Source organism: Cannabis sativa, chromosome 1 (assembly GCF_029168945.1).
Source record: "Cannabis sativa cultivar Pink pepper isolate KNU-18-1 chromosome 1, ASM2916894v1, whole genome shotgun sequence".
NCBI lineage: Eukaryota > Viridiplantae > Streptophyta > Magnoliopsida > Rosales > Cannabaceae > Cannabis > Cannabis sativa.
Window position 1 is genome coordinate 18,848,987 of NC_083601.1, and position 71,236 is coordinate 18,920,222.

General features: G+C 33.6%; 6 protein-coding genes and 1 non-coding gene across 13 annotated transcripts; 6 read left to right on the top strand and 1 right to left on the bottom strand.

The window, feature by feature from the left end:
* The first annotated feature begins 7,263 nt into the window (after positions 1-7,263).
* Positions 7,264-9,319, top strand: LOC115705195 (protein ALP1-like). Its single transcript, XM_030632451.2, has one exon. The coding sequence runs from the start codon at positions 7,415-7,417 to the stop codon at positions 9,131-9,133; it is 1,719 nt and encodes a 572-aa protein (XP_030488311.2). The 5' UTR covers positions 7,264-7,414; the 3' UTR covers positions 9,134-9,319.
* Positions 9,320-18,618: 9,299 nt separating this feature from the next.
* On the top strand, positions 18,619-24,972 carry LOC133031631 (uncharacterized). The gene is made up of 13 exons (XM_061105125.1): positions 18,619-18,983; positions 19,693-19,867; positions 20,177-20,260; positions 20,913-21,154; positions 21,257-21,500; positions 22,057-22,136; positions 22,485-22,569; positions 23,015-23,146; positions 23,230-23,343; positions 23,499-23,546; positions 23,855-23,939; positions 24,282-24,332; positions 24,436-24,972. Exons 1-13 carry the CDS (start codon positions 18,790-18,792, stop codon positions 24,519-24,521), a joined length of 1,620 nt encoding a protein of 539 aa, XP_060961108.1. The 5' UTR covers positions 18,619-18,789; the 3' UTR covers positions 24,522-24,972.
* Positions 24,973-26,990: 2,018 nt separating this feature from the next.
* Positions 26,991-36,311, top strand: LOC133031642 (uncharacterized). Of its 5 annotated transcripts, XM_061105127.1 has the most exons (17): positions 26,993-27,230; positions 27,338-27,426; positions 27,795-27,920; positions 28,576-29,107; positions 29,175-29,454; positions 29,812-30,110; positions 30,903-31,085; positions 31,281-32,027; positions 32,161-32,252; positions 32,369-32,428; positions 32,509-32,597; positions 32,760-33,329; positions 33,646-33,720; positions 33,877-33,947; positions 34,054-34,111; positions 34,814-35,075; positions 35,237-36,311. In XM_061105127.1, the coding sequence occupies exons 4-17, from the start codon at positions 28,698-28,700 to the stop codon at positions 35,941-35,943; spliced, it is 3,903 nt and encodes a 1,300-aa protein (XP_060961110.1). In that variant the 5' UTR covers positions 26,993-27,230; positions 27,338-27,426; positions 27,795-27,920; positions 28,576-28,697; the 3' UTR covers positions 35,944-36,311. The 5 variants fall into 5 exon arrangements, with proteins under 5 accessions (XP_060961115.1, XP_060961111.1, XP_060961112.1 ...); XM_061105132.1 differs by lacking the exon at positions 27,338-27,426 and having other exon boundaries at positions 26,991-27,230; positions 29,812-30,083; positions 32,378-32,428; XM_061105128.1 differs by lacking the exon at positions 27,338-27,426 and having other exon boundaries at positions 26,992-27,230; positions 32,378-32,428.
* A 3,235-nt stretch (positions 36,312-39,546) lies between these two features.
* Positions 39,547-42,348, top strand: LOC133031647 (protein phosphatase 2C 77). Its single transcript, XM_061105135.1, has 4 exons — positions 39,547-41,045; positions 41,161-41,469; positions 41,570-41,675; positions 41,823-42,348. Exons 1-4 carry the CDS (start codon positions 40,278-40,280, stop codon positions 42,155-42,157), a joined length of 1,518 nt encoding a protein of 505 aa, XP_060961118.1. The 5' UTR covers positions 39,547-40,277; the 3' UTR covers positions 42,158-42,348.
* Positions 42,349-43,123: 775 nt separating this feature from the next.
* LOC133031652 (mitogen-activated protein kinase kinase SIPKK-like) lies at positions 43,124-46,907 on the bottom strand. Of its 3 annotated transcripts, XM_061105152.1 has the most exons (10): positions 46,757-46,907; positions 46,487-46,562; positions 46,313-46,397; positions 45,962-46,096; positions 45,025-45,249; positions 44,750-44,932; positions 44,392-44,612; positions 44,177-44,222; positions 43,943-44,043; positions 43,124-43,504 (listed from the first exon to the last, which is right to left on the bottom strand). In XM_061105152.1, the coding sequence occupies exons 2-9, from the start codon at positions 46,558-46,560 to the stop codon at positions 43,945-43,947; spliced, it is 1,068 nt and encodes a 355-aa protein (XP_060961135.1). In that variant the 5' UTR covers positions 46,561-46,562; positions 46,757-46,907; the 3' UTR covers positions 43,124-43,504; positions 43,943-43,944. The 3 variants fall into 3 exon arrangements, with proteins under 3 accessions (XP_060961135.1, XP_060961128.1, XP_060961121.1); XM_061105138.1 differs by lacking the exon at positions 43,124-43,504 and having other exon boundaries at positions 43,534-44,043; positions 46,757-46,872; XM_061105145.1 differs by having other exon boundaries at positions 43,124-44,043; positions 46,487-46,804.
* A 1,309-nt stretch (positions 46,908-48,216) lies between these two features.
* Positions 48,217-55,174, top strand: LOC133030130 (uncharacterized). The gene is made up of 2 exons (XM_061102368.1): positions 48,217-48,778; positions 55,056-55,174. The coding sequence occupies exons 1-2, from the start codon at positions 48,217-48,219 to the stop codon at positions 55,172-55,174; spliced, it is 681 nt and encodes a 226-aa protein (XP_060958351.1).
* On the top strand, positions 52,938-53,044 carry LOC133033770 (small nucleolar RNA R71). Its single transcript, XR_009685835.1, has one exon. It is a non-coding gene; the product is annotated as a small nucleolar RNA R71 (small nucleolar RNA).
* Positions 55,175-71,236: the final 16,062 nt, after the last annotated feature.

The window sequence follows — 71,236 nt, forward strand, 5'->3', positions numbered from 1 at the left end:
TTGTATACGTGGCACGTTTATATTGGTACAACTAATATTATTATTTAAAAATATAAAAATTATTTCAAAATTTTTAATATTTTTTATTTTTTAAATATTTAATATTTTATTTTTATAATTTTCTTTAATTTTAAAATAAATTTTTCAGATAATTTTTAAATAATAATATTAGGTGTACCAATATAAACATGTCATGTGTACAAGAGTATACACTACATAAGCAGTCTATGGTGACAGTCTACCTAATGACACCTTAAATTTACTACAGGTTTAGTAGTTTGGAGGGTTTTACTGTTTTCTAATTACTGTTTACTAATGTATAGGTACCTAGCTGTTAAATGTTAAGTAAATTAGTATTTCAGAAATATAACTTAAGTATTATTACTTCTAAATTAAATTTAGATATTTATTTACACTAAGAATTAAACTTAGATATTTATACAACAAATTACTATATATATTAACTAGTTTTATTATAATAAACATCGATATTATTTGAACTATACATTATGTTACACTTTAACTCTACAATTCCATTTTAGTTTTTATTTTTTGGTCTAAAAAATTTTATTTACTGGCAAAGTGGATTGCTCAAGTGTGTATATAATGTACAAGTTGAAAGTTTTGAGTACTCCATAAAATATTAATTATTAAAATATTATAAAATCATTTAAAAATATTTTTCTACAACTAAACATTCTCAACTATCACTCTATTTGCTCTCTAACCTTAAATTTTGACGATAAAACTCTTTAAACTACTGAACTTTTCACAGTTTACTACCAACATAAACTGCTTATATGTACACCATTGTATACGTGGCACGTTTATATTGGTACAACTAATATTATTATTTAAAAATATAAAAATTATTTCAAAATTTTTAATATTTTTTATTTTTTAAATATTTAATATTTTATTTTTATAATTTTCTTTAATTTTAAAATAAATTTTTCAAATAATTTTTAAATAATAATATTAGGTGTACCAATATAAACATGTCATGTGTACAAGAGTATACACTACATAAGCAGTCTATGGTGACAGTCTACCTAATGACACCTTAAATTTACTACAGGTTTAGTAGTTTGGAGGGTTTTACTGTTTTCTAATTAGAGAGTTAAATGCAAGTAAAGTGAGGGTTTAGCAACCAAAAACTCTTTAAAAATTAAAAAAGAAGTAAAATTTGCTCTTCAAAACCCCCATTTTGAAAGTTGAGAATCCAATTCAAACTCATTAGGGTTCCACCATTACCAAAACACATGGAAGGAAAATCTTACAAGAGTTTTCCTAAGACCAAGATCTAAGAAATGGAAAGAAAGTCATCGAGGTGCCCACAAACTTCAACAATCGACGACCGGAGATAGGCCTTGTGGCTCGCTTTCCTTTTTTGCCAAAGAGATAGCTATCGTGAGAGGAGAGTGAGCACGAGAGAGATACCAAGAGAGGAAGAGAAATTCCTGGGTTTGGGGTTTGAAGGATCGAGAATCGAGTTTTGAGGTTTGTTTGCATTAAAGGTGGTCGAAAGTGGCCTTGCTAGGACTACGCAATACTGACTGTGCGAAAAGGAAAAGGGAAATAGAGAGTGTGATAGAAGAAGAAGAAGTAACAGAAGACCCATGTCTCAACGGTTAAAGAAGAAGAAAATCGTCTAGGGTTTTGGCTCTAGTGGTTGAAGAAGAAGAAAAGAAAAAGAAAGAAAGGAAATAAAATAAAATATATTTATTTAATTATTGTTTTTTCATATTTTTTAATTATTTTTTATAATGTTTAAAATAATCATTAAAATTATGTGGACCACTAAAAATTTGTCACATTTACACTTGTGTACACTTGGGCAGTCTACTTGGCACTTAATAAATTTTTTTGGATAGAAGTGTAAAAACTAAAACATAATGGTAGTTTAGAGAGTTTTAACACTAAAAAATCGATTTATGAAGTTGAGTGTTACAAATCATATAGTTCATATAGTTTTACTGCCAATACTTCTGAACATGGCTATGTTGGGAATATTTTACTAGGATCTAGATTTACTAACAAGTATGTTGAATTAACATCCTAAATGTGAATTCTCTAAAATAATGAAATAAACACATAAGGGTTTATGAAAACCTTACATTGGTTGCAGCGGAATATAATGACTCATTTGGTTCTAGATCTCTAGCCCTTGATTCTTTTCTGTAGCAGAGCATTATCAAGATCTGAACCTGGATCTCTTTCTCTCCTTCGGGTTTGGTTACCACCATCTTACTCACTATGATTGAGTACTTGACTTGCTATATGTGGGCATGACACTCATTCACTCAAGGTTCGAATAGTGAAGAACAATAAAGGAGAATGAAATTACTAAGGAAGGAACTCTCTCATCAACTAGTTGTCTGACATAGAAAATTAGATTTGATTTGGTTGAAGGCATCAAGTGGATGAGTGAGAGTAGCATGTTCCTTTTATAGTGTTTCAACTAGGGATTAGGGCTGAATTATATGGATTAAAAAAGAATAAAATATTTGGCAAAAATCCACATCATGGCCGTACACTATAAGACCAATTTCTAGTTAGATTTTCGCCACTTTATTTCAACCACTTATTCTTCTTTTCAATAATACCATATTTTCTAATTTAATCATATAAATGCCAAAACTATTTATTTAATAATTATAATTAATTACTAAATAAAATTGTCATTTATGTAATTTATTAATTAGATCATACAAAGTCTCTTAATTAATAAATTGACCCCAAAATCTCTTTTCTTCACAATTAAGCTCTTGCTTAGTGAAAATTCTTAAATAAGACATAGTCCAATTTTTGAATTTTAATTGATTAATTAAAATCAATTGACTGAGTCTGCAAGCAGTATTATCTCAATTAGTGAGGGGATCATGGACCTATATAACCGAGCTTTCAATAAGTAGATTTAGAATTTACCAAGTAAATTTTTAACTTATTAATTCCGTTTTGCGCCACTATAAATTTGAAATTGAATGAGAGATAATTTGAGAATACTAAAGTCTTAAATACACTGAGATACCAAAATGACATACTAATTGATCATTATTCAAAATATAAAGTAGTAAGTGTGTATTTTAATAAAATACACAGTACAGAATAAATATTTACTTTTATAATTATATTTGTATATTATATTATTTTAATATTTTATTGTCTCACTTGAATAAAATCTCGAGTTCGCTATACTCTTGTTCAGCAATGTGTAATAGATTAACTTAATCTCTAAGGTAATTGTAACATTGAATTTGGATATTTGTCACAGTAGTATAAAGTTACCTAGAGCCTTTGGGTTCTACTTCTAGATAGGTCTTGATGTTTTTTTTTTTGAATAGAAGGTGAAACTTCATTAACTTATAATAGCCAAATCGGCCATTATAGAAGAATGTACAGCATTAGGGATATTGCTGACATTAAAGATGCAATCAGACCAATAACAAGAACCGCGAGCAAGACAATGAGCGGTTTTGTTAGCAGATCGCGACACAAACGAAACAGACACATCACACAAACAATCTAACAAACGTTTACAATCGGAAATTAACAAACCAAAAACAGAAGGCATAAAAACTGAACTAGAAAGAGCTTGAACTGACACCAGGGAATCGGTTTCAACAACTACATTAGACCATTGTTTACCCTTGATCCAGCTCAAAGCTTCCTTGATCCCAAAAGCTTCCACAGTTGTCGATTGAACATTCCCCACCCTTAGAATAGTAGATGCTTCAATCAACTGGCCATTACTATCTCGAGCTACTATTCCAACCCCATACGATCCCGTACTTTGAAAAATTGCGCCGTCAACATTCACCTTGATTTTATTAGCTTCGGGTTTAGACCAATGCTCCTCCTTGTGATGATTATTTCTAGACACCATCAAGGGTTCAAACCGATTGGACTGAGCATAACACCATTGATCAAGGACTGAACGTGCATGGGAAACAACTTCAGCAGCTGTACGGGTCTTGTTCTTCCAAAGTAGCTCATTTCTAGCTTTCCAAATGGACCAAGCCACCATAGAACCTTCCTCAACCACTCCTACCCGACCTCTGTGCAGCAGGGACTCGAACCAGAGAGAGAAATCTGATCCGACAGCAGCAGTTGCAGAGCACACGGCCGTCCGATTCCAGCAGCTTCGTGCGAATTGACAATCAATAAGAACGTGGCTGATGGATTCAGTACTAGAGTGACAGAAAACACAAGCAGCAGGGACATCCACATGCTTCGTTTGGAGCTGCGTTCGAGTAGGCAAACATTGAGTGAGAGCCTTCCACATAAAATGCAGAACTTTAGGTGGAATTTTGATTTTCCAAAGCCTTTTCCACACTAAATCCTCCATTTCATTACTCCAATTACCTTTATCCATTTGAATAGCCTTATATGCACTCTTCACTGTGTAGAAACCTGAGTGCTCATGCTTCCAATAATAATTATCACCCCTTCCAACATTAATTGGAGTACTCATAATAACAGAAGCATCTCTTTGGTTAAATAAATCCCTCACCAATTCAACATCCCAACATTGACCATTTGGGCTCATTAATTGGCGTACTCTGCTATGTGCAAGAGCAGGGTGAGTAGAAGTAACAAACGGAGATAGGTCTTGATGTTAATGAAAGGAGAAATGTTAAAAAAATATTTGCAGTGCCTAATAATAGTGTTATTGATTAGATTTTACATTTCAATTTAATAACTGTTATAAATATCATATCCCACTATGATAATCACTCTAAATTCTAATACAGTAGAACCTCTATCTAAGAATATACTTGAGAACAAGTAAATTATATTCTAATTGGGAGGTTATAACTAAATAGAGTTACACTAGAAAAAAAATTAAAAAACCAAAAAAATATCAATGTAACAATAATAACAATAAATAATCATTAATACTATATCATAATAGAAATATTTTAGAGTAAATATAATTTCATACATGTATTATAATTTAAAATAAAATTATTAATTTTACATAAATAAATTTACAAAATACATGTATGTATTTTATTAAGATGTAATTATTCTTATATAGAGGTATACTTTGTTAATACGAGACTTAGAAAATGTATAACTAATTACAATTTATAGGTTATTGTTATTTATAACTGGCCCAAATTAGGACTTGATTTTTTTTATAACAAATTAGAAGTTATTCTTGAATAGAGTATTCTTAAATAAAGGTTCTACTGTACTTGAACACATGCAATAAATTTTTTTAATCAATCACATTGATTTAATAATAAGTATAAATTGTGTTACATTAAAATAATACATACACAACTTTTAGGCATAATGATATAATGATATTTTCAATTTTATCTAAATTTATATATTTTTAAGTATTATTATATCATTTTTAATTGTGTAATTATGATTAAAGATATATTATTTGTGTAATTTTAAATGTGTGAATATTATAAACCAAAATCTATCACATTAGTCCATTTCAAAAAAAAAAAAAAAAATCTATCAGATTAGTGTCTTTGGGCTCGTTTGGAACGTCGTATTAGGTCGTATTGTATTGTATTGTATTATATTAAATTAGATTATATATCATATTTTTATATAATACTATGTTAAACTTTAATTTATACTAAAACCTTATATATTTAAGTGTCCATAAAAGTTAATACCACATATAGTTTTACATAAAAATATTACATAAAATACAATTCAATATAATACAATACAATACAATACGACCTAATACGGCGTTCCAAACGAGCCCTTTATGTTAAAAAGAACTCAAGGTAATAACCCAATATTTTAAAATTGCAATGTTTAATAGAGAAAATAAAGACTGTATTTCAATTAATAAACAAATAAAATGAGATATATTAAAACTTAAAAAACATTAACAGCTTCTTATATGTTAATATTACTATTAGTTTAATTAAATATTGAATCTCATACAATTTAATATAATAATTTTTTAAAAATATTAATAATTAATTACAAAAGGACATATATAAGACTAAACACTACAACACTCAATAACAATGCTTAAACAAATTCTATTTTCACACACCACACCACACACAACCCTTACGTAACAATGTTTTTTTTTTTTTTTTGAAGAGTAGTGGTTTCACACGTGACAATTACAGGTGAATGATGAGATTACCAATTATAGAACAGGTGTCACTTTCTAAACACAGTAAGAAAGAATCATTCAGTAACGATAACTTATCCGCGTAACATAATAGCAAATAACCAAATCTCCAAGGGCATTTTAGAAATTATCCCATTATATAAATTTATTAAAAAATTTTATTTATACTTCAAAAATTTATAAATACACTACATTTAAATTTTTTATTTTACTATTTCAAAAAAAAAAAAAATTTATTTTACATCAAATATATATTTTTAATTATATTAAATTTTTATCTAATTTATATTCTTAAGAATACACCTATCAATCAACAATAAATTTACTTTAAAAAAATAAAGATAAATTATATTGTAATTATTATAAAAAAATTATGTAAAAAAAAAATTATACATGATTTTTTAAAAATTATACCTATCAATAAAAAATATATTTACTTTGAAAAAAATAAAAATAAATTATATTTTCATAATTATAAAAAAATAAAATAAAATTATGTAATTTTTTTTTTGAGTCAATGTAAAATTTTATTAAAAAAATATACATGATTTTCTAAAAATTATAAAAAAATAAAATTAAAATAAAAAGAATATTTACTTATTTGGTACTACTATTTTATAAAAATACATATTTACTACCCTAAACGTAAATTAAGTATTATTGAAATCATACATTATTTACTACCCTAAATACATTATTTAATTATTTTAAAATCATACATATTTACTAACTTAAACTTAAATTAAGTATTATTAAAAAAAACAATGTACTAAATATATTTTTCCAAAAAATCTAAAGTATTAAATCAGTATATTATTAAAAATAATACAAAATAAATAATGTAGAATTTTTTTTTTAAAATAAGAGTGATTTTTAATTTTTTAAATATATTAATTTTAAAAATAATTTTTTTAAATATTAAAATATACTTATTATTTGGTGGGATTTAAATAGAATTTTTTTTTTTTATTTATTTTTTGTCATGTTCCTCTTCACTTCGCTTCCCTTGTTCTGTCGACCCTTTGGAAAAAAGACGAAACTTCTGTCTTCTCTACTTCCTTCTTCCCAAAACGTTTTATCATAATAATAATAATAATAAATAAATAAATAAATAAAATAATGTAGTTAGTGTCCCCACCTCAGACCCAAGCGCGTAAAAGATAGATGATAGAGAGAAGAGAGAAGAGAGTAGTACGTATCACTGTAGTATAACACATTCAAGAAAAGTCTTAAGTCACCGTAAAAAGGCCCCCACACCGCGTTCACATTTGCCCACACGCTTACTCATCCGCCATGAGAGTATATATACCTAACCATCCCAAGTCTTCTTCATCTCTAAGGCTTCTTCTTCTCCTCCGTTTACTTATTTTCGATAAAGACTCAATCTTTGTTCACACTTTCTTTTCAATCCATTTTTTTATTTATACCCTGTTTGATCTGTTTTCCATGGAAATTAGCTCCGTCTCTTTATTTAGCCAGGACGATATCTCCCATTTATACACCTTGTTCCCCGAAATGGAAGACTGGGGTGTCAACAACGACTCTAAAAAGTGGCGAAGAAAAGAAGAGGAATATGGGTTTGATGAGTTGGAGGGTTTTGATAATGGAAATGGTGGTGGTGCTGGTAGTGGTGGGTTTAAGGAAATTCTCACTTCTTTAATTTTGCTTGACGAAGAAGAGAAGCAAGAACAGAAGCAAAGAGAGGTTGATTTTGAGCAAGAGATTGCTAGCTTTGATTCCAATTTCAAGCTCGAAACTCAAACCATGAACGACTACGGTAACAGTATGAAACGACATTATACCCAATTGGGTGAGATGGAACAGTCCAGGACCAAGCGGGTTCGCCGCAACTCAGCTTCAACTGCAGCCGCCGCTACGGCGGTGGCTGCTGCTGCTGCTACATCCTCGGCTGATAATCCGGTGCAGCCGGGTGCATCGACGGGTCAGCAACACCGGCGGTTGTGGGTGAAAGACAGGTCAAAGGATTGGTGGGACCAGCACAATCACCCTGATTTTCCCGATGAGGAGTTTCGGCGGGATTTTCGGATGAGTAAAGCCACCTTCGAAATGATTTGCGAAGAGCTCGATTCTTCAGTGATGAAGAAGAACACGATGCTTCGTGACGCGATTCCTGTTCGCCAGAGGGTGGCGGTTTGCATATGGAGATTAGCCACTGGTGAGCCACTTCGGCTCGTATCGAAGCGGTTTGGATTGGGGATTTCTACTTGCCATAAGCTTGTTCTTGAGGTTTGCTCGGCAATTAAGACGGTTCTAATGCCCAAGTTCCTTCAATGGCCAGGTGACGAGAAGTTGAGGATGATAAAGGACGAGTTTGAATCCATGTCTGGTATTCAAAACGTTTCTGGATCAATGTACACTACCCATGTTCCAATCATAGCTCCTAAGATCAGTGTAGCTGCTTACTTCAACAAAAGACACACTGAAAGGAATCAGAAGACTTCATACTCCATTACAGTACAAGGTGTTGTTGATCCCAAAGGGGTTTTCACAGACGTGTGCATTGGTTGGCCTGGTTCAATGCCTGACGATCAAATATTGGAAAAATCTGCTCTTTACCAAAGGGCCAATCGTGGTCTTTTGAAAGATGTTTGGATAGTGGGAAACTCAGGTCACCCTCTTATGGATTGGCTTTTGGTACCTTACACACGCCAGAACCTGACTTGGACTCAACATGCTTTCAATGAAAAAGTGGGAGAGGTTCAAAACGTGGCTAAAGAGGCCTTTGCTAGGCTTAAAGGAAGATGGTCTTGTTTGCAGAAGAGAACAGAGGTTAAACTCCAGGACTTGCCTGTGGTTCTTGGGGCTTGCTGTGTTTTACATAACATATGTGAGATGAGAAATGAAGTGATTGATACACCTACCAAGTTTGAGATTTTTGATGATGAAATGATAGCTGAGAATAGTATAAGATCAGCTAACGCAGCTCAGAACAGAGATAAGATTGCTCATAACTTGTTACACCATAGCCTTGCTGGCACTGGCTCTTTGTAGTAGTGATTTATTTTAGTTCAGATTGTTCTTTGTTGTAAAATTAGCTTCGCCTTAAATTCTTTTTTTGGCTATGATTTCATTAGTCATCTTCATAGAATAACGGAGTTTGTATACGTTTTATTTATTTATTTTTCTTACAGGATTGTATTAAATAGTTGAAATATAATCTAATTATTTTTTGACAAATTTCCGAGTTATAAGATTTTGCTACAATTATCCACTCGAGGGTGTTAAGTGAAGTACAATGGCCCCCCCCAAAGTACAAGATTTTGACAAAAGAGCTAGAGAATTTCAACGACCCCAATTTTCAACGTCAGATGCTCTTTTGAGGCAGCCATTTTTTTTCTTCAAAAAAACAAAATAAACTGTGATGGCAACGCGTTTGGTGCTTGACAACATTGTTGTCGTTATGTTCTGTTTCTCAATGTTTCGGGCTCTTAAACATGTCGCTCGTGGTAAAACTGTCATATTGACTTTTTGAAGCTAAAACAATACAACAACCCCTTTCTCGGCTTTGATGGAGGAAAGGAGAGGAGACTGATTAATATTCTTTTATATTTGTTGCTTTGTATCAAGTGTCTTGTGTGTGTGATCCTTGTTGAGTGTTCATAGCCGCGAATTGACGAGTTCAGACCCCACATGTTTAGTTTAGATATATGTCATCAAACATCACAAGAAGGATTCTTTAACAAACCTACAATTTTATATTATTGGAGAATTATTTGGTTTTTTCAGCACATTCTTATTTATTTCAGCATTTTGAAGAGTTTATTTAGGGCCGTTTGTAAGTTTGAAAATAAAATTCTAATAGATTTGTTTACTGTGCATAAGAAAAATAAGTCATTTGCAACAAAATTTTTAATATTTATTTATGATACTATAAACTATTTGAAATTTTTTAAAATTTACAAATGATTTTAGATAACGTCAACGAACATGTTCATTAAAAATAATTAAACTAAAAAAAATTCAAAAACTAAAATAAATAAGAATCTATCGAAACACTTATTTAAATGAGTGTACTATAGACTTACTTTAACCTAAAAATGAATAACATTGATTTTCATTTTGGGTAAGTCTACATTATACGCTTATTTATAGTTATTTTTTTATTATTATTATTATGGAATTGATTATGAGCTAAACTCTCTATTTAAGAATTTGATGGATATTAACTGAGATTATTCTATGCATTAATGTTATTTGATTGTTCTTTCTTTCTCTATTATTGCGATTTATTCATATTTGTACTTATTACATGTGTTTGATTGGCCACCTTATGCATGATCTATGATCTCAGTACAAAATTTAAAAAGTGAGTATTGAGAATACTCTAAATGAATAGACATAGATTTTGATGTGAAACGAGAGTATACACATAGCTTATGTGACTTTTAGATTATTGCTTAATGCGAATTGTATGTTGTTCTATCTCAAAGACGCAGTAGTTGGCATGCAATTTAGGACCTTTATGATTTGAAAAGAGTTTGGGTTAATTTAAAATTTGTCATCACATAGGAGAGGAAGAAGAATGGTTAATTAGTGTTAGCAATTGGGTAATCGAAGCAATTAAAATCATATCCTTAATTTTCACATCCATTGTTAAATCTTTTATTTATTTATTTTATTTAATTTTGCTTAGTTTATTTAGTTCGAAATTTATTTATTCAATTGCCAAATAAAAACAAGATTTTAATTGATTGGTACTTAACTACAGTCCTCGTGGCAACGATCTCACTTACCTGAGTATTACTTGTTAAAACGATACGTATACTTACGAGTTGGGTAAGTCTACATTATACTTCTTAAAAGTATTGTTATGGTACATTTAGAAGATCTTTTTAGTCTAGTTTTTTTAATAGAATATTTTAACATTAATTTTAGAATTGAAAACGATTAAGATGTTGCAAGCTTTGGAATTTAAAGGTACCACCGAAAGCTCTCAACATGGTATGGCGGGCTGCTTCAAATTGTTTGCCCTTGACTCAATTAAGTGGTAAGAGGGTCCTAGTTTAAATCATGTGTTTGGTTTGTCAAAGAGGTGAGGAAACTATTTTTCATGCGCTTATTTCTTGTTCATTCGCTGCTCAATGTTGGCAGAGGCTTTTGGCTGGGATTAGGCTGATTGTTATCGTTGATTTTTGCAGTTGGTTTGATTAAATTTTAGAAAGGTGCAATAGAGACAAGTGTGAGGAGGTTGTTATGTTGTACTGGGGATTATGGAAGGCTCGAAACGAGTTGGTTTAGAACCAAAAGTATGCTACGGTGGATGGTGTTCTTATCTCATTTATGAGTTATTTTGTGCAATGGAAATCAGTCCAACATAGAGGTACAAAGGCTTCATTTTCAATTTTTTAAGCTGGTGATGGAGTTAAATTTTGGGTTAAGCCGTAGGAGAATGCAATCAAGATAACTATTGATGTCGCTATTTTCCGAGATCGTGTTTGGTTATGACATAGTTGATCGAGACTCTCAAATGGAATTAGTAATGGCTAAGTTGGGCAGTTTTGCTAGTATAGGCACTCTGGATTTGGCTGAAGCAATTGGTATAAAGGAAGTGCTAAGTTGGATTAAAACTTAACCATAGAGAAAAGTGGAGTTGGAGACAGATTGCTTGGTAGCAGTTCAAGCTATTCGAAATTCATTACCTATGCTTTCTTCTTTTAGGGTTATTATAGAATATTGTCGTAAACTTCTTGCATCTTTAAATAATGTTTCCTTATTTTTTATTAAACGATCTGCTAACATAGTTGCTCATAGTATTGTCAGAGCATCTTGTTCTTTTCGAGATTAAGTGTTCAACGGGAATGATGTTCTTATTGAGGTACAATCTTGTCTTTTGACTGATTTAATAAATGGGATATTGGCGGCTAAACTACCTGAACTTTACGGTTTGTAACACTTAACCACAAAAACTGAATTTTTGGCGGCTAAACTACCTAAACCCTGGTTCCGTTTTGCTCTGCACACCTCCGTCCGAAAATCACAGTTAAGTGCCACAGTGGACTGTCCACGTGTACGCACTTGTACACGTGGCAAATTTTTAGTGGTCCACGTAATTTTAATTTTAAAAAATAATTATAAATATTTAAAAAAATTAAAAAAAAAACAATTTATAAAAATTCAAAAAAAAATCTTTTTTTTCTTTTTCTCTTTTTCTTTTTCTTTTTCTTTCTTTTTCTCTTTCTCTTTCTTCTGGAATCTCGACAGAGAACCCCTTCTTCTTCTTCTTCTCTCACCTAGACCCTCCATAACCCACAAACCCAGAAACCTTCCATCGCCACCACTCCATTCCCTACCCAGACCCTCCACCTTCTGGGCTCATCTAAAAATATTTCGAATAACCAAATGTTCCAGCTTTGAACTCAAAACAATAAAAGCAAAAAATAAAAGAATTTACATTTCATCAAATAAACTTTCTTATCATTAACCACATTCATTATTTGAACATTATATGACAAACAGGTTTAAGATCTCATCAAACATAATTAAGAGTTTCCAGTACTCTACGAATTGACAAACAAAAGATATTAAATCATAAAACAAACGCAAACGAAGAAGAAGAGTTCAACAAAAATAAATCTCGTGAACCAAACAATGAGCAACATAATCAAATAAAAAGGCTGAAGTTGTACGAGTTGGGATTGCACAAGTTGTTGCTCTCCTCGTCGAACCGCACACTTGCGTTACCTCTCCCGAATTGCTTCACGAGAAATGAGTTGTTGCTCTTAACGATCTCCTGCATCAATTGCCCGAGTACGGTGGCCATTGCTTCCTGCCCTGCAACACAGAATAAAACATTAGATCATCCATAACAATCCCATCAAAACCACTAGTTAAGAACTTTGAAGAAGAGATAGAACCTCTAGGGTTTTTACTTGGGGATTTATCGGCGGATCTTCGAAAGAGAGTGTGAAAGCAGTTAGAAGAAGTAGGCGCCGATGTTAGGTTTTATATACTGAAAAACCCTAATTGCCTCGCGCTGATAAACTATGCATTGATCATAGGTTTCTGGGTTTGTGGGTTATGGAGGGTCTTGGTGAGAGAAGAAGAAGAAGAAGGGGTTCTCTGTGGAGATTCTAGAAGAAAGAGAAAGAGAAAAAGAAAGAAAAAGAAAAAGAGAAAAAAAAAAGATTTTTTTTTTAATTTTTATAAATTGTTTTTTTTTTTAATTTTTTTAAATATTTATAATTATTTTTTAAAAAATAAAATTACGTGGACCACTAAAAATTTGCCACGTGGACAGTCCACCGTGGCACTTAACTGTAATTTTTGGACGGAGGTGTGCAGAGCAAAACGGAACCAGGGTTTAGGTAGTTTAGCCGCCAAAAATTTGGTTTTTGTGGTAAGTGTTACAAACCGTAAAGTTCAGGTGATTTAGCCGCCAATATCCCTTAATAAATTAATAAAGTTTTATATTTACTTTAAAAAAAACCATTAAGATGTTTTAAAATTTTTATAAACGATCTTAATTAACTACCCTTATTAAATAAAAGTAATAGTATACCAACATACCTACTATCAAATAAAAAGTATACCTTTGTTTTATCTAGTACATGTATTATAACTCATTTATATAAATAGAAGTAGTAAAGAAAACTATTAATATCTTTTTAATATTAAAATATATTTCTACTTTTTAATTTTTTATTTTATTTTGAATTACACACAAATATCATGTTATTGGTTAATATGCCAAATTATACTACTAAGAAACAAAATAGTTTTGGCATCTATTTAAAACGATCGAATATAGTATTATCATCAATTTATAAAACCGATGCCTATGCTACCGAGATAAAACAATATGAAATAGGTGTCAGTTACAAACGGTCGCTGATAAATATTATCAATTGTTATAAATTAACAGTCTAAGCATGCAAGAATAGGCGACTATTTTTAATGATCGTAAGGAACATATAGCTGTTTCAAATAATAGCTAATACTTTACCCAATAGTTTTACACAAACACATATTTTTATACCTATTTTTGACTATTTAATAAACAAGTTCAATTGTATATCGTCAGACAAGTTAAATAAACTCATGACTCAACCTGTAATACAACCTCATCTAAATAAGGATCGCAAGATTTATAAACTGAGATATTTTAGTGTTGTTAGAATGTTATTTTGACAAACATTCAATATCTCGCAACAAGAATCTTGTAGTTGGTCGTAATACATGAATCTTGTAGTTTATCGTAATACAAGAATCTTGTAGTTGGTCGTAATACAATGATCTTGTACCTGGTCGTAATACAAGGATCTTGTACCTAGCTGTAATACAAGGATCTTGTTCGTGATCGTAATACAAAAATTTTGTAGCTAGTCGTAATATAAGGATCTTGTACCTAGTCGTAATACAAGGATCTTGTAGCTAGTCGTAATATAAGGATATTGTACTTTGTCATAATACAAAAATCTTGTAGCTGGTCGTAATACAAGGATATTGTATCTACTTGTAATACACACTAATCTATGCATCTGCTCATATTACACACTCTGCTATAGGGGTGTACGTCGGTCGTTTTGGTCGGTTTATGCTATATTTTATTCAACCCAATATAAAAATCAGGTTACAAAAATTAAGTGCAACCCGTCTAATTAAGAAAAAAAAATTAGTAACCCACTCAATGAAATTGGTAACCCGACCAAATCGACAATTAATGTTTTATTTTTTTTACATTCAATTATTATATTTTAGTTAATTGTGACAATAAGATAAATATATATAAATTGAATTTAAAGTCCAAATCAACTACTATAAAAAAACATAGTAATTTGAACTTTATATTTTTAAAATATGTATGTAAATTATATGATAATATAAACATATATAACAAAATATATATACATATATATAAATCCTCTTAATCGGGTTGATCGGGTTAGTTCAAGTTGATTGGACAGGTTGGTATTATTTTCAACCCACCTAATATAAATATTGGGCGGTTTATATTTTCGTCGGGTTATTTAGTTTGGATTAATTGTCAGGTTATGTCGGTTTAGTTTGGGCAAATTATTCAATTTAGGCAGTTTATAAAAACTTATGTACAACCCTACTCTACTATGCATCTGCTTGTATTACACAATCAATTATGCATTTACTCGTATTACACACTTAGTTATGCATTTGCTCGTATTACACACTTCACTATGCATCTGCTTATAATATACACTTCACCATGCATCTGCTCATATACAACATAAACTGACCAGGTCAAAAACCACTTCTATATATTTTAGATATAAAACAGTTATTTATTCTTATTCAAATGTTCAATTGTAAGTAAAACATGGACATTTATCAGGGTTTAGGCCTTGAAAAGCTGAAAAGATATTTCTATTTATAAATAAGAGTTGAACATTTTCATATATGCTTGAATATTGAATTATTAATTTAATATTAAATCATTTATATATAAGTATCAAAAAATTTCTTATTCATATATGAGGTTGTGACTTGTATTATATAAAGAATTAAGATCACTTGCCACAAATATAATAGTTAGCAACATATTAAAGTTATAGAATCTTTAATCAACGGTTGTTGGTGCGATTTGTTGATTTCTATTATTCGGTACAAGCAATCTCAATTCAAATTGTTGATGTAGTACGATATCTAAGTGAAGGTGATGTATATAATAGAGATTATATATGACATGGACCGATATGTTATTAAGCTGTCTTTATGAAACATATTATTTACAATAAAGACCTAATTCATACATTAAAGATGAGCAATATTAGATTGGCCTGAATCATGAGTAATCATGAGCTCCTGTTCATGTTATTAGTTTAATTGATTCACTCGTTAAAGTTTTTTAGAGAAGATAATTCTTACAACTTCTGTTTAGGGAATTTAATAATACTGATGGCTGGAAACATAATCTACAATTATGGAATCCTGACTTTTCTAACGGATCGAATGCTAGTTCCTTTCAAGTGTTAATTCTAAAACTGAAAAAGTTGTGCACAAGTTTATATTGGATCTAAATTATACTTTGACTAGTGAATTAACAGTACTAAATGATAAAGAAGTAATTAGAAAGGTAAAATGATAATTTGACCAAAACTAATTACAAAAAGACACAAGGAAGACTAATCAATAGAATTGATTATATTAATGGACACTGCAGTAAAACTCAGTAAATATAATTCTACAATTACTAAGAGTTCAATTCTATATTTATAGTGGAGTAATCATAGAATTAATAAACATGATTATTTGGTTGATGGGATTCAATAAATAATCTAATTATTGGAGCTTAGAATTATAGGTCCATGGTTCTCAGATCGCCACCTTGAAACTCTGTCAATGGTAGGGATAAAAGTTTTACATTGATGCTCAAATTTGTAATTTAATTTCTAATTTTTTCAAGAGTTGTAAAATTAAAATAACCTAAAATTTTATCCCGTTCATCACCATTGTTTATTTATTACTTTTAAATAAATGTTCAGAAGAAGGAGCTTAGATTTATAATTAAATTTATTGCAAGACCCACGTTCAATTAGGGTATTGATTGGAGTGTAGTTTTTTAGTTTTACAAGCAGAAGCTCTAGCTCTTTTGGTGTGCTACTAGATGACGTTATAACTTTATTGTCTAAATTTCTAAGGACAGTTTTGTTCCATGTTGCTCGCTTTCTTTAGAAGTTCATAGTTTGACAAAACATGTCCTTCCATCATGAATGAACATGAAATAAATCACATCTATCAATGACAATCAATCAAGGATCTTTCAATAAAAATTAAATAGAGACACCCCATTTATTCAAACTAGAATAAAAAAGAAAAACATGTCAATCCATATTCAAAATTCTCGATATTAAGTATCGATGAGTTAGAAAATATCGTGTCAACAAGTCATGAGACCAACCTCGAATCCACATGTGCATCCAAAGCAAAAAGTGATTGGAGATCAATCAGGCTATTCTAAAAACAAAAGGCCAAACACAAAAATAAAACATAAACAATAAGTTAAGGTAGAACATAATTAAAAACACGATTGACAAAACCCCCACTAACTCTAACCAACCACAAAATCCCTCTTCCTTGGCAGTACAAGGACCCCGACCGCACGACTACCCCAACACCCATTCTTGATAGCTCCTAGTTGCGCAAAACGACCCCAAACCATTCCACCAGATTCGATAAATGGGATTTGGAGATCCAAAGGAACCGTTGAATTGAGTGGGAGAGACCAACGACCACTGAACCACTAAATGACACAGATTGAATCTCGTTGAAAGCGAGGAAGAAGCTACCAAAACAGATTGCACAAACCACCCATTAAAGATAAAGAGGAACCACGACCAGACTAGCCAAACATCACTAATCAATCTTCTCACTTGAACAACAGCAAACCCTCTCAATCAGACCCCAATCAAACCTAGACAGTGGGCAAGTAGAGTTTAACCACGAGGACGAAAATTAGAAGGAGAAGGCCCCCTTCAGCGGTGCAAGATGAACTCGTGCTTAGATTTAATCCTTCTTGATTTGGGTATAAGTTATCATTCAATAATGGTGTCAATGTAGATGTAAATTATTCCTAATCTTCAGGCGGAATTAGTGTGTTATTTACCTATTCACCATATTTATTGTTGTACTCATTATTTATCATTATCATTTTTACATTCATTTGTAGTTAACTTTTATTTTTAGAGACTTCACATGTTTAAGCAAGTTTGTACAAAAGTCACTTTACAAGACAAAATAGTAAAGTACCAATTTAAACAAAGTCACTACTTGTTCCATCAAAAAAACAAACTCACCGCCTAATCTTAACACCTTTTCTTCGGCTATCAAATGAGCCAAATCATTACTTCCTATTGGAATAAATGACAATAAAATAATGCTAGATCAACATTAAATTGCACTCAATTTCAAGGAATTACATCACCTTTTTTTTGTCACTACATCACTTTTACTTTATAGTTTAGGATTAATTATATACTATTATAATGATTATAATGCTAGAGATACACTTAAAATGTACATGCCTTACATTTTTTTACTATACATAGAAAGAGAACATAATGAGTTAAAAGTGTGACATCACACATGATAAATCAAAAGAAGCAGATCCAAACCTATCAATTACAAGCAATCTAATTGCCAAACACCAATGAATCACAAAATGCAAATATTTGGCTTTCACTGCAAACTTTGAAGAATTCATCCATGTATTTTGTTGGATTTTTTATTTTCAAGTACAAATTGAATTTGATTTAACTAAAAATGAGTAATATAAGCATTTTTTTCATCAATAAAAATATCCCATAAATAAAATAATAGAATAATTCAAGACCGGTCGATAATTACCGGGAAGAGTTGAGTTTAGCGCCAAATTGAGCTGTATCTTCTCAACCTGAAAAACAAGTCCTATGTTGGAATCTCCTGAAACTAAACCAATGAAAAGTCTCCACGTGTCAGCCAGCCGAAATTGGAATCGGAACCAAAAAAGAAAAAATATAAAAGAAAAAAACAGAAATTGTTGTAGAATAGAATAGAAAGAGAGAACGATGCGTTTCTGCGGTATTGTTCCACTGCTTCGTTGTCATTCATAAATTTATTCATCAAAATTTCACAAAACAAAACGACCAGGTTTAGAGAGAGAGAGAGAGAGAGAGAGAGAGAGAGAGAGAGAGAGAGAAATGGAGAATAATCCAGAGGAGGAGGAGGAGGAGCAGTTGGAAGAAGAGGACCAGGTGGCTCCCATGGCCGGAGAGGAGGAAGAAGGTGCGGTGGTGGGTTCGAGCTTGACCATGGAGAGGGTTGCTGCAGCTAAGAAGTTTATCGAGAATCACTACAGGTCTCAGATGAAACACATTCAGGATCGTAAAGAAAGGTAAATCATCAATCACTTGTTTTCTCTTCCATTTTCTTTACCAACATAATATTTATCATTTGAGCCACAATAGAATAGTACGTCTTTTATATTATATGTATATGTTGTGTATGTAACTCGAAATTGTTTGCATGTTCTTGGGATAAGAAGTTGGGAGTTTGAGAACTTGCTCGGTGTAATTACAGAAATGGTTTCGTCTTTGATGAGAATGTGATTATGTTTATGGGTTTGAGATCAATATTTTCACATTTATCTTTCTCTTTAAACCATAACCATTGATAATGGGAATTTGTTATTGCATTTGGGTTTTGGATTTTGAGTAAATGGATCTGTTCTTGAACAAAATCGAACTTGTGGTCATATTATTATTTGATGAATTAAGGATTAATATCCCCTTAAATGTGATAATGGGGAAAAAACTGAAAAACTTATGATGGCAAACACTTAGGCCTAAACACTTACGGTTCTTTAAAAAATGACTCCGGATAGTTCTATGGTTCGTTACACACATACAAAGCCTCAACAGTCACATAAGAACTGCAATTGTGAACCAATTGAGAATATTAAAGGATACTACTTACATTGTCTTGTATATAATACAACTATCATTATTTGTTAGTTTATCAATGTCTTTATCTTGAAAATAGTTTAACAATTTGTATTGGATCTTGATATGTTTCACCATGAGATGTTCTTTGTTATTTTCCAGGCGCTCAGTACTAGAAAAGAAGTTAGCTTCAGAACATGTATCAGAAGAGGAACAAATGAATATGATGAAGGACTTGGAGCGCAAAGAAACTGACTTTATACGACTTAAAAGACACAAGATTTGTGTTGATGATTTTGATCTTCTAACCATTATTGGGAGAGGGGCCTTTGGAGAGGTTAGAAATATGCATGTATCTGTACATTAAATGCACAAAATCCCCATTTTCAATCAATATTGATATAATTGGTTGAATTGGTGGATGCAAAAGAGCTCTAGTAAACTGTAAGACTTGCATCAGAAAGGAAATGATAATTAGTATTAATAATACGAAATGCTTAAAGACAAATGGGACATCTTTAATATAGAACAAATATGCTGGTTATCTGTTTCATATGCCTTATTGCCTTGGTTGTGACTACTGTTGCAAAGAATGTGTTAACCTTTCTTTTCTCTTATGAAACATTTTTATCTTGATATTTTACAGGTCAGATTGTGCAGGGAGAAGAAATCTGGAAACATCTATGCTATGAAAAAGTTGAAAAAATCTGAAATGCTTAGCAGGGGACAGGTAAGACTAAGATCTTATACCTAGCTGCTTTACATCGTTTATTAAAAACTCAAATTTATGATTTGATTTACATGTTCATATGTTTTTGCATCATTAAACCAACTTTGTCAAATTAATGTTACATGTTCTTTGCTACATCAACAAATAGCTTTTTTGTATTATCTTGCAATTTATTTACCTGTAAAGATTCTGAAAATTTTCTAATAATGTCTGTTCCATGTTGATGCCATGCTGTACTGTTTACAAAGTGATATTTACACTGATTGTGTCAAAGTACAAAAAGCTTTTTGTCCTCCGTTTTATGGGCAAAATAATTCTATTCATGTCAATGCGGTAGATGATCTTATGGGGGTACTTCATGATTATTATGGCACTGTTGATTGAAGGAGGTGATAATTTACAGAATACCGTCTCAATTCATCCTATTTCATTAGATTTGAGATGTGTTATGGTTCCGAAGGATGAACTGGATATGGACAGTTCCAATAAGATTTCATTTTTGAACAAAAGTTCATTTTTGATTTAGTTCATATGTTCCATGACTGGAATAGGAGGGATACACCTTAAAGCTGATATTACTTCGATTCACACTTTCTTAAAATATATTTAACATATTGTGCGGGGTATATTTTTTTTTTTTTTTTGATACCAGGTTGAGCATGTTAGAGCTGAAAGGAATTTGCTTGCTGAGGTTGGAAGCCACTGTATTGTCAAACTATACTATTCTTTTCAAGATGCTGAATACTTATATCTCATAATGGAATATCTGCCTGGGGGTGACATAATGACTTTACTAATAAGAGAAGAAACTTTGACGGAGACTGTAGCTAGATTTTACATTGCTCAAAGTGTTCTTGCCATTGAATCCATTCATAAACATAACTACATTCACAGGTTGGTTCCTCTACTCTTTGCCATTTCAAGCAATGAAGAGAGTGATCAGTTATTGACAATTATTTTTTGCTTATGCAACCCTTCTCTTCCTTTTATTCTCAGAGATATAAAACCTGACAACCTTCTTTTAGACAAAAATGGTCACATGAAGCTCTCTGATTTTGGTCTTTGCAAGCCTCTTGACTGCTCAAATTTATCGCCCATTCAAGAAAATGAAGTCTTTGATGATGATAACTTGAATGATACAACGGACCTGGAAGGATACTCTACAGATATGAAAAGTGGGAGACGCTGGAAAAGTCCCCTGGAACAACTTAAACATTGGCAGATGAATAGGAGAAAATTGGTAGGTTAAGGGTTGCCTTGAAATTAGTCTTACTAAAGTGGCTCCAATCATGTTGTCCTGTTAGGAACTATTTCTTCAATTATTGCAAAATTTCCAGAGCATAATATCACAATAATGAAATAGGTAAATATGTACACCAGCAACCTAAATCCTTTTTAACTGAAAACGTTGACCCTTTGGAATACATGTAATAAAAATGTGACAAAATTATACATCAACCGTGATTCACTAGGCTGTGGGGGTGTAGTTTGATTATATTGTTTCAACTAATACTGTTGAATCTTAAGTGAATGAATAAGTCATAAACACTTAGCCATGTTGCAGTTGTAGGTAGGCCCAATAGTCCAAAGTAGGTTGATTCTGAAATGGCTTAAAGGAAACATGGTGATAAGGAGAAGTACTGTACCATTCTCAAGAAACAATAATGCATAGTAAATGGGTTTCCATAATAATCGATGATGCAGAAGTTTTGTAGAGCTATTATGTTCAATCTGTGTAGTTCTTTTAGACTTGTTTTAGTCATATGTTCATGTATTTTTTACTGTTTGGATGATAGGCATTTTCAACAGTAGGCACTCCGGATTACATTGCTCCAGAAGTGTTGTTGAAGAAAGGCTACGGCATTGAGTGTGATTGGTCAGTTTGTGTGAACCATTAGATATTTTCTGTGAAGTCCATCATTAGTTCTGTTATATATTCTGTAGAAGTCCATCATTAGTTCCGTTGTTCTACTTTTACATTCTTTCATCACAACTCATAATTTTTTTTAATTGGAAAATTAATTTTAATAAGCAATACTGTATTATTGGGTTGAGCTGAGCTAATAAATTGCAGGACAAACTATCTTATCCCAATAAAAGCTCTTTGAAGGGGACTCTGAGTTTGATGCGAACCATCAAGACCACTGGCATTGCATTTGATGTTTTCCATAGATACAAGAAAAATATGCTTTTCCCTGTATTCTAATTTCTTCCTTCCTTTCAGGTGGTCTCTTGGTGCAATAATGTATGAGATGCTTGTTGGATATCCACCCTTCTACTCCGATGATCCAATTACAGCATGTAGAAAGGTTTACTTCCTCACTATTTGACATGTCACATACGTAAACTATTGAAGCTCATCATACGTAAACTATTTGTAGAAAGGTTTACTTCCTCACTATTTGACATGTCACCTGATCGAAGCTCAAGTTAATATCATATGTGTGCCTAAACTTGTGGAAATTGTATTACTTATGACAGTAGTTTGACACATTGCATTACATGTTACTCATTACTGAAGGTGTGAGTTGTATGGCTAAATGAGGGTATTATTCCCGTAACCTTTTTTCATCTTCTTTTCTGTCTTTTCTTATTCTTATAATTATTTTGTCATTTTCTTGAGATCCCTTGCTTCTGGCAGAGCAACTATTGAGATTAAAATTCTGCATGATTTCTGTAACGATTTTCAATTCAAATTTATTAACATTGTCATTTGTTTGTTATCATTTAACTTAGCTGTCTACTATATTTCAGATCGTGCATTGGAAAAATCACTTGAAATTTCCGGAGGAGGCAAGGTTGTCACCTGAAGCAAAGGATCTGATCAGTAGGTTGCTCTGTGATGTTGAGCATAGACTTGGTACAGGAGGAACTGACCAAATTAAAGTAGGTTCTTTCCAATTAACTGCAACTTGCAATTAGTTTTCTATTGTTTCCTGTATATACTAATTAATCTTAATTTTGACCAGGCTCATCCTTGGTTCAAAGATATCGTATGGGATCAACTTTATGAGATGGAGGCTGCATTTAAACCAGAGGTCAATGGGGAACTTGATACTCAAAATTTTATGAAATTTGACGAGGTAAGGTGTTGTTGTGTACATATTATTTAATCATATTGGTTTTGTTTGTCCTCGATTTCAAATGGATCCTCCTTTTCTTTTTCCTTACACAGAAAGGTCCATAGTTAATTTGCTTTATACTAATATTCATCTTGCAATTTCTGATTATGATACAGGTGGATCCACCAAAACCAGCAAGAAGTGGATCCGGAGCCATGAGGAAGGTATGTATTTATCTTCATGAAAGGATACTATAGACCTAATTGGTATAACTAATACCACTTCTTATAGTTTTATGCTTTGGATTGTCTATTGTTAGCCAGTGAAATATACCAGCGCTGCACATAAACACCAAATAACAACAAAAACAATAGTAATAAACACCTTGCTCTCATGGCATTATTGAAGAAACAACACAAATCCAATTGTTCAAAACATTACGCTTTTTTATTTATTTATTTCTTATGAAATTGTTTTTCGCAGACTTATATAATCATGCTTCATCCATTTATTCTGTAACTCAATTATGCAGATGTTGATGACTCCGAAAGATCTTAGTTTTGTTGGATATACATACAAGAATTTTGAGGCCGTCAAAGGGTTACATCATTCTCCTGGTACGAGATTTTTATCCTCATCCCAGTATGGCTTTTACTTTCTATTGCTTGGCTCTTGTGCATTATAACCCCCTAAATGGCCGCGAAATGTAGCTCCCTTCATAGAAAATTTCCTACTTATACAAATTTTAAACATCATCCTCTTTGCTCTGCAGAAGAGGATGGCCACAATTTTATAGCTTGCTTTTCACTTAAAAAGTAAATGCATGAAAGGGAAATATAATGATATTTATTTTCTTTGGCCAGGATTTCTTGAAGTGATAATTTGTTCCGAATTGTGTGTTTCATATTCGTTATGATCTCAAACAAATATTTTATCTAACAAGTTAAAATTTATTACAGGCACAAAAAGAAGTACAGAACCAAATCGATCTTCGACTGACTCAGCTCACAGTAATTAATCTTAATTCAATATGAGCCCCCCATTTATTGCATTTTCCTTAAAAAAAGTTGTCATATATCGTAGCACTCTTGATGGATTACATTCCTTTAATAGGTGATTCTACAGTTGATTACCAAGAGGAATACTTGACCGAAGCCACTCGAAAGATAGTGCTTTCATCTTCAGAGGATGTCATGTAATTCCACTATTCACCTGAACAGAGCCATGTTTTCTTTACTAACAGAAGGACCAGGGATTTTGGTGAAGTGAATGGGGATCCCTGCTTATTTTTCAGTCAGGTTCTGCCAAACCGTGAATACCTTCTAATTGTACAGTGTTTTATGGGAAAATTTTGATGTAGAAGCAGCAGTAATTAGGTGCCTGGAAGTTTTGTTGTTTGTAAGTTAAAATCTCTTGAGTTTTAAGTAAGGTCTTTACTGCCCAGGTTGGCTAACCAAATGAGCCTTCACTTGTGGCAGTTTCTGATCTTGTTTGTTTTGTTTTGCTTTGCTTCTGTTTTTTTCCTCTCCTTTTTGTTGGCCGGACTTGGGAATTTATGAATTATGATGGCTTTGTATGAAACAAGAATTTCAAGGTTGTTTGTTTTTGTTCTTTTTTAATTAAAGATGAGGTAATTGATATTGTATCTGACATCTGTTGTCCTGTGAGTTTGGTTAGCAAAATAAGAAACAAGGTTTTATTTCTTAGGATGGTAAATACTTGTTTTTTTGTTTTTTGTTTTTTTTTTTCTTATATAATTATATTTATCCAATTACCATAATTAAGGCTGTAAATACTCGGTTGTTACTATTTATTATATTGTAATTTAAAATCATACATGATTCAAGTACTCTACTCATATAAAACGTTGCATTTTATTCTTTTATAGGGAAAATTACTCTCAAAATATAAATTATACCTAGACTTTTAATAGTGTGTCAAATTGTAATGTAAATATATATCCAAATTTAAATTGTAATAATATAATATAGCATGACAATGTTTTTATATTTACCCAAATTTTAATATTTTATTGTAAATTTTAGTTAATATGTTATTTTTTGTTAAATAACTTGTATTGTTATTATTAAATTTTATATTTACCTTTACATTATTATTATTGTATATTTTTTATAAAGTATTAAGTGAGTATTGAATAATATGTTAAATTTTGTATTAAAATTTATAATTATACAATGAATTACAATAATAAAAATTGATGTAAAAATGTCACAAAATTATTTTTTGTGTCAAAGATAGCTCAACTTTTACATTTTTCATTAAAAATAGTCTTACACTTTGTATTTTGATTCTTTATTTGATTGTTAGCTTTAGAAAGCTTTAACAAGTTTTAACATGTATAATTATTGTCTAATTTTTCAGTGGTTTTTTTTTTTTTTAAAAAAAAAACAATTTTACTAATACTGATGATCTATGATGATACAACATGTCTTAGACTATTCCATGAGTTTTCTTGAATGGAAGAACTTCTCAACTCATCTATAAATATTTTATAAGAATCAAAGCACAATTGTAATATTTGTTAAAGAAAATGAAGAAGTTACAGTATAAATTAAATAGTAACATAAAAGTTTATAGTTTATTAAGTATGAAACCTATAAAATAGACAAATAAAATAATAAATTTTTGTATATTTTTTTTATCAAACTAAGTAGACAGTATTTTTGTGGTTGATTGATCACCATATTAATAATTTATGATTTTGTTTCAAGTTTGATAAAGAATTAAATATGATTTGTGTAGCTTTAGGGGTTTTGTTCGTTCTTAATACTTTACACATTGTTGTTAAAAAAATACTTTACACTTTTATTACAATTATGTAGAAAATTTACATATACAAGACTTAAGACTTGTGCAAATATGAATTACATGCTATTACAATAGAAAAAATAATAGTAAAAATTTTATTAACAACATTATAGAATAGATAATTGATGAAATCAAATGTTTTATATTATTTCTATTAAATTAATTTTTTCTGTTCATTTTATTTTGTTCTTTTATTTATATTATTTAACTTGATTTTAATTAGCACAATAATAATAATAAGAAATTGGTAATCAAAAGTTAAATTGGATTTTCCAAATTATATATTTCACTTATGATATGTATTTGTGTCTTTAATTTTGACAATACATTTTTGAATCATTATCGAAGATTGAATTTGTATCACCTACATAATTATTAAAATATTTTAATTGTAAAATTTAAATTAAACCTTTAAACTTTAATGTATATTTAAAATATTAGTGATTATTCTAATAAATATGGAATGATTTTAATAAATTTACTCAAAATTGAGTAAAATTTTATCACAAGTACTATCAACACAATAGAGTAGTTAAGAAAAAAAAAAAAATCAATAGAGTTAGAGTTAAAATAATGAAACAAAAATACAAAATAAAATTAATAAAGTGGATAATTTCCTTATTTATTTTTGTCATCACTAATTCTACTTCCATTCGAACTAGGATTTTTCATCATAGATCAACCAAACTAGTGAAAGTGCATATTGGTGTTAATAACTTAGCAAGTGTCCTCCTACTAAGTTATTATATGTTTCGCGCTAAACGGTGTCGGTTTGTTTAAAAACACAAAGTCTGAGTTGGATTGGGACTTATTGAGAGCCGTTTTTATAAAGAAAACGGTGTCGTATTAGCCGAAATCGCAGTTTCCAAATTCCAATATTGTCCCAAGCAAAGCCCGGAAACTGACCCAACTTTTACAGGGACTCTGATCTCTTCGGCGACCCTAAAAACGTCCAAACACACCAATCTTCCACGACCCACTTCCCCCGATCGCTCTCTCTTTCCTCCTCTTTGTTTGGGATCCAAGAAAATTACAAACCCCCCTTTTTATTTTCCCTTTCCTCAATTTCAATTTCAAAGGTGCGTTCTTTCATTCGCTTAATTTTTTATTTTCAATTAAAAAAAATAATAATCACGTGAGATTCAATTGCTGACCTGACCTATTGTTTTGATTATTTTCTCGGCAGCCAAACAACCTGAACTTAGCTTATTATTGCTAAAGAACAAAAATCAAATTACTTGTTTTTATATAGAGCTTCAACGGGGTTGTCCTAGTGTAAGTTTTTTTTTGTTTGTTTGTTTATTTGTTTGAACATTGAGATTAGCTCAAAGTGTTTTGAGTTGCATATTTGTGTATTCAATAGAAAACGATTTAGATTGTATACGAATGTGATCTCATTACTAGTTACTGGAATTTAGACATTGTCTCCCAATGCTCTGATTACTCTTTAGTTCCAATCATTATCTTATTAAAGTTAATATTTAATAATTTCTTGGGATTGCTATTTGTTTTTTTTCTAATACATTAATTGAACTTAGTTACTTTATTTAATTTTTCAATTAATGAGTTGAGTTTAATCTTTGTGGAGCAACTGATTAAATTTTAAACTGTTTGGTACTGACTATTTTGTTCATTTTGTGCAGCTTTTCCTTTTCTTTTTTTAATCAAATTAAGATTATCCATTTGCATTTGGAGGGTGTAGTGTACGTGATATGCGTATTTAAACCAATCTCCTATGATATGTAAATAGCTTTCTGGGAATGTGCCCTGTAAGTCCCTTATATATGCTTATTTTTTCCTTTAATTGAATATAGTAGAAATAATAATTAGGGAAAGGTTTAATTGGAATACAAGAGTTGTGCTTTGACTTTATATTTAATTCTTGTGTTGCATTCAACTCATTTTCTCTAATTATTCACGTTGCAGTTTTCTTTTTGGTATGTGAATTTCAATTTGGCACTTGTTATGTGATTGTTGTATTCAACAGTTTCCGTCGAACTTATCATCTACTTTTTAGATGTTATTTTGATTAATAAGACTATTAATATGGATGAGTTTTAAGGTCTTAAGCTTCATATGTACAAGTGTTTCTCTGTTAAACGTATGCTAGTTGAATAATCAGGTGAAAGTAAAGGGCCGCATAAAATGATACTTTTTAGTTAGGTGCTACTAGAAGGAGATTTAACACTGACTACGATTGAAAGGCAATAAAGGGCTCCTGCTATTAGCTTGAGTGTTTCAAGGCTTCAGTTTTTTGTTGAATTTAGTTTGGTGAAAATTGTCTTGGACAAGCAGATTAGGAAGTTTTTTTTTCTGATTTGTTAATTGTTATTGTTATTATTCAAGTCTCCAGTTCTGAAGTTCTTACCCATCTCATTCAAGTAGATCTTACGTTTGTTTTCAACATTTTTCTTTACATTTCAGATACACTACCCAGTAAGCGTTCTTAAAAACTTTTGGCCATATGTGCTTTAGTTCCCCAACTTTGTCATGCACCCTTGTATTTTCTGGGTTATTGATGCAAAGTATGTGCGGAAACTAGTGCAATGGCAACATCTGGCAAGTTTGACATCTCTGGTAGCCCAGATAGACCTTTATATATCGGTGGGCAGCGTGGATCCCACATAGCACCTTCATTGGACAAATCGGGTAGCTTTCGTGAGAGCGTAGATAATCCAATTTTGTCTTCACTTCCGAACATGTCAAGAAGCGCCTCAGTAGCACATGAAAATTTGCTGGATTTCTTTCGTTGCATACGGTTCGATGCAAAGGTTGTGGCTGCAGAGCATAAATCTCTCCGTCAAGGGGACTTTAAACGACATATAAATGTTGCTTTTGGAGTTTCACCAGATGAATCTCCATCTGGTTCTACAAAAGGAAAGATGCTTCCATCTCCATCACCAGAAGAAATCAAACGACTTAAGAGTAGTTTGCGTGAAAGCAATGTCAAGGCCAGGTAGTTCTCTGTATGTTTTTCATTTAGTTTGGAGTTGAAAATAGTTCATGACATTATGTAATAACAGGGATCGAGTGAAAATTTTCAACGAAGCTTTATCAGTATTCAATAAATTTTTCCCAAATGTACCATCTAAAAAGAGATCCCGATCAGAAGGTTTTCCTAGTGATCGGTCTGGTGCAGTGTTGTCAAATGACCGGTCAGGTTTAGGGACAAGCATGGGTAAGATAGGAATTCAAAACCATTCCATTCCAGGTAGTTTTGAACTTGAGCAGCATAAGTCAGAAGAAAGGACCAAAACTGCTCTTCCAAACAAACGCACCCGGACTTCTTTTGCAGATGCTAAGGTACGTTCCTTTTAACTTTTTCACCCGTGCTTCCTTTGCAATTTTTTTCCTTTTAGTACTATTACGAACCTCATTTTTCCCTTATTTTTTAAAGCACTAATTTTTTCCTATCCTTTTTCTTACACATACACTTTCCCCATAGAAGCCTTGTCCTTTATTTATTACTTTTAACTGTCCTCAATTCTCATCCTTAGTTATTCAGGTAATTGTTTCTAAGGAGTTCTTGTCATTGTTGATTTGGGATTGGAGATAATGTTTTTTTACCAGTCAGTAGCAACTGTTAGGTGGTCGTCATATATATCTCTTGCTATTATCTTTCCTTTAAAATATGACTAACATGGATTGTCACAATTGTAGATGGATGGGCGGAGTAACACTCTGCTCAGGCCGTCTGGTGTTGTAGATAGGGATAGAGAAATGTTGAGGCTTGCAAATAGTGGTGCAGTACAGGGTGAAGATAGGACCTTATCTATTGGAGTTGATGGCTGGGACAAATCAAAAATGAAGAAGAAGCGTTCTGGGATAAAACCAGATGTTTCTCCTAGTACTGTATCAACTAAACCGAATGATGGCTACCGGGAAACCAAACAAGGAATGCAACAAAGACCAATTACTGATGCTCGATCAAGGTTAAATATCGAATCACATGGCTTTAGGTATAACCTTTTTTTATTACCATTATATATCCAATGAAATGGATCAAAATCATAATAATTAGATAGCCCTCCATTGAGTAGGGATGCTCTAATGTATTGCCTAATTGCTTTTCTTCTTTCTCTTTCTATTTCTATTTGTGTGTGTTTTTTTTGGAAATCAAGAAGAGTATAATACTCGATATGTTTGGTGCAATCTAAAATGATTCCAAAAAGGTCACATTGAGTGATTATAATAGACAGTTTTTTATATATGATAAATCTTTATTAGAACATTTGTTTTGTGTATTTCTGGATCTAAGCATTATCCCTATACAAATTAGTTTTGAGGCCATAGCTGCATGACATTAAAATGCCTATATACTCAAGACATTTGTACGGATGTCTTGTTTAGTAAGTTTAGATACGGGATTTATACTTCTTAGTTAGTAATTAGGTATATCGGCTAGTTTATCTGAAATGACGTGTTTATGTGGCAAATATATAATTTTTTTAAAAAAAAATTTATGAAAGGTGCTTATTGTAGAGATATCTATGTAGCTACAGTGCCTATGGTGACCATTATTAGTTATTTTATTGCAATATTTGATAGCTCATTATTGGATTTGGAAAGAATAAGAAGAGATATATATTGTCATGGTAATGAAGACATCGTGTTTCCCATAAAATGCATGAACTTTTTTTTACCCTCTTGTTGCAATATCGTCTCCTTGAAAGCCTTAATTTATGAACTTGTGAAGGAAATTTCATCAGATTTAATTCATTAGTTAGTATTAATGTTTACTTTTTCTACAGGCCAGGATTAAACAGTGGTGTTGTTGGAGTTGGAAAATCAGATGTAATGTCACAACAGACTGGCTTGGGCATCCGTTCATCCCTCCCTAGGACCGATCCAGATAACAGTTCTCTTATCAATGATAAGAGAGATCGTCATATTGGTTCAGATAAGGAAAGGGTGAACCTTAGAGCTGTTAATAAGTAAGTTTATTAACACCACCCTCTTTTTTTATCCCAGAATGAAAATTTCTCAATTGTATTACTTGAGACCATTGTTCTCTGTATATCTATTTTAACTCCTTAATTTTATTTATTTAGAGCTCTATCTGGTTATATCAATCTAAATATTTTTTTATTGTTCTAATTTACTTCCTCCTTTTTGTTGAAAATACTCAGGGCAAATGTTCGTGATGATTTAAATTCAGCTAGTCCTCTTTCAAATGCAAAAGTAAATGCAACTGTTCGGGCTCCACGATCAAATACAGGAGTTGTGCCTAAGTTATCTCCTGTTGTTCATAGAGCAACTGCTTCCAATGACTGGGAAATTTCTCATTGTACAAACAAACCCCCTTCTGGTGTTGGTGCTAATCGAAAACGGACGGCATCCACAAGATCTTCCTCTCCACCTGTCCATTGGGCAGGCCAAAGACCACAAAAGATCTCTCGTACTGCAAGACGATCAAATTTTGTTCCTATCGTTTCAACTAATGATGAAACTCCTGCCATGGATAGCCCATCTGATGTTAGTAATGACCATGGTTTGGGATATGCAAAACGCATGCCGGGCAGTTCTCCTCAGCAGGTTAAGTTAAAATGTGAACCACTGTTGTCAGCTGCCTTATCGGAAAGTGAGGAGTCAGGGGCTGCTGAAATAAAGTCTAGAGACAAAGGAAAAAAATGTGATGATTTAGATGAGAAAGCTGCACAGAATATCCAAAAAGTGTCACCCTTGGTGTTGTCATCAAGAAAGAATAGACCTGTTACTGGGGAAGACCTTGGGGATGGTGTTCGGAGGCAGGGGAGGACTGGGCGAGGATTTGCTTCAACGAGGTCACTTATGCCAATGGGAGTAGAGAAGATAGGCAATGTGGGAACAGCAAAACAGCTTAGAAGTGCCAGACTTGGTATAGAGAAGACAGAAAGGTTCAACATTCTGTACTTGCCTGTATTCTGGCTATCTAATGAATGATTCTTCTCCCTAGTTTTCTTTAGTTATGCTTTTTGCTTTTACTTGGAGTGGAATCTCATAGTCTTATGATTTTTTTTTTAATCTCAGTAAACCGGGTCGTCCACCAACTAGAAAACCTTCCGAACGCAAAACCTATACACGCCAAAAGAATACAGTTAATGTAGCTGCAGATTTTCTTGGTAGTTGCACTTAAATCTTACAAGACATGCACTTTTTTATTGATCTATTATTATAAAATTTATTTTGGTTTTATGTTTTCTACTTTCTTACATTCACTAATTACTCTGTTTATTAGTTGGGTCAGACGATGGACAGGAAGAGCTTTTGGCTGCTGCAAATGCTGCCGTTAATCCTGGTACTTTCTCTGAAAAATCTGTATATTCAGCTACCTTTATATTTGCATTAGTTAAATTGAGAGTTGAATTATTGCTGCAGGCCGTGCCTGTTCCAGCCCATTTTGGAAGCAGATGGAGCCTTTTTTTGGTTTTATTTCTGATGCAGACATTACTTACTTGAAGCAACAGGTTAACTGTTTTTTTTAATTATATTTTATTTTATCCCTACCAATTTGAATGTTTTTCTAATTGATACCTTTTGTCATATATGTTAAAGATTGTTAGCTATTGTGTGTGAATTTCAAGGATTAGGAAGGCCCCTGTAAATTTTTTTTTCCTTATGTCTATCAGGGAAACATTGAATCAACTGCACAGACTGCTACCCAAGCTCCCTCAAGCGTAGATGCTTGCAATAATGTGCCTAATGGATTTGGGTTAACTGAATCTGAATCAAGGAATGATGAATTCCTTTCAGAACAATTAATATCAGGAACAGGAGATCATACTGAAATTCCCCTTTGTCAAAGACTCATAGCCGCACTGATTTCAGAGGAGGATTATAGCACTGGCAATGAAGATCTGAAAGTTGATGAATATCAACCTGAACTTGATCTGGATGGAGAGTTAGGATCAAATAGTTTGGATCACCAATCATTACTTAACTTTCAGTTTGCTGGGAAGGCTGCATTTAATGGTTATAGGATAAATGTGCAATCAGAACACAATGAGCTGGAAACTGATATGGCTGACATTCCACACAAGACAATGAACTCGAACTTGAGTCATTCATTAAATGGCTTACTACCTGACCAAGCGATGATAGCTAACAGACCCTGCTCAGAATTTCAATATGGAATTATGCCTTTGAATGAGAAACTTCTCTTGGAGATTCAAAGCATTGGAATTTTTCCAGAATCAGGGGTAGGTCAATATTTTACAAGAATTCTTGTTAAACCTGTTTCGCATTTTCTTCTTTTCTCTACAACTGTTCCATTTGCAAGTATTTGATTGGTTCCTTGGTGGCATAGTTCACGTCAGCTTCTTCAAATTCATCATTTGTAACCCTTGGGAGACTTTTTTCAGTTACATTTCTACTTTTTTGTTTCTTAGAAGGTCATCAGACGTGTTTTGATTGACTATAGAGGATGGTTTTTATTATATGCTTCAATCTCACTTTTTTCTTTTTTCTCTTTGTGTATCATCCATTTCTATAAATTTTTTTTTTATGTTTTGTTAGCCTGGCATATCACATATAAGTGATGAAGAAATCAGTCAGGAGATAAGTAAATTTGAGGAGAAGTATCATGAACAGGTATTTCCAAAAGATATTTTTTTTTTATTATTTTAAATGCATTCTTTGTCCTTTCATGGCTGCACTGAAACATTCTACTGAATGATTATCTTTCATGGCTGTAAAGTCAATACAAATTATGTTAGTTGATGTTGTGTACGTTTGCTGATTCAATAGGCCCTTAAAAGGAAAGACTTGATGGATTCGCTGTTGAAGTCTGCCTCAATAACAAAAGACCATCAAGAGAAGTAATAAATATCTCCTTATTTTCTTATTTAAATGTTTCTTATACCATAACATCAACTAATATTTCTATTTACATTATATTATATAATTTATTATTCTATTTTGTAGGGAGTTTGAACAATGCGCTCTTGAGAAACTTGTCACAATGGCCTATGAAAAGTATACGGTATTTCTCGAAGCACTGCTTTATTTTGTCTTACTAGTCTTAATACTGTATTCTCTGTGGGACTCGGTGTCAAATATTTTTACATTTTTTTTGTTTGCTGGAATTTGTATTGACTTTACACAAGTGTGTTAACAATTTGAGGCTTCTAGTATGTAAATAATACTCAAGTAATCTGCAAATAAAGGGTCTGTTATTGAATTAGGAAAGGGAAATTTATGGATTTAGGATGATAGCAAATTTGGTGCAATGGAAAACCATGGAGATTAAAGAAAGAGAGTTTGTCAATCATGCAAGACAAACAGGGGAAAGAAAGTAGAAAAACAACAGAGATGTTCTGATGAATAATTGAGTTTATAAATCAACACAAGAGTGCTTACTGCTTAACATTGTTAATCTTATTTGGAGACCGACAAGTTAGTTAGAAAATAAAGTAGACTAATGGATTATAAAAATGAGAGATTAAATTTAATATCACAGATATTGATAGGATAAATATTAAATTCCTAATTATCATAACCTTATTTTTGTTATTATAAAACATTGAGTTTGAAACGTGTAAAATCATTTTAAGCTACAACTAGAAGTAAGTTATCGTGACTTAATATTACTTGTTTTCTTTCAAGTGTTGAGTGACCTTGTACTTTATCCTTTACCCTTGATTCCTTAGATGGCATTGGATTCTTAAAATTTTTTGTGTGTTAGGCTTGTTGGGGTCCGAATACTAGCGGGAAGAGTTCAAGTAATAAAATGGCCAAGCAAGCTGCTTTAGCATTTGTTAAGAGGACATTAGAACAATGTCATAAGTATGAAGAGACAGGAAAGAGCTGCTTTAGTGAACCCTTATTTAAGGATATCTTTCTTTCGGGGTCTAACATCAATTATGCTCGACAAGCTGATTCTGCAACAGAGGGTGAATCAAGCAAAGGATATGCTTCCATCCGGCATTTGGAAGGCAGAGTTTCAGGTAATTTTGTTATTTAAAAAATATGTGGGACATGTGATGCACTTGTTTATCTTACACGTGTCCAATTTTTGCTTTTTATGAGAAATTGGTGGCCAATTATGGAGAGTTTTCTCTTTGTTCTTAAATTGTTTTTGGGGTGTGTGCCCCTATCTCTTCTGCAGCTTCCATGGGTTCACATCAGAGCCCGTCACAGTTCAATCAGAATGTTGATAACCACGATATTTCTTCAGATGTAAATCACTTATCTGAACAAACTATAGGGAAAGAAGATATGTGGTCAAACAGGGTGAAAAAGCGGGAATTATCACTAGATGATCTTGGAAATACAATTGGCACTTCAATTACTCCAGTCATGGGAACATCTCTATCAAGCAGTGCTAAAGGAAAAAGGAGTGAGAGGGATAGAGATGGAAAAGGGCACAATAGAGAGGTGTTATCTAGAAATGGAAATGCCAAAATAGGGCGTCCTTTATCGAATGCTAAGGGTGAAAGAAAATCTAAAACAAAGCCTAAGCAGAAAATGACTCAGCTATCTGTTTCAGTAAATGGCCTCCTTGGCAGGACATCTGAGCAAGTCAAATCAGCAATGCCTTCTATGTCAAGGTCAAACGAAATGACTAGGACCAACAATGCCAAGGAAAAGAATGACTTTGGCTTAGATGTATTGGATGAACATGAGCCTCTTGACTTGTCTCACCTTCAAATACCAGGAATGGATGTACTGGGTGTACCTGATGATCTTGATGGTCAAGGGCAGGATTTGGGTACATGGTTGAACATTGATGATGATGGTTTACAAGATCATGACTTTATGGGCGGCCTTGAAATTCCAATGGATGACCTCTCAGAATTAAATATGATGGTTTGAAGCTTTCCTGTATAGACTTGTTCATTATACTATTGACCAACAAAACAAAACTGCTGTTGTCAAGAAATGACCAGTTATATGTTAGTCATTTGGCTCTCCTGTCAACAATTAGTTTATATAGATTCTTTTTTTTAGGCTCCTGCATAAGTTAATTTTTGAGTGAACCTTTCGGATGTTTTTTCTTTTATTCTTCTGTATTAAGTTGGTGACTTCGACTGTAAAGTTCTTTTTGTTCAAGGTACAAGTTAGTACGTCTTAGTGATTATATCTTAGCAAACATGTATCCTCGCTGTAGCTTTTAAAAATCAGAGAACAATGCCTCTTGTAAATATATTTCATAATCCTAATAAAATCAGCTTTTTGTTCAACGTGAGAATCCCTCATGGCGCAGCTAAGCATAAGAGGTTTGCTTTTGACCCTACTATCTCTTTGACTTTGTTTAATAAACTTTTGTTCCATTCAATTTTAAATCTGTGGAATGCGTTCATATATCTATATAAATGCTTGCAAGTATCTATGTCTTTTTGAAGTTTTATGCTCTTCATTGAATCCTGTGCTTTTCGTTACCATAAAGATATGTTCATGGTTTGATTACTGCAGATTGAGCTTGCCAGTGGTAAGAATTCTTCTTTTATCTAGTCTTTGTCAGCTTCACTTTAATTTTGAGGCAGATTTCAAGTGGCAAGTTGGTTTTGGATTCACTTGTAAGGACAATCTAACCTGGAGGAAATCAAGCCTCAATCTTCTTTCATGTATTCATACATCTTACTTGGTAAGTCTTTTAATATATTCATTGTATCATTATAGCCATTCTGTTTTCTGTTTGTACAGTGAAAGTCTGCTGCACATGTTGTCATTGGAATTGATAATTTGAGTTTCTTAGCATTTGTGCAGTTTAGCTGCACGGCAACTCAAATGAATTGACGTTTATCACTGCAACTCACAAGGTCATATTGTGATGTTCAGGTCACCCATCATTGCCAAATAATCTTATTTCAGGCACTCATTTTTCACTCTGGTGTGTTGCTCATCAGGTCAACCATAATTGCCAAATATTCTTTTTTCAGGCACTCATTTTTTTACTCTGGTGTGTTGCTCCAGGTCACCCATCTGGTCCCCTACATTAGTTTAGAAAGTCATATTTGCATCGCAAGCTTCCTTTTTGTTTGTAGGTAGCATCTGCATCATACTATGATTCATATTCACTTTTGTCATTTGTTTATTTCTTCTGCCATACCAAGTATTGGTTTCTTCTGTAACAGTGTCATAGTAATCCATCACCCATTTACGATTCTTATCAAATTGTGATTGTTTTTCATAAAGGATAATCTGCACTGTAATGATTGTTCAGCTTAAATTTTGTTCTTCCAAAGATGCTCTGGGACTGAAGTGAGATTTCTCGAGTAACAAAGTGCAGTGGAACTCATGATTTGGAGTGTTGTTTTTATTAATAACGATTAACTTCTTAAGGACATGTTATAATTTACACCGTTCATTTTGGCATTTCACAAAGCTACTGTTCATTTTAAACATAGGACCACTTACCGAAGTCTTCTTTCTATTTATGTAAGTATGTTGACAGATTGATGAGTGTTTTTGTCGGACAAAAATGGGTGGGAATCAATAACTTGTTCCCACTCTTGGGACCTTTTTTAATACAATGCCTTTTTAACAGGACCATGCTAAGATATTAAGAAGGCTTGAACCATGGTATTTCCAAGATTCGACCCGAACTGGAATATTCTATATATATATTGTATTCAATTCCTATAGCAATAGGTATCTCTTACTTCTCTATCCATTTTCATTGTATTCCATTCCAATATATATATTAATATTTTACTCTCTCTTTCCCTAAAAAGTCAAGTAGGTTAGTATTATGTAGAGAAGAGAATTATGCAATGTTTGACACGTGGATGCTAATTTTCAAAGACTCGTCTCCAAGATGAAAACCTTTAATTTTTTTTTTTTTGATAAGTAAATGAAAACCTTTAATTAATATCCATCAAATCGCTGGCAATGGAAGCAGGCCCCACCAAAAAGGAAAAGGAAAAAAATGGTAGCATACCATTTGCTTGCATTTGCATCATAAATTCACATCTTTTACTTTTCACAAGTACAAAAAGATCATCTCAACAACAATAACAACTCCTCGACAAGACCAAGAAAAACAATATAAGAAAGGAAAAGAAAACGTCGTGTTATGCTATGCATTGCATATATGGTCGGTCCCCATCTATATGATTGGAGAGCTAGACACGTGTTAGAAAATCAGAGGCTTGGTTGCTTGCTGGTGTCAGACTTTTTGGAGCTAAATTTAAATTCATGAGAGAAAATAATCGAAATAGGAAATAAGATACAATTTAAAAATTTGTCAGTTTCAGTCAAGTGCATGAATGAATATGATGTATCTTCTATTCTTTGTTTCTTTGTATCTGTTTTTTTCATTGTCTAATGTCTAGACTATAAGAGAAAGTGGTTGTTAATTGTTGTTGTACATCTCCCCCAGGAACCCTCTCATCTTCTGCCACCTCACCATTACATCACCAGCCAATTTTTACAGCCATTACGTGGCACCATTTTACAGTTTAGTCTTCTCCTTTGAATTTTTTTTTTTTTTTTAATGAGAAGTGGGGAAATGAAATCAGAACTTTCTTGGAAGACAAAATAAATATTATTTCTAGGGATTTCTTATAGTAAATCTATTATTTTTAACAAGTTTAGATAATTAATTTGGTGTGTGGTGGAAAACCCAAGTCATATATATGAGATAAATAATGTATCATTCATAATGAAGACTAATTTAGACGTAAGATTTATATTAAAATATTATTAACTGATGACTAATCATCATATGGATTAAAATCTTGTTCTCGACGGAAAAAAAATAATAGAAGTATTATTAACAACTGACGACTAATTCTAGCCATGTGATTTGATTAAATATAGTTAATAATTAGATTAATTAAAGTAAAACTATTATAATGGACTATATGTTGAAACAAGTTACTAGATTATCTTTTACTTAATAATAACCAGAAATTAATGTCTAATTAGTTAAGCATATATATTAGAATCGTGATCTTGACGTTTATCAACGAAAGAAGTATAACTTGTCCAAGTGCACTACTTACTATGTTGAACAATCAGTTTGTTTTTCAAACAATTTATTTTGATTTGTCAGAGGCAAAATCATCTAGCTTTTAATTTTTTTGTTAAAGTAATTAAAGTCATCTAGCTTCAATTATGTACACTACTAATTGGGAAAAGAAATAAGGAAAATATGGGCCTGTAGTACTAATTTAGTATTTTTAAACATGAACTGAAACAAAAGTATAATCTAGTACTAAAAAAAACTAAAGCTGCTGATGCTGAGTCATAGACAATGGAATTGTCTTTTTCTGTCCCTAAAAAATACTTTACACCAAATATGAGTATGTAATATTTTAACTACGTACCCCATGTATCTGTATACTTACGTGTCTTATCCCATTTCTATTTTAATTTTAATAATTTTAACAAAATAATAATAAAAAATTGTCTCAGTTTTCATGTTAAAAGATATGATTCTTCTTTATTTGGATTTATAAAATTTTCTTCCTGTAAATGCTGGATACGTGTAGATGCTTTGGCTTTGGTCAATTCCCATTTTGTAACAAATCTATGTTGCCAATCATAGAGAGACACGTGTCGAAGTTATCTAACATTATAATTGTCCTTCTTCTTGGTCACTTCAACTAATACCAACCTGCACCAGAGTTTAAAAACGGTAAGCAAAACCTGCCTCACCACGTGTTCTTTTTTTGAGACTGTTTGCTTTGCTTCCTCCTACCCTAAATTAATTAATTTTATTTTTTATTTTATTTTAAGGGCTGAGAGATATTTTAGATAAAAGTAGGTGTGACTCACCTTTCTTTTTTATTTTCATTTTATTTTTATTTTTAATATTGAATATTAATTGAAGGGTGGTTTGATTGATACACATGAAAGTAATTGAAAAGAGAGTAAGAGAGCTAATTTTATGAGGCTAAAATGGGTTGCCTCTGACCTTGGCAAAACAATTACACCTAGATTTTTCTTTTCACTGTTTTTTTTTTTTTTTAATTAGCTTCTTTTTCAGAACCCCATTTTCACGTCTCTGTGTTTATTAGTTTTTCATAAAGGTTGAATCTTTTAATCTGGTTTATTTGAACTGGATCTTGGTAGAAAAAGAATGTTTCTAAAACATCTTTAATCTTCATCTTGGTGAGAAAAGAATGCAAAAACAGTGTTAAAGGTTTTAGCTTTCATTCCATTAAAGCTATTACTGATAATAACATTGAAGAAGAGACTTGATGAAGAAGATATCATCCTCACCTGTTGCTGTACCTTATAGGCTTGGTAACTTTATCCATGAAGACTCAACAGTAACAACCCAAGTTGAGATTAATGGCCTTAAGTTAATTTCAAACACAGCATCCCTGTTTTCTAATCCCAATGCCAAGTCAAACACACCATGTGAATCCCTTTGTTTTGGAAGTGAAAGTTATAGGAGTGCAGAGGGTGAAAATACTGAGTTCACCTCAAGAGGTAAAGGTAATAATAACAATAATAATAATCCCTTTGTTAATAACTCATTTTCTCCATCTCTGGATTTGGTTTCTGATTCCATTATGAACAAAACAACAAACACTAAAAAGGAAGTTGGTAAGTTTGAAAATACCACTGGGAACATACCCAGTGGTGATATGGAACATGGGCAGGAAGAAGATATGGTTGGAGTAGTTGAGGTTGGTTTGGAGGGAAAAGACAGTTATGGATCTGATGAGTCTGACCCATGTATTATGTCTACCTTGCCATCTAAGGAGAAAAGACCATATAGAATAACAAACAGCAGTAGTCAGAATGTTTTGGATTTGGATTGTTTACCCCTTTGGGGTTTCACATCTATCTGTGGAAGGAGACCAGAGATGGAGGATGCACTTGCAGTTGTACCCAGATTGATGCAACTCCCAATTGAAATGTTAGAAGATGACCACCAAAACTTGGATGCTATAAATCACTACTCAACTCAATCAACTGCCCATTTTTATGGTGTATATGATGGTCATGGTGGTAACCAGGTATGCTTATACTCTACTTCATACTATATCTTCTATGCTATATTTTTACATGGTATGTAAATAGGATAGGATTCTATAATTTGGTCTCATTATAAGTGGACACTGTTTTCATTAGGTGGCTAATTATTGTCGACAAAGGCTTCATTTAGCCTTGGTTGAGGAGATAGAAACTGCAAAAGCAGGCTTGCATAATGGAAGTAAGAGGGAAAGTTGGCAGGAGATGTGGAAAAAGGCCTTCTCTAATTGTTTTGCCAAAGTTGATGCTGAGGTTTCTAGTTCTGCTACTGTTGCGCCTGAAACAGTTGGTTCAACTGCAGTGGTTGCACTTATTTGTCCAACCTATATTATGGTGGCCAATTGTGGTGATTCAAGGGCAGTTTTGTGTCGAGGAAAAGCACCAGTTGTTTTGTCAATTGACCATAGAGTAAGGCCTTTCACTAGTTGTGGTGTTTTAGAGCTCTATCAGTTAATTTTTTGTTCAAATATTTATAGAGATTGGTTTCTTCTTGTGTTCTTCTTCATAGCCAGACAGAGAAGATGAATATGAAAGGATAGAAGCAGCCGGAGGCAAAGTTATACAGTGGAACGGTTCTCGAGTTTTTGGTGTTCTTGCAATGTCAAGATCCATTGGTATGTCAAACCACCTGTGCTTGATGAATTTTTGCTTCTACTTAGCTTCCATATAATTACACTGAAACAATTATGGCCTTAGAGTTTGCACTTGAAAGATTTAAAACCATAGCTGACCAAGCTACTATCCAATATGGATATGATTAGGTGACAAATACTTGAAACCATGGATTATTCCTGATCCAGAAGTGATGTTTGTTTCTCGAGCAAAAGAAGACGAATGCCTCATTCTTGCCAGTGATGGTTTATGGGACGTTATGACAAATGAGGAGGCTTGTGATGTTGCCCGGAGAAGGATCCTTATATGGCATAAAAAGCATGGCGATAACTTGTCGGGCGAAAGAGGCCACGGGGTTGATCTTGCTGCTCAAGCTGCAGCAGAGTACCTCTCAAAGCTTGCTCTCCAGAAGGGAAGCAAGGACAACATTAGCGTTATAGTGGTGGACTTGAAAGTTGTAAGAAAATTCAAGAAAAAAACCTGAGAGAAGAGAAGCTTTTTTCTCTTCTCTTGCAGGATTTTGACATGTGTTATAATGACATGAATATAAATAACAATTATTTAACGTGATTCAGCCCTTCAATTTTTTTTTACAAAACTGGGCTAGTTGTGATCACAACACTAATGTATACCTACCCAATATTACAATATATTATATACTTTTAACTTTATTTATTTTCATCTCCCTTTCTCTCTGTGATACTACATTGACTCTGTTCCCAAAATTTCACACCAGAAAAGAGGCAAACTGTTTGTGAGTGAGAAGAAAAAAGAGAGCCTTAATTGTAATAACTTTGTAACCCAACTTAGCATCAATCCGGCAAGAAAAGGGGGTTGTTTGCTTCCTTTCTTCAAAGCGCCTGCCCTTTTTTTTTTAGAAGGTGATTCACTACCGAAGCGAAGAAAAGGCTGGATCAAGTCTCGTGCAAGTATAAGTGGAAAGAATGTGGTGATGTCACTGCTTTTCCTGGAAAGCGTCCCTTTCTCGTGTAAAAGTGATCAAAATTTGAACACGCTGCGTTTTACTGGGAATGATCGAACCATGGGAACGAATCTACTTAGAAAAAAATTTCAAGTATGCTGCAATATGAGAAGAAGCTATTCCTCCCAGAACAAAAGCTATTAGGCAGTAGTGGCAAGCACAGCAGAAAGGGGCTTTCCTAGATGTCAGGCAAGGAATCCTAGTAATTATATGCAATGATTGGTCTAAATCTATCTTGAATCGTAGCAAAATGATGAACCAAATGGGCTGTAAATACTTGAGAGATATCCCCAACACTTAAATCACAATGAAAATAAGTTATACAAGCCAAACCACAATTGATTAATGGAAGAAACTCTAGATTTCAGTACTAATTCCGCTCACTTTGCTAACTCAGATTTTACAATGCCCATTGAAAATTTACACTTTCTTTGGAACCCAGATTTTACAAGACAAAGAAAAATAAGATTTTATGAGAAGTTAAGAATATATTCTCCCTCCTTTTATTGTAATTTCCCAAGAGTTCTTTTACATTAACAATTTTCTGAAGCCAAACAAAGCTTAATGCTGTTGGGCAATGAAGTTTGTCCAACATCAGGAATTTTTCTTCTTAAATTCAGGAGCGAACAATATCTTTGCAGTTCCAATCAACTAGAAAAATTATCAAGCGCCTTAGGCTAGCTAAAGTAGTGAAAAATCTCTAAAGGTTAATACAATAAATCATATATTCCTTGGTCACAAAAACCTCCATTCACACTGCTAAGTTACTCCTCCAGGAAGAAATCTACTGCATTTGAATGTTTGCTTGAGATTTCTGTTACTGACAGTTGAAACTCCATTCGTGGAAATCTAAAAAAAGAGAAAAGGCATTATGACAGTTGAGTTCAAAAACATGTATAATAAGTATTCCTTTTCTTAAATAGATTGTCCCAATCTTATTCTCTACAAACCGTTGTTATTGCAACAAAATTGAGAGTATTCCTTTTCCTAAACAGAAACAACTTCAGAATTATCACTATCAATCTCTGAAAAACAGAGAATGTAAGAAAATCCTAAGATTGGGGAAACTTAATATCCTAATCCCACAGACTGCTAAATCAAATCTTCAACAAAGATTCTCCATAATTCACGAAAGAGAACAAGCGAAACCCTGCTATTAATAGGATGCCACTTCAGGTGGCTCTTAATCAACATATCTTTAACATTGAAGAGGACAGTAGGGCACACATTACAATATTTTCTAGGGAGTGGAAGAGAATAAACTTAAGGAATACTCCTTTAACTTACTCTTATGGTATCGAAAATGTAGCAAGTGGAGATCCCACATTGGTGAAGTACGTTGAAAGATCAACATCCAAGTCATCATACATGCTGACGAAAGGATGCATCTGAATTTTGCATTTAAAATAAGCAGAAGAGATGTCAGATCCATGTATCCTCATAGCACGAATCTAGTTAACTTTTACACTCATTGAACTAAATATTGTGTACATTGCAAATATAATTAAACTTTGTACATACCAATAGCTGATGCGCTGACTGTCTATCCTTAGCATCTTTCTTTACACTGAGATAGAAAATTACCAATTGGTAATTAGTAAATTCACAAAACCTACACGAAACTGGAGCAAAAAAATAAAGAAAGACAGCTACATTTCAATTGAGTTTCCTCTTGGTTCCGTAACTGTTCAAACACTCCCCATCCTAAAACTCAAAAATGAAAAGTGAGCATTTACCATGCAGAAATAAACGAGCAGAACTCGGGAGTAAATTGATCAGAAGGTGCACTAGGTGGTGGTTGACTAACAATACAATCCATGAGCTCAAAAAAGTTTGTCCACACGTCACCTTCTTCTGGTATATATGGGAACCGACCAGTTGCACATTCAAGCAACACTAGTCCAAAACTCCAGATGTCACTTTTGTAACTATATTTGCCTCCAGTAATTCTCTCTGGCTACAAATATATTGAACATATCAACAGAGATGCAGTGAGATACATATGTTGGGAATGCACATATGAAGTTTCATAAGTAAAAAGAGATGGAAATGAGAAAAGGGACATTAGCAAAACATATGAACAAAGTTACTCACAGACATATAGTTGTAGGTGCCGAGAAAAGTATTTGCCTGACCAGAGGTGCTTTCCAGTATTGCACTCACACCAAAGTCAGTGATCTTAACTTCTCCCCTGTGGTTTATCAACAGGTTTGAAGGTTTTAAATCCCTGTGTATAATGTGTTTTTCATGATGAAGATACAATAAACCCTTGAGCACCTACAACAACGAGTTGAAGAAAGAAGCCTGTTTCAATTGATTGGCTTGAAACAACTAAGATTTTATTCACAATTGATTTACTTAAATCCTACCTGTTTGCAAATAGCAGCAAGATACGGCTCTGGAATTGTTTTTACTTTCTTCAGAAAGTCTGCTAGAGATCCACCATCCATGTACTCTAAGATGATTGAAATGGTACCATTATCGTAAAAGGACTGGTAACAAACAACAATACTCGGGCACTGTGATGATTGATTAATTTTCAATTCCTGTGCAATCAGCTTCCGAGAAGACTCTTCGATATTCATTTGAATAACCTGAATAAGAGAAAAACATCAGAGAAAAGTATAATGGCTACATTAATGTAAACAGTTACACCGGATTCATGACTTAATGAAGAATGCGTACAAAACTAAAAATTCAACAAAAGGAATATTAGGATTGTTAATATACTAGACAAGTCCAGCACAATTAGCTTCCAAAAATGGTTCACTAAAAGGCTGAAGTTCAAACTCTTGAATTACCATGATAATATCCTGAACCACGAAGCCTTTAAAAGTAAAAGATATATAGCATAACTAGATAGAATGCTAAAATAGTTACCCCTGGACCAACTTAAACCAACATTCTCTACCTTCAGACGTCAATTCATTTTGTCAAATGGGCTCATATGCTATGAGACTATTCCCCCAAATCCTCTATTACACAATCTATTAAAAGGCAACCCCAGATCTATGTGGCTGAGAGAGCATGAATTAGGATACACCGTACCTAGAGTAACTCTGGAAATTAGATTCAAATTCTGTTCTTCACTACCATTTTATCCAGTTCAAGAAAATTCTAAAGGTGAACTCTACCAAACAAAGCCGAGTCCAAAAATCTCGTCATGACAAGAAGTAGAACATTACAATCCACAGATAATATTCTCAAAGTACACAAAACAGGGAGGAAATGACGTTTGAGAAAGAATAAAAAAGTATAAGGCAACAAAATGCAATATCAATGTTTATAGAATATGCAGTCATATACCTTTAGTGCAAAAAATTGGCCAGTCCATTTGTGGCGAACCAATTGCACAATTCCTCCACTCCCTTTTCCAATGACTTTTATAGTATCTACGTCTGCTAAACTCAGCTGATTATCGGTTGGCTGAATCGGAGGTGGCTGGGAAAAAGGAATTAAAAAAAAAAGGCATATTTCTTTATTTGGAGATAAAATAAACAAAGGATTCAAAAGACAGGAGAGAGAAGAATGCGCGATTTTTAGCTAAGAAATTCGTCGTGTACTCCATTACAACTCCATATCACGAAAACACAAGTGAAATCAAAATATAATTTAAAGAAAAAGGTTAAATTTTCAAAATTAGAAAAGAAATCTTACGACTTCAACTTCGCTTTGAGAAACAACCCGAACTCCGTCCCTGTTTACGAGCAGATCTCCATCCATAAACGTTCCACTTTCAGTCCTGTCATCAAAAGAAAAACCTAAATCAGCCATTCAAAACTCACACACACACACATATATATATATATAAATATATGGAGAGAGAATTACAGGAACTTAGCGAAAGAAACTTCATCGCGAGGAACAGTGAGTTTGAGATTAGGGGTTAAGCCTCCTTTCTTCATGTCTACAGGAGAAAAGTATTAGAGGCTATCAATAATGGAGAGAGAGTCTTTGGGATTGGGAGCGAAAATGTAGAAAGTGAGATCATAGTCAAAACAGAGAAACAATGAACGAACAATATCGTGTGTTTATATATATATAGATGGATATTATTAGATATCAGATAAAAAAAGGAAAAAGCATAGATAGAGCAGTCACCGTTCTTTCTGAGCTCAGAAAAAAGCAGGAAGAAGAAGATGGTGCGAAATGTTGAAGTTTTTACCAATCTTTTTACATATTTATTTGTTTTATTTCTTTTAGTCAGCGAACATGTGGTCTTCTTCTCCAGTAGTCTATACAATTAAATACAAGTCGCCCCGGGCCCATTACCTTAATTATTAATAATTAATTAATATCGGCAAGTACCTGACAAATCAAAAACAGGTATGGTAAGAAGAATATGCAACTATTTTTTTTTTTTTTTGAGAGAAAGAATATGCAACTATCAATATACTAAAAATATGTTAATTTATGTTTTCAAAAAAACATATGTTAATTCATTAGTTTTTCCATTTTTTTTTAAATTTATGGTTAGTTATAATAATGAATATATGTGGCAGGTAAATAAATACTAGGATGTACACGGGTGGATTGACAAATGTTACACCATCTCTCAAAATTTGGTTATATTAATTTTTTTTATTTAAGCATTTATATATTACAATTATATTTTAGTTGGACTCCAATCCAGGACCTCCAGCACACACGCTAGCCTCAAGTGGTTGTGTTATATTAATTTTTAATATTATACTTTAATATATAATTATAAAATTTAATAGTTTTATTGAAATATAAAAATTAATAAATTTATCATTGTTATTACTATTTTTTCATTATTTAAAATAAAAAGAATATAAATAGTTCATCAATAATGCTATAGCTTATATTAATAAAATAATAAAAGTGAAATAAAAATTAGGTTAATTAGTAATTTTTTCCCCTGAACTTTTTTGGTCGTTAAAAATTCCCCCCGAACTATTGAGATTGTTAAATTTAAGGACTTTTGTCTAATTTTAGTAAAAAAATTCTAACATGAATGAAAGTTCAAGGGGCATGATTTAGTACATATCAAAGTTTGAGGGGCAAGATTTGGTAGATATCAAAATCTGGGGAGCATGATTAAGTACAAAAACAATCACTGAAACAGTAAAATTGAATGAAATTAGACAAAAGTCCTTAAATTTAACAATCTCAATAGTTCGGGGGGAATTTTTAACGGCCAAAAAAGTTCAGGGGGCACGATTTACTACATGTCAAAGTTCAGGGGGAAAAATTACTAATTAGCCTAAAAATTAATAATAAAATTATGCATAATGTAAATTTAGCATCATAGTGTTTGAAAAAAAAAAATTAGCATCATTGTAAATATTGTTGCAAAATTGGCAGCACATATAAGAAGTAACACATTATTATTAGTGTATTTTAATATTAGATTTCACATATTTTTGCTGATAAATAATAAAAAAAAATTACTAATTAATTATGAGATGACACATTGGATATGATATGATATTATATTTTGATTAATCTAATAAAGTAAAACCTTTATTCAAGAATATATTTGAGACTAAGTAAATTATATTCTATGCCCAATTTGTGATTCACACAATGAAACAATTATGCATGTGCTAGCCTTTTGTCCTATTGCAGCTCAATGTTGGGAGAAGGCTGCTATTCGAATTCCTACACAGCAGGACACCAGTTTCTTGGACTGGTGTGTCTCGATTTTCAGTAGTGCAAACACGGCAACTTGCAGATTGTTTTGTGTCTTATGTTGGTCTATTTGGGGAGCTAGAAATGACAAAGTATGGAAAAACAAAGATTCTAGTGCCTCCTTTATTTTTGCTTTCGCTGTTTGTTACCTTGAACAATGGACTTTGGCACAAGCTCCTTACTTGGAGACATCACGGACTGGTTTACTAGTCGGGGATGGGAATGACCGATGGTGCGCACCAAATGCTAATGAAATTAAGGTAAATGTAGATGCATCAATATTTGGCAGTAGCCAAGACTATGGCTATGGAATGGTGGCTAGAGATGAACATGGTTTTATGCTGGAAGCTACTTCTCGGCTTTGTCATGGGTATGTTCGACCAGAGTTAGCTGAGGCAATTGGGGTTCGAGAGGCTTTAAGCTGGATAAAAAATAAACAATGGCCTCAGGTGACCTTAGAGACTGATTGTTTGGTGGTGGTACAAGCGATTCATAATCCAACTGTTGCTATATTTTTAAGCGCTACGCAAGTATACGCAATCAAGTAGTAAATCTCACACAGGTGAGGTCGATCCCACAGGGAATTGGATTAAGTACTACTAAATTATACTTATGATTCTATTCGGTAAATCAAAAGCAATTACGGTTTAAAAACAGTAAAATTTGAAAGAAATTCAGAAAACTTAATAACACAGTTTAAAGTTTAGCAAGATGAGACAATAGGGAGGAGAATCCTGTTGTTGTTTACCCAAATTGTTAATGATTAATTACTATCCCATTCTTGGGGTGAATGACAGATTATAAAATAACCTAGCTCCTTTCAGATCTTCTAGATTCTAAATCACATGTTATCTAATTAATTCCTTAATTAAACTAACATGAAATCAGCATTAAGCAATAATCTACTCGTCACATAAGTCATGTAAATACTTTCGTTTCACATAGAACATCGATTATCTTAATTTTAGCATTCTCAATTCTCACTTTTCAGATTTTGAATTGAGATCATAGAGCATGCACAAGGTGATCAATCTTAAACATGAAATTAAACACAAATTAAGATAATTTCACACACACAAGAATTGAGGAATGGTAATTAAACATTAACTAGGAAAACATTAAACAACAATCATCATCCTCCCTAAATGGGAAATTTAGTTCAGAAACAAATCCATAACCATTCCTATAGCAATATTCAACATAAATAAATTAAAGAGGAATAAAGAAAAGAACTGTTTGAGGATGAATTCTGGATCTTCACTTGAATCTCTATGCTCTTCCTGCCGCTCTCAGCTGTGTTTTAGGGTTCCAAATTGCTCTCCCTGACTTCCAATCGCAGTTTTCTATTTATACTTGAAATTTAGGGTTCGATGGACGAAATTACCCCCGGTCCGTACGGGATCTCGCCGCGGCCACACTTCCTCTCGCCGCGGCGAGAATGTGCCAAATTCAGCCTCTTCGTTTCTCGTATCGCCGCGGCGAGCCTCTTCATCGCCGCGGCCGTATATAGAAAAACTCAATTTTTGAGTTTTTTTCTTCGCTCAAAGACGTCTTTCAATGAATTTCTGCACCCGAGACCTCTTTTACTCCAAAGAACCTGAAAACATAGAAAACAAGCGTAATTCCGTCCCAACACAGCTAAGAATGCACATAAATTGGATCCAAAACATAGGCTAAAAATAGCCTAACAAACTCCCCCAAACTGACTCTTTACTCGTCCCCGAGTAAACTAAGACTAAACTAAAAAAAAAAACTGACAATGATAGCTGAACTTTCCAACAATTTAATTGTTACCACCACCTGCACAACTTCAATCCAAATAATAACCAGAATTTCAACTTGCCAACTCTAAGAACTAAGTTAAATGTGCAATTTACAAGTAAGTAATTCATACAAACATAAAGCATCGCAATTCCCATCAATATCACAACTGTTCTAACTTTCCAACATCCCACTAACACATAATCAATAAGTTTGAATGACATACCTCTCTCCACTAATGTTGACAAATTTCTATCTGGAATCGATAGGTCTTTTTCGGTTAAAATCACATGGCTTAGGTACATGGGTAGGTGAGAAGTCATTTAGGCTATACTATACCATAAGCACTATTAACCAAGCAAGCCTAGACATTTATTTTGCTTACTTTCCATATATCCCAAAAACAGAAATAAGAGATTGCAATTTTTTCCTTGTGTGTGCACCTCATAATTTTCTTAACTTTTTTTTCAAGAAGACACATTTTTTTCTTTTTTTTTCATAGGCACAACACACAATATTCTTATTATTTTTTTTTTTCAATCTCTCATTCCTACACTTTATATTTTTTTCACTTACAGCACTTATTCCCCCCCCAAACTTGCTTCAAGGCTCATGGCATAACAAAATATGTTCAGGGTGAAAAGAGTTTAGAATAACAAATTCAGCTCCGTGAAGTGGTGAAAAATTTTAAAACAGGCTAAGGCTCAACTTTGGGTATACTAAGGAAAATTTTTTTTTTCAGGTAGGCTTGAAAGGCTCAATCGATCCAAAGAAAATTTGCCTAAATCATTTTCCAAACAAAAATCATCAAGGATTTCGCTTCAAGAGAGTATGTCAAACAAATTCTATTTCATGTTCAATCAGTCATTCCACAATCCAAATAGAACAAAAGTGATATGTGAGAATAGCAAATGTTTTAAGTCTAAATGAACAACCTTCTAATACACATCTAATTCAATTCAAAAAGTTGCAAGTCAAGCACACAGTTATGTTTCAATCCATTGCACAAGTGAATAACAACAATTCAATCCATTTTCCAATTTAGCTATCACGCAAGACTAAAACAAACTAAACTAAAACAAATAAACTGAAAAATTCAAAGTCTCTCCCCCCAAACTAAAATGCACATTGTCCCCAATGTATGAAAATAAACCAGGGTGAGAGAAACTTACCTGAGCCCCATCAGAAGGGATCAAGTCCACCCTTTGCATCCAAAAGAGCCCTCGTACTGAATGAAGAAAATTTACCACCAATAGTGTTGATTTCAGAGTTTTGCACAAGAGTAATCTCACCTTCAGAACTACCACACATCAATCTTTTCCAACGACGCTGAATCGTTCGAAGTCGCTCTTTAGGCTTTGCTTTCTTCTTATCAGCTTTAACAAAAGAACCCTTCACCATCTCGATCTTGCAACAGGTAGGAATGTCAGTTGGGGCAAAAACATTAAAATTGACCTCTTCATCTTGGACTCGCAACTTTAACTCCCCCTTTTGAACATCTATTAATGCTCGACCCGTGGCCAAGAATGGTCTTCCCAAAATAATGGGAATAGTTGAATCTTCCTCCATATCAAGAATTAAGAAATCAGCAGGGAAGATAAACTTACCAACCTTCACCAGTACATCTTCAATTATGCCACGAGGATGAGTTAGAGAACGATCCGCTAGCTGTAGAGTCACTGTTGTGGGCTTTGCTTTTCCCAATCCTAGCCTTTTGAAGACAGACAACGGCATTAGATTAATGCTTGCTCCCAGATCACATAGAGCTTTAGTTTCCACTGAACCCCCTATAGAGCATGGAATATTGAAACTACCCGGATCTTTAAGCTTCGCGTAGTTTCTTTTGCAAAATGGCGCTACACTCCTCAGTTAAGGCCACTGTTTCATAGTCCTCCATTTTTCTCTTCTTAGACAATATTTCCTTCATGAACTTCACATAATCTGGGGCATTTGTTCCAAGGCTTCAGCAAAAGGAATGTTGATGTGTAGTCTTTTGAAGACCTCTAGAAATTTTGTAAACTGCTTGTCTAGATTGGTCTTTCGGAGTCTCTGAGGATAAGGTATCTTCACATGATGATCAATACTGATTGGTGGATACTGTTGTGGTGGTGCAGGACTATCAGTAGCCTTCTTTTCTATTGATGTCGGAGTTGGTGCTGTTTGATCTTTAACTTCTTCATTGAATGGTTGTACCACATCAGGCCCATCATAATTCTTTTCACTCCTCAAGGAAATTGCTTTACATTGCTCTTTTCCTTTTGCCTCACTAGTGCTAGGTGAATTTCCTTGAGCTTGGTTTGCCACTTGAGTAGCCAATTGTTCCATTTGAGTTTCTAGAGTTTTAATAGATGCTCTAGTTTCCATCATGAATTGGAGCAATAAATCAGCTTGGATATTGGAGCCACTAGGACTTTGTTGTTGGTTTTGTTGGGGCTGATTTCTCTGCTGGTAGAACCCCTGTTGGTTGTGCCCATAATTATTATTTTGGGAGTAGTTCCCAATGGCTTTTGCTTGATCCACTGGCAAATTATCCACATCTGCCTGACACTCTGAAAAGTGATGGTTGCCTCCACATAACTCACAAACAATTTGGGCTTGTTTAGCTTGCCCTGCAATCAGCTTTGTCAAGGCCTCAACTTGAGCTGTCAACTTTGTGATGGCATCAACCTCTAGCACACCAGCTACTTTCTTAGTTTGACTCCTTTCAGTTGGCCACTGCTGATTATTTAGAGCCATCTCCTCTAATAGATCGTAAGCCTCATTAGCACTCTTTCTCATAAAAGCTCCGCCCGCTGCTGCATCTATTAGAGTTCTAGTATTACCAACCAACCCGTTGTAGAAGTTGTGAACCAGCATCCACTTCTCTATACCATGATGGGGACACCTCCTGATCAGATCTTTAAACCTCTCCCAAGCCTCATAGAGAGATTCATTATCTTGTTGGCAGAAATTGTTGATTTCTCCTCTTAGCTTTGCAGACTTAGCTGGAGGAAAGAACTTTGACAAGAATTTTGTTGCCAGATCATTCCATGTAACAATAGAATTCGGTGGCAAAGAATTCAACCAACTCTTGGCTCGTTCTCTGAGCGAGAATGGAAACAACCTCAATCTAATGGCATCGTCGCTAACTCCATTAACTTTAAAAGTTTCACAAAGTTCCATGAAGTTAGAGAGATGCAAATTAGGATCTTCAGAAGGGAGACCACCAACCGAATCGAAGACCGCACCATTTGAAGGATGGCAGGTTTGATCTCGGTTGTTTGCATCCACTCGCCGTGGCCTAATACATGACCGCACTCCCGTCGAGTAGGGAGAATGTAATCTCTCAAGCTACCGCCATTAGCTTGATCTTCCACGCACCTCCATTATTACCATTATTACCCCCATTGTTTCCGCATTATTGTTCACATTGGCAACATGATTTCGATGTTTCAAATAGCTTGCTGAAACTCTTTCTTGCCTCTTGTTCTTTCGATTCCTCCTGCAAGTTTTCTCGATTTCAGGGTCAACTGGTAATATGACTGTTTGTCCTTGACGGCGCATGCACTTAGGATTCCTGAAATAAATAAAAAAAATTATTGCAAGAAAAAGGTTAGAAAAATCAGCAAGAGAAAATATACCAAAGTAGAAGTTAGTATAATTTTATGTAATATTAATCTTTAAACAATTCCCCGGCAACGGCGCCAAAAACTTGTTGCTATATTTTTAAGCGCTACGCAAGTATACGCAATCAAGTAGTAAATCTCACACAGGTGAGGTCGATCCCACAGGGAAGTGGATTAAGTACTACTAAATTATACTTATGATTCTATTCGGTAAATCAAAAGCAATTACGGTTTAAAAACAGTAAAATTTGAAAGAAATTCAGAAAACTTAATAACACAGTTTAAAGTTTAGCAAGATGAGACAATAGGGAGGAGAATCCTGTTGTTGTTTACCCAAATTGTTAATGATTAATTACTATCCCATTCTTGGGGTGAATGACAGATTATAAAATAACCTAGCTCCTTTCAGATCTTCTAGATTCTAAATCACATGTTATCTAATTAATTCCTTAATTAAACTAACATGAAATCAGCATTAAGCAATAATCTACTCGTCACATAAGTCATGTAAATACTTTCGTTTCACATAGAACATCGATTATCTTAATTTTAGCATTCTCAATTCTCACTTTTCAGATTTTGAATTGAGATCATAGAGCATGCACAAGGTGATCAATCTTAAACATGAAATTAAACACAAATTAAGATAATTTCACACACACAAGAATTGAGGAATGGTAATTAAACATTAACTAGGAAAACATTAAACAACAATCATCATCCTCCCTAAATGGGAAATTTAGTTCAGAAACAAATCCATAACCATTCCTATAGCAATATTCAACATAAATAAATTAAAGAGGAATAAAGAAAAGAACTGTTTGAGGATGAATTCTGGATCTTCACTTGAATCTCTATGCTCTTCCTGCCGCTCTCACCGTGTTTTAGTGGTTCCAAATTGCTCTCCCTGACTTCCAATCGCAGTTTTCTATTTATACTTGAAATTTAGGGTTCGATGGACGAAATTACCCCCGGTCCGTACGGGATCTCGCCGCGGCCACACTTCCTCTCGCCGCGGCGAGAATGTGCCAAATTCAGCCTCTTTCTGTTTCTCGTATCTCGCCGCGGCGAGCCTCTTCATCGCCGCGGCCAGATATAGAAAAACTCAATTTTTGAGTTTTTTTCTTCGGCTCAGCACGTCTTTCAATGAATTTCTGCACCCGAGACCTCTTTTACTCCAAAGAACCTGAAAACATAGAAAACAAGCGTAATTCCGTCCCAACACAGCTAAGAATGCACATAAATTGGATCCAAAACATAGGCTAAAAATAGCCTAACACCAACTCATATGACTTCTTTTTTTGGTGATGTAATAAAAGAATGTCAAAATTTGCTTGTTAATTTGTGTGGTGTATCTATTTCTTTTGTTAAACGGTCAGCAAATTTAGTAGCTCATACGATTGCTAGAGCTGCTATTTCTTACCCTGACCGTGTTTTCAGTATGGAAAATGTCCCAACTGATCTGCTTCCTCTTTTGGTTGTTGAATTTGAAGTTTAATAAAGTTTCTTCAACAAAAAAAAGTAAATTATATTCTAATTAAGAAGTTATAATTAAATAAAGTTATACTAAAAAAAAATTCAAAACACCAAAAAATATCAATGTAACAACAATAACAATAAATAATCCTTAATACTACATTATAATATAATTATTTTTAAGTAAATATAATATTTGTACGTGTATTATAATTTGGAATAAAATTATGGAAAATTACCTCATATATTATTTTTTAGTTTTTTTTTTTTTAAAAAATTTACAGTTTGGGTTTCTCCAGTAGTTTCTATGTGTGTTGCTATACGGATTTTAGTGTGAGATTGCTCCGTTTGTTGCTATAGGAGTTTTTATGTGGAATTCCATAAAAATACAAAAAAAAATAAAATTGTCTTGAAATGTAAAAATAAAAAAACTCCTCAAATTATTAATTCTACATAAATAAATTTATAAAATATATGTATTTATTTTATTGAAATGTAATCATTCTTATGTAGAGGTATACTTTGTTAATACGAGACTTAAAAAATATATAACTAATTACAATTTAGAGGTTATTATTATTTATAATTGACCCAAATTAAGATTTATTTTTTTTTTTATAATAAATTAGATTATTCTTGAATAAAATATTTTTAAATAAAGAAACTACTGTATAAATAATAGATTGTTAAAATATAATTATAACCGTCAAATTAAGAATAATTTTTTTTTACCCCTCTCTAATAATTTTGTATCAAACTTATCTTTATTTTTTTTTGTTTGTAATGCTCAAATATTTAGATAGAAAAATAAAATTATTTTATATTTTAATTTTATCAATATTATAATCTAAATTAATGTTTTTTAATAAATAATCTAAATTAATATTAAAAACTAAAAAAAAAATAAAATGAGACCAATAATAATTGAATCAATGATAAAATAATATCCAAATGTTCATCCTTATAGATAGAAACAAAATATTGATGTACTCTAAATTTTAAAATTTAACTTCAACATCTATTTAAATATAAAAAAAAAATTATAAATCAATCTATTCTAATTATAAATTCTAACCCACCATGGTTAGTTTGAATTTTTGTTGAATTACATTTTTTTTTTCTTTGTTAGTATTTCCGTAATAATTTGGACGATTTATTTTGCTAAGTCGTTTTGTAAATAGATGTGAACACATCTAGAAAATAGTACATAGACATTACTAATCAATGATGACAATAATAATTAATAGGTTATCTTTTGAAAAATAATACAAATAAGTAAGTATTGATAATGACTTTCCACATAATAATCCAACATCATTTTCCAAAGTAAAGCGGAAGTGCAAGAGGGTGGAAATTGTATTAGAGGAAAAAAGTTTGTGTTTGTTGTTTTCTATTTTAGAAAATGAATATTTCTCTATTTTGTTTGTATTTTTTTCTAAACTAAACTAAAATTGTATATTAAAATTAAAATTTGTCCCTGCCTTCTTAGCTGGTTCCAGGCAGTAAAGCAAATATAGGAGATTTGGGAGAGTGACCGACACCCAGCCGCCGCTACGGACCATCTCCATTCTCCACTCCATTTCATCAATTTGGTTCAATTAATTGCATTTAATCACTCTGTTCCATTTTTGGGGACCAAAATATAATCTACTTACGTATATTTACAATTTCACCCTATAGTTTTTATGTATAATCTATGTCTATGACCAACGTTTTTCACGTTTGTATAAATACAAAGTAAAAGGTCTTCAATGGCTTGAATTTTGTCACTATGCCGTTTTGCAAGATCCTTTGTCGTTTTATGCAATTAAATTAAAGTTACTTGAATTTATATATGACGTATTGGCCCTATTTTTATTTTATTTTTTAAATAACATCAACAATACTAGCTTCTTGGCTAGAAAGTCAGCTAATCCCTCCGTATAAAAGTGAAGACTACTACGCTTAGGAAAGTAAAAACTAATGACTAACTAAATCTAAAGTTGAAAAGAAAATATGGAGAAACCCCCACTGAAGAAGGCATTTGTCTTGAGACAAAGAAACCAATACTTGACAATTTGAAAAAAAATATTAACTTCTTGCTAGGAATTCTGTTAAGCCCAAGACAGAGCTAACGTGATAGCTTAAGCTTCGGCTTCCATAGCAGAAGCACTGGCAGCAGTGGTATGTTGGATATATTAAAGGCCCACGAGCCATTTTCAGAGTTGACACTTATAACAGCAATACCAACTACATTGTTAGATTAGAAAGGATCAGTAAAGAGTGAAAACTTCACCTTTACCACATTAAAATCATTAGCAATTCCAACTGGGACTCTAGATCGAATCTCACTACCCTCATAAGCTACAAGATCAAAAAATAAAAATAAAATTCTGACAGTACAAGAAGGCAATTGAGGAAAAGAACCTTGAATTCTAGAACAATTTCTCTGATGCCACACTTCCAACACAATTTCTTTGTAGTGTTGCAAAAGGCCATTTGGTTTTTAGGTGTGTTTCCCTTGTGGATTGATAAGATTCTAGGTAGCTCATTGGTCCAGTTCCTGGAAGCTTTTCTCTCCAACCTCAAGGATATCAACAGTATTGGCCCCATTTAGCTAACTTATTTAAGCTTTTTTTTTTCCGCTTCTAAGAGTAAAAAAAAAAATATTTTAGAAGTGTTTGGATAAAACATATATATATTTTTTTAATTTAAAAATCATTTTAAAAGAAACTAGACTTTGTAGTTTCTTCTAAAAAAACCTTATTTGAGAAAGTATTTTTAAAATCAAATTATATACTTCTAATTTACTTACATAACATAATTTTTTTAAGGAAAATTTGCGGCATAAATATCTTATATTTTTTATTTCATACTGTTAATTCTATTTTTGGCATATTTAATTGACAAAAATATTTTATTATTTATTATTATTTTCGGCTAGTATGCTTTAATATGGTTTCCTATTTTGTGTATTCAAACTGGAAGAAAAGTTGTCTAGCTTTCCTATTTTTGGAAAAAAGGTAAAAATGGTAAGTTTGGTTACCCATTTCTTTTTTATCTAACCAGCTGTATAATCTGATCCTTTGTTGAGTTTCCCATTTTCTCAGATCAGATTTCTTGAAGAGAAAACCGGAGCTAAACTTTCCTTTTCTATAAAAGGAAAGTTGTAGTTACTGCCGACGATTCTGTAGGTACAGAAACGGAAATTCCTGGACTGATTGAAGAATTATTTTAGGGAAGTTTCTAGTGGGTTGAGGTCTTGTTCAGACCGAATGTAAGCTGTCTATGAGATGTATATTCATTATAAATACATCTTATAGCAGCTAGGTTTTGTATCTCTTTTCATACACTTAGAATTGTATTCATATCTTAAGAAAAGAGTGTCTTTGTTAATCTCTTTCAATCACTTTCAAATCTCAAGGAAAGAGTGTCTTTGTTATGTAGAGAAGAGTTGTTCTACTCTTACTCTGTTTATTTGTTGTTTGTATTGTCTTGAGTCTGTATTCAAGTCTACAACGAAGAAGAACATCAGTGCACCTTTGGGAGAAGGGTATTTACAAGTTTTCAGGAGATTGCTTTTGAAGTCTTGCATCGGGAGGATACAAGCACACCTTCGGGAGAAGGGTTTTACAAGCTTTCGGGAGATTACTTTTGAAGTCTTGCATCGGGATGATACAAGCACACAACCTTCGGGAGATGGTTGTATAGGCTTTCGGGAGATAGCCTTTAAGCCTTGAATCGGGAGGATTCAAGCACTCTTCAAGGTGATCGAAGGGAGTTCGAGCTCTTGGAGTTTTATCAAGATTCGGTTAGTAGGTAGAATACATCAAGCTTGCGGCATACAATAAGAGGGAGTCTATTTATGCATAAGTCAATTACTTTGTATTTTTGATACCGATCTAATGAATCTTATCTCTGGGCGTGGCCCCGTGGACTAGTAACAATCTGAAAGGATTGTTGAAACCACGTACAAAAATCTTGTGTGTTTTTACTTTTATGCACTGTTTGTTTTTCTGGGTTTCTTTGGAGTTACAGAGTTGTATTCTGTAACTACGGAAAAACTGTTTTCAGTACCAGTTTCATTATTCCGCATTTAATTAATCATTAATTAAATAATTAAACTGGAATATTAAAATACGGAATTTCAATTGGTATCAGAGCAAGTCACTAAATTCTTAGTGAGATCTTGAGGTTATTCCGTTTAACTTGTTTTGTGTGAGATGTCTTTATTTACAGAAGGAAGCTCTATCTCTCGACCTCCTCTGTTGAATGAGTCGAATTATCCTTATTGGAAGGTCAGGATGAGAGCATTCATCAAATCGCAAGATGAGAAGGCATGGAGAGCTATTCTTACAGGTTGGTCTCAACCTACTGAAAATGATGAAAAAGGTAATACTCAGGTAAAATCTGAACTCAGTTGGACCACTGAAGATGAAAAATTGTCTGGTTATAATAATAAGGCTTTACATGCTATTTTTAATGGTGTTGGTGAAGGCTTTATTAAATTAATCTCATCTTGTGAATCTGCAAAGGAAGCATGGGAAATCCTTCAAATTCAATTTGAAGGTACTGCTGATGTAAAGAGATCACGATTTACCATGCTCCAAACTAGATTTGATGAATTGAGAATGTCAGAAACTGAAACTTTAAATGATTTTTACGAAAGATTATCTGATATTTCTAATGAGTTTTTTGCTTTGGGAGAAAAATTAGATGAATCTGTCTTGGTTCGGAAAATTGTTCGTGTGCTTCCTGACAGGTTTGACACAAAATTGCTAGCAATGGAAGAGGCAAAAGACTTTGGCAAAATGAAGGTTGAGGAACTCATGGGTTCTTTAAGAACTTTTGAGTCAAATCAACAGATCAAGAAAAAGAGTAAGCAAAGTTTCTCGAATGAGAAAAGCAAAGGTATTGCTTTCAATGATTCTGAAAATATTGTTTCTGATGATGAAAATGATGATAAAATGACCTTGTTAGCAAAAAAGTTCCAAAGATACATGAAATCTGTTGGAAATAAAATGAACTTTTCAAAGAACTCAAATGGTAACATTTCAGGTAACAATCCCTCTAAACCTTTTTCATCTAACAAAGATATTCGTTGCAGAGAGTGTGAAGGGTATGGTCATATTCAATCTGAATGTGCCAATACCTTAAAGAAAAATAAAAAGGGATTGAATGTTACTTGGAGTGATGATTCTGAAAGTAGTGAAGATGAAAAAGAAAAAGTTGCTCTAACAAGTGTTTTGTCAAGAAATTTGCAGGAAAAAGGAAAATTCATGTGCATGAATAATACCTCGATCGATGACAACAAGGAAGAATCTAGATCTGAATCAGATGAGTCAGAAATTGATGAGAATTCTATGGTTGAATCCTACAAGGTAATGTTTGGTAAGTTGATGGAAACTTGTGCTGAAAATCGCTCCCTGGTTAAAGATAATAAAGTCTTGTGTAACAACATTAATGAGTTGGAAGATAAACTTAAATGTTGTGAATCTGAACTATCTTTAAAAGAGTCTAAAATTATTTCTTTAACCAAGGAACTTGATAACATTAAAAAGAATGTGAAAATGCAAAATCCAGGTTCCACCATATTTGAAAAAATTCAAAAATCTGGCCAAACCAATCATGCTGGTCTGGGTTATGTTTCTAATCAACCTAATTCTAATACCACTTTTGTTAAATCTAATAGTTTTGTTTCTGGAAGAACTGTTTCTACCTTGCAGGTTTCTGTCTCTACAGCAAAGCACTCTGCTGTTACAGAAAAGAAGCACCACGGTAAGTTTGACAATTCCAAAGGGAATGGAAGACGTTTCATCCCTATTTGCCATTTTTGTGGGAGAAAAGGTCACATTCGACCTAAATGCATCACTATGCAAAACATGTTTAAATCTAATTACATTGGAAATAAACATGTTTTACAAAAACAAAAATGGGTTGTCAAAAATAAATGCTTGGTAGGTTCTTCTTGTTTTAAAACTATTGCTACTAACATGTGGTACTTTGATAGTGGGTGTTCAAGACACATGACAGGTGAAAAAGAATATCTTGAGAACATTAGACCAATGCAGTGTGAAGTAGTTACTTTTGGTAACGGTCTTGTTGAAAAAGTCATAGGGATAGGAACTCTCAATTTCGAAGGGCTTCCTAGACTGATGTTGGTTGATGGACTAAAAGCTAATCTTCTTAGCATTAGTCAAATTTGTGATCAGGGTTATACTATGAGCTTTGATAGTAACCATTGTTATGTGTATAATATTCTTGGTGAAATTGTCTTGCAAGGGTTCAGATCTAATGATAACTGTTACACCATCACTACCTATGCTACTTGTCACTCTGTTATTAACACCATTTATTTATGGCATGAAAAACTTGGTCATATTCATTTTAAAAATCTGAGGAGATTGTCTAATGCAGGTTTTGTTCGAGGATTACCTAAATTAGGTAAGGAGTCTTTGGGAAAATGTGGACCATGTCAGCTTGGTAAGCAACTGAAAATTTCTCATAAGAGTTTCTGTTGTGAATATTTCCAGAGTTCTCGAACTCCTACATATGGACTTAATGGGTCCAATCCAGGTTGAAAGCTTGAATGGTAAGAGGTATATTTTTGTGTGTGTTGATGATTTCTCTTGGTTTTCATGGGTAGAATTTTTTAGAGAAAACATTGATACTTTTGATGTTTTTAAGTATCTTTGCTTGAAATTAAAAGTTCAAAAAGATTGCAACATTGGTAAGATAGTTCGTGGTAAGAGTAATCATGGAAAAGATTTTGAAAATACTGTGTATGGTAAATTCTGTAAATCTTATGGTATTTTTCATAATCTTTCTGCTCCTAAAACCCCACAACAAAATGGAGCGGTTAAGGATTCTCACCTTCTTGATCATGTTTTAGACGAGGCTTTGTATCGCTTGAAAGAAGCACCCCGTGCTTGGTATGAGCGTCTATCTGAGTTTTTACACTCTCATTGTAACGCCCTGTCCAACAGGGACGCCACGTGTGTGCAATTTAATAAAATACTGATATTTATATAATATGTAATTATACTAAAAGTGTGGGTAATTAAATTTTGATAATTAAAATTCAACTTTTAAACTGTTTAACAAAAGATAAGTAATATGGACTACGGTGTTCCCCTGTTTTCAAAATATTCACAAACTAGTTTCAAAGTATTTTACAACATAAACTTTATACTTCCAAAATACAATCAAAATAGAGCATCCTGTTTATTGGGCCGTGTCACTGCGGCTGGTATGTACATTGCTGCTGCGACCACAAACTCATGGTTGCTCAACTTTTGCCTTTCCTTTACCTGCACCATAAAGAGACTCAGCAAGAAAAGTAACGAAAACGTTAACTGAAAATGATTATCAATTTAATCTCATACCAATATGTTTACTCATTATACAATATCATAAAGTATTCCTTTACACATTACACATTCACATTACACAATCTTGGTACTTTATAAAGTACCCCTTTTTACCACTCGTTAACCACGAGCTGAATATGTCACTATCGTTGCCCGATAAAGCAGACGATAAGTAAGAAACCTAACCGCGGTTTCAAGAGTAATTACTCGTAACGGTAATAACCGTTTCCAACCCTAGGTCATAACCTAGGCTTATTAAATATTTAATCAAAGTCTTGATAATAATCAAGGCCACTTCCATTCAACCATTAATCTTTAACCACATACGGTGCTTACCGCTTTTCTTACCTTGGTTCAGAAATCAAGAGTACGGGCCGACCTGAGTGGAAAACAAGCTAAGCAATTCCGGTCCTATGTCATGACAATTAAAACTCAAATGAAAACCTTAATCAAATTTCTGATAATCAACTATTCTCACAACCGAACACACCCTACTTTCCCCCAGATCAAACTAGCTTAACCATCTCTAAAACACCCTGAATTCCACTCCGAAAGACACCCCGAAACAGATCGGACTTGAGGAGAAAAACCCAAAATCTCCCTTTCCTGGGAAAAACGGTCGGCCGTTTTTCAGACACCCAGAAAAACTACTCGCCTTTTTTTTCCTGGCAGCCATGGTGATTTCTGGTTTTTCACCCCCAAAACCAATCAAACCTCCACCAAATCTAACCAAACTTTCCAGAACAGTATATTATGGCAATTATAACATAACCAAACAACCATTTCAATGCAATATATCAATTTGCTCAAAATCACATTTCAAAGTGAAGAAAAACTAAATTTTCTCTCAACAACCATATTCAATTTCAACCAGCCATTAACCTCACTCAATTTTCATTCAAACAAGTTCCAATTCAACCCTAAGAACCTACCTTACCCTCAGTTTATACCCCAGCTCAGAATTCATTGAAAACCTTCACCAAAACCTATACTAAACTCAAAAAATTTAATCAAGAGAAGAGTAGAAGGATCATACCTCCACTTAGCTAGCTTCTAGGGTTAAGATTAGGTCAGGAAATTGAAGAAATGCAATGAATTTTCCTTGGTTCCCAGCTGCTTCTGTGTGGTTCTAAGGAAGAGAAGAAGAAAAAAAAAAGAAGCTTGATGTTATGAATTTTTTTTTTGTTTTCTTGCCTTGGAAGTAACTTTAAATAGGGTTTGCTTTTCTTTTCTTTTCTTTCTTTTTTAAATAACAATCAGCCCACCAAAATTCAAAGGTCAAAAAGTCAAAAACATAAAAATGACTAATTTACCCTTCAAAGAAACCTAAACTAAAATTATAACCTAGGGGCATTTATGGTAATTTTACTAATTCCCCAATCCGACATTCTAATAAAATTATAACTTAATCCGGGATATTCTCAAAATAATCCTTTCATTTAATGTCGTGACATTACTAACCACATCGCCAAATTTTCACAATTGCCGGGCCCGAAAATAACGTATTTCATTAAATAATTTCTCAACAATTTACCTAAGTAAGATCATAATCCTACTTTATTTCCCAAGTAATTACATATTTAATAAAATATGTCTATTTAAATATTATTTATTTTCTGGGATATTACAACTATCCCCCACTGATAGGAATTTTGTCCTCAAAATTTACCTGAAAAGCTCGGGATACAACTCCCGCATCTGCGACTCTAACTCCCAAGTCGCTTCTTCAACTTTGCTGTTCCGCCACAACACTTTAACTAGCGGAATATTCTTGTTCCGCAGCACCTTTTCTTTCCTGTCTAAGATTTGTACTGGTTGTTCTTCATATGACAGGTCGGTTTGAAGCTCAATGTCTTCATAACTTAAGATATGAGTTGTATCAGATACATATTTCCGAAGCATCGAGACATGAAACACGTTATGAACCCAAGATAAAGCAGGAGGTAGAGCCAACCGATAAGCTACCTGACCTACTTTCTCAAGAATCTCAAATGGACCAATAAATTTGGGACTCAACTTTCCTTTCTTCCCGAACCTTCGAATTCCTTTCATTGGGGATACCCGAAGAAAAACAAAATCCACAACTTGGAATTCAACATCTCTACGCTTTGGATCTGCGTAGCTTTTCTGTCTACTTTGGGAAGCAAGCATACGAGCTTGAATCTTTTCAATAGCCTCCCTCGTTCTTTGGACAGCTTCAGGTCCAAGGTACCTACGTTCACCAAATTTCATCCCAAAGTGAATAGGTGATCGACATTTCCTTCCATAAAGCATCTCATACGGAGCCATGCCAATGGTACTCTGATAACTATTGTTATAAGAAAACTCAATCAGAGGTAGGTACTTGTTCCAAGAACCTTCAAAATCCATTACACATGCCCTCAACATATCCTCAAGTATCTCGATAGTCCTTTCAGATTGACCATCGGTTTGAGGATGAAAATCTGTACTAAATTTCAACTTAGTACCCATTGCTTGCTGTAACCTTTCCCAAAATTTGGATGTAAATTTTGGATCTCGATCTGAAACTATCGACTTTGGGGCACCATGAAGTCGAACTATCTCCTTGATATACAAATCTGCATATTGATCCACTGTATACGTTGTCCTCACCGGGAGAAAGTGAGCGGACTTCATATATCGATCCACTATTACCCAAATAGAATCATAATACCCTACTGTTCTGGGTAAACCCACCACAAAATCCATGGTATTGTCTTCCAATTTCCATTCAGGAATCTTTAGAGGTTGAAGCAAACCTGCCGGCCTTTGGTGTTCTGCTTTAATTTGTTGACAGGTTAAGCATTTTGACACAAATTCAACAATATCCCTCTTCATACCCGACCACCAGTATAAAGCTTTCACATCATGATACATCTTGGTTGTTCCTGGGTGTAAGGAGTACGGTGTAGTATGAGATTCATCAAGAATCTCCTGTCTGATTTCTTTATCAACCGGCACACAGATTCTATTCTTGTATCGTAACAACCCATCAGATAAACATGAAAAATCTTTTGCCAATCCGGCCTCTAACTTCTCCTTATGCCCCCGTAGCTCAAGATCTCCTTGTTGAGCTACTCTAATCCTTTCCAATAAATCAGACTGTATGGTGATATTAGCAAGTTTTCCAATTACAAATTCAATTCCCGCTCTCGTCATATCCTCAGCCAACTTTGCTGAGATTTCCTTTAGTTCACAAACTTGCTCTGGTCCTTTCCGACTTAGAGCATCCGCTACCACATTTGCTTTACCAGGGTGGTAGAGAATCTCGCAGTCATAATCTTTGACCAGTTCTAACCATCGTCGTTGCCTCATATTTAAATCCTTCTGAGTGAAAAAGTACTTGAGGCTTTTGTGATCTGTATAAATTTCACACTTCTCACCATACAGATAGTGACGCCAAACTTTTAGTGCAAAGACAACCGCTGCTAATTCAATATCATGGGTAGGATATCGTTGTTCATACTCCTTCAATTGCCTGGATGCATAAGCAATCACTTTCCCTGACTGCATAAGAACACAACCTAACCCTTGTTTGGATGCATCACAATAAATCACAAACTTTTCATCACTTTTTGGTAAAGTTAACACAGGAGCGGTAATCAACCTTTGCTTCAATTCCTGGAAACTACATTCACACTTGTTAGTCCAAACAAACTTACAATTCTTTCGGGTCAATTTAGTTAAAGGCGTAGAAATCTTTGCAAAGCCTTCAACGAATCTTCGATAATACCCTGCTAACCCCAGGAAACTTCTAACTTCGGTTGCTGACTTAGGTCGAGGCCACCACGCATCGCTTCGATCTTTACTGGGTCCACTAAAATACCATCTTTACTCACCACATGGCCCAAGAAACTCACCTGAGGTAACCAAAATTCACATTTCTTAAACTTGGCATACAACTTATGTTCCCTGAGACGTTGTAATACCATTCGAAGATGTCTTTCGTGAGTCTCTTCTGAGTCCGAATAAATTAGAATGTCATCAATAAAGACAATAACAAAATCATCCAGAAAGTCTTTGAACACTCGGTTCATCAGGTCCATAAATGCTGCTGGGGCATTTGTTAATCCGAAGGACATTACCAGGAATTCGTAATGGCCATACCGGGTCTGGAAAGCTGTCTTGGGAATATCCTCCTCCCGAATCCTCAGTTGGTGATAACCAGACCGAAGATCAATCTTGGAAAAGATAGTCTTTCCCTGCAGCTGATCAAATAAATCATCTATTCTTGGCAAAGGATACTTATTCTTCACTGTCAACTTGTTTAACTCCCGATAATCTATGCACATTCGTAAAGTTCCATCTTTCTTTTTCACGAACAAAACTGGTGCACCCCAAGGTGAAGTGCTAGGTCTAGTAAATTTTAAATCCATCATCCCCTGTAATTGAACTTTTAACTCTTTCATCTCTGCAGGTGCCATCCTGTAGGGAGCTTTCGATACAGGCTCAGCTCCTGGTATTAAATCAATCTCAAAATCAATTTCACGTTTTGGTGGCAACCCTGGTAACTCTTCTGGGAACACATCCAGAAATTCTCGAACCACTGGGACATGCTCCGGTCCCGCTAGTGGTTCCCTAGTAATATCCACAACACTTGCTAAGAAACCAATGCACCCCTCACACAAAAAATCCCTTGCCTTAAGTGCTGAAATTAAAGGAATCCGAGATCCCTGCATCTTACCCACAAATACAAAAGGATCCTCACCCTCAGGCTGAAAAGTTACCATTTTTCTCTTACAATCAATGGTGGCGTTGTATTTAGCAAACCAATCCATTCCCAAAATAACATCAAAATCCTCCAGGTTCAATTCTATCAGATCAACTGATAACTCTCTTCCTTCCACAAATACTGGAAGGGATCGAACCCACCTGCTGGAGATAACCAACTCCCCAGTAGGCAACAAGGTTCCAAAACCTCTAGAAAGCACATCACTAGGTTTATTCAGCTTCTCAATTATTCTACTTGAAATATAAGAATGCGTCGCACCAGAATCAATTAACACAGTCAATAAAGTACCAGCAACAGAAAGCTGACCTGTCACAGTAGAAGGACCAGCATCAGCCTCAGCTTGAGTCAGGGCAAACACTCGGGCAGGAGTGGGTGTATCATCCTTCTTTTGCTCTAGTCATAGCAATTGTGGACAATTTCTCTTCATGTGACCCACCATTCCACAGTGGAAACAGGCCCTGGCCTGACACTCGCCCAGGTGATGCCTTTTACATCTCAAACATTCAGGAAAAGTCCGCCAATTTTCGTTTCCACCACGACGGAAACCTTGGTTACCCTGGAATCTTTTGTTTAGGCCTGCTGCTGATGATTCACTAGGTCTTTTCTTGCGGTCACCGGGATCAGTACCCCTACCCGAACCAGCACCTGCTGTTTGCTTCCATGAATCTCTTCTGGCAATATTTTTCTTTCGTATCTGAGCTTCTGCACCCTCAGAAACTAAGGCCAACTCAACTATTTGAGCATAAGTTCGGGCAACCCCCGGTTGTTTAGAAGCAACAATCACATCCCGGGCGATGTGTTCATCCAGCCCCCGAATAAACTTTGCTTTTCTAGCAGCTTCAGTAGCCACCTCATCTGAGGCAAACTTTGCCAGTCGTTCAAACTTAGTAGCATACTCTGTCACAGTCATACTACCCTGAGTTAACCGTATAAACTCTTCTGCCTTTGCTGCCTTAATAGACTCATTATAATACTTCTCATAAAATAAGGCCCGAAAAGTTTCCCAGGTCATGTTATTCAGATCATGGCCCTGAGATACAATCTCCCACCAAATACGGGCATCATCTCGTAGCATATAAGTAGCACACCTGACCCGGTCATTATCTTCAACTCGCATAAAATAAAAAATGGATGTTATCATACTCATCCATTGCTCCGCCTTGAGTGGATCAGCACCACCCTCAAACACTGGTGGGTTCTGCTTCCTGAACCGCTCATATAATGGTTCCAAACAATTCCGTGCATCCGGTGGCACTACCAGAGGTGCCGGAGGATCAGGATTAAGGTTTAGAGCAGGCTGAGCTCGCTGCTCTCTTAATTCTCTGATTTGCTTACCCTGCTGCCGAATAGTTTCTTGCATTGCAGCATATAACTCTTCCCAGTTAGGTGGTGGTGGAGGGTTCTCACCCTCACCGGCAGCCCCGAGCCCAGCTAGCTCACGGGTACCCCTACCAGTCCGCCTCGGGTGCATAACTATACACCTGCGATCACATTCCATGTAATAGCAATACTGATAAGTATTTCCATATATTATAATTCTACCCACACCATTACGATATCAACATAATTCAAATAATCAGGTCATCAGAAAATTAACAAACTATCTTTTAACTTAAAGCTTACTAAACCATGAGTCGATCAGGTCCTTGCAGCCAATGTACATATCAAACCAGTCTTCAGGATCTAAAAACCTTGGCGCTCTGATACCATGCTGTAACGCCCTGTCCAACAGGGACGCCACGTGTGTGCAATTTAATAAAATACTGATATTTATATAATATGTAATTATACTATAAGTGTGGGTAATTAAATTTTGATAATTAAAATTCAACTTTTAAACTGTTTAACAAAAGATAAGTAATATGGACTACGATGTTCCCCTGTTTTCAAAATATTCACAAACTAGTTTCAAAGTATTTTACAACATAAACTTTATACTTCCAAAATACAATCAAAATAGAGCATCCTGTTTACTGGGCCGTGTTACTGCGGCTGGTATGTACATTGCTTCTGCGACCACAAACTCATGGTTGCTCAACTTTTGCCTTTCCTTTACCTGCACCATAAAGCACCCGTGAGTCACAGAGACTCAGCAAGAAAAGTAACGAAAACGTTAACTGAAAATGATTATCAATTTAATCTCATACCAATATGTTTACTCATTATACAATATCATAAAGTATTCCCTTACACATTACACATTCACATTACACAATCTTGGTACTTTATAAAGTACCCCTTTTTACCACTCGTTAACCACGAGCTGAATATGTCACTATCGTTGCCCGATAAAGCAGACGATAAGTAAGAAACCTAACCGCGGTTTCAAGAGTAATTACTCGTAACGGTAATAACCGTTTCCAACCCTAGGTCATAACCTAGGCTTATTAAATATTTAATCAAAGTCTTGATAATAATCAAGGCCACTTCCATTCAACCATTAATCTTTAACCACATACGGTGCTTACCGCTTTTCTTACCTTGGTTCAGAAATCAAGAGTACGGGCCGACCTGAGTGGAAAACAAGCTAAGCAATTCCGGTCCTATGTCATGACAATTAAAACTCAAATGAAAACCTTAATCAAATTTCTGATAATCAACTATTCTCACAACCGAACACACCCTACTTTCCCCCAGATCAAACTAGCTTAACCATCTCTAAAACACCCTGAATTCCACTCCGAAAGACACCCCGAAACAGATCGGACTTGAGGAGAAAAACCCAAAATCTCCCTTTCCTGGGAAAAACGGTCGGCCGTTTTTCAGACACCCAGAAAAACGGCCTGCCTTTTTTTTCCTGGCAGCCATGGTGATTTCTGGTTTTTCACCCCAAAAACCAATCAAACCTCCACCAAATCTAACCAAACTTTCCAGAACAGTATATTATGGCAATTATAACATAACCAAACAACCATTTCAATGCAATATATCAATTTGCTCAAAATCACACTTCAAAGTGAAGAAAAACTAAATTTTCTCTCAACAACCATATTCAATTTCAACCAGCCATTAACCTCACTCAATTTTCATTCAAACAAGTTCCAATTCAACCCTAAGAACCTACCTCACCCTCAGTTTATACCCCAGCTCAGAATTCATTGAAAACCTTCACCAAAACCTATACTAAACTCAAAAAATTTAATCAAGAGAAGAGTAGAAGGATCATGCCTCCACTTAGCTAGCTTCTAGGGTTAAGACTAGGTCAGGAAATTGAAGAAATGCAATGAATTTTCCTTGGTTCCCAGCTGCTTCTAGGGTTCGGCAAGAGAAGAAGAAAAAAAAAGAAGCTTGATGTTATGAATTTTTTTGTTTTCTTGCCTTGGAAGTAACTTTAAATAGGGTTTGCTTTTCTTTTCTTTTTTTTTTAAATAACAATCAGCCCACCAAAATTCAAAGGTCAAAAAGTCAAAAACATAAAAATGACTAATTTACCCTTCAAAGAAACCTAAACTAAAATTATAACCTAGGGGCATTTATGGTAATTTTACTAATTCCCCAATCCGACATTCTAATAAAATTCTAACTTAATCAGGGATATTCTCAAAATAATCCTTTCATTTAATTTCGTGACATTACTAACCACATCGCCAAATTTTCACAATTGCCGGGCCCGAAAATAACGTATTTCATTAAATAATTTCTCAACAATTTACCTAAGTAAGATCATAATCCTACTTCATTTTCCAAGTAATTACGTATTTAATAAAATATGTCTATTTAAATATTATTTATTTTCTGGGATATTACACTCATGGTTATAGAAAAGGAAATGTTATTAAAACACAGTTCATCACACACATTCAATTTGATATTATTTTTTCATATGTTGATGATCTTGTTTTTGGATCTACTTCTAACTCTGAAGTGGAGGTTTTTGTTTCCCAAATGCAAAAGGAGTATGAAATGAGCATGGTAAGTGAACTCACTTATTTTCTCGGTCTTCAAGTGAAGCAATCAGATGAGGGAACTTTTGTCACTCAAAGCAAATATGCAAAGAACTTGG

Excerpts from the sequence above, each read along its gene's own strand:
- LOC115705195 (XM_030632451.2), top strand. The coding sequence starts at position 7,415 with ATGAGAGTATATATACCTAACCATCCCAAGTCTTCTTCATCTCTAAGG.
- LOC133031631 (XM_061105125.1), top strand. The coding sequence starts at position 18,790 with ATGGAGAATAATCCAGAGGAGGAGGAGGAGGAGCAGTTGGAAGAAGAG. Across the intron at positions 22,137-22,484 it reads TACGGCATTGAGTGTGATTG|GTGGTCTCTTGGTGCAATAA; the intron begins GTCAGTTTGTGT and ends CCTTCCTTTCAG. Across the intron at positions 22,570-23,014 it reads CAATTACAGCATGTAGAAAG|ATCGTGCATTGGAAAAATCA; the intron begins GTTTACTTCCTC and ends ACTATATTTCAG.
- LOC133031642 (XM_061105127.1), top strand. The coding sequence starts at position 28,698 with ATGGCAACATCTGGCAAGTTTGACATCTCTGGTAGCCCAGATAGACCT. Across the intron at positions 30,111-30,902 it reads ATCGAATCACATGGCTTTAG|GCCAGGATTAAACAGTGGTG; the intron begins GTATAACCTTTT and ends CTTTTTCTACAG. Across the intron at positions 31,086-31,280 it reads AACCTTAGAGCTGTTAATAA|GGCAAATGTTCGTGATGATT; the intron begins GTAAGTTTATTA and ends GAAAATACTCAG.
- LOC133031647 (XM_061105135.1), top strand. The coding sequence starts at position 40,278 with ATGAAGAAGATATCATCCTCACCTGTTGCTGTACCTTATAGGCTTGGT. Across the intron at positions 41,046-41,160 it reads ATGGTCATGGTGGTAACCAG|GTGGCTAATTATTGTCGACA; the intron begins GTATGCTTATAC and ends TGTTTTCATTAG. Across the intron at positions 41,470-41,569 it reads TTTTGTCAATTGACCATAGA|CCAGACAGAGAAGATGAATA; the intron begins GTAAGGCCTTTC and ends TCTTCTTCATAG.
- LOC133031652 (XM_061105152.1), bottom strand. The coding sequence starts at position 46,560 with ATGAAGAAAGGAGGCTTAACCCCTAATCTCAAACTCACTGTTCCTCGC. Across the intron at positions 46,097-46,312 it reads CTCAAAGCGAAGTTGAAGTC|CCACCTCCGATTCAGCCAAC; the intron begins GTAAGATTTCTT and ends CCTTTTTCCCAG. Across the intron at positions 44,613-44,749 it reads GCACCTACAACTATATGTCT|CCAGAGAGAATTACTGGAGG; the intron begins GTGAGTAACTTT and ends ATATATTTGTAG.
- LOC133030130 (XM_061102368.1), top strand. The coding sequence starts at position 48,217 with ATGCATGTGCTAGCCTTTTGTCCTATTGCAGCTCAATGTTGGGAGAAG. Across the intron at positions 48,779-55,055 it reads GGTGACCTTAGAGACTGATT|CAAATTTAGTAGCTCATACG; the intron begins GTTTGGTGGTGG and ends TTAAACGGTCAG.